Genomic DNA, 72,089 nt, shown 5'->3' with positions numbered 1-72,089 from the left:
ATGCCGTATAGTTTTAATATGGCAAATTGCTTACTGGAAGCAAAAATTACCAGACCCCCTCCCTTTAGAGGTGAGGAGGCACCCTAAAATATCTATTGCTGTTGTGAACCTGCAACTGCTCACTGATGGCAATTAGAGAAATTCTGTGTAATTTTAAACTACTCTGTCCCTGATGGGCATAATAATTTCATTGCGCTTATGCAGAATGCTTTTTCTACAGACGTGAACATCTGAAGCTGCCAAAAAAAAACCCATTTGGAAAAAGAAACTTTTCTACATACCCTCAAACCAACCAAGTGCAGGGAGGATTGCTAATCTGGCAGTCAAGATAGCAGGAGACAATTGAATCAGTACTTGTGAATAATTATGAATTGTGTTGTTCCTTAAAAGCAATAGAGACTAGGAAATGGTATAATTTGCCATGCCTGTTTGTTACTCCAGCAATATACAGCCTGTAATAAGATTTCACACTTTAATTCATCTGAGAACCTGGCGGTGTTTTACAAGCAGTAATTACTGAGAATCTCACCATGCTTAACTAAGACAAGCAAAGGCTACAGCAGAGGTCCTATTTTTAAAATTGGTAAATATGATAGAGAAAATTCACCATTTTGAAAAGCACTGGGAGAGAATTAGGGCAAACAATAGCTGACTGACATCACAGGCTTTTCTTTTTAGGCTATTGCAACCATGAAACAGTGAACCAGTATGAAATTCATAGTAGAAATAATGTATTATGTCTTTCTAAAAATCTGTTTATTTTAATAAATTTATTGAGTGCTTCTCTGGTCCAGACATTGCATGAGGCACAAGGACTAAAATGGTTTATTTGGGATGATAGGTATGCAAAGAGGCTATTACAATGCCTTGCCCTAAGTGCTGTGATAAAGGAACATATCAAGGCCAATGAAAGCAGAAAGCAGAGTGCATACATTTATGCAGAAAAGTTGCAATTGTAGCTGGAAGCATTAGTGCAGGAATGAAGAATGGGTTTGCAAACAAAACAAAACAAAACAAGACAAAACATTTGCAAAGTCATGAAGACATGTTTTAAAGCCAGCAAATGATTCAATATGGTTGTGCTTTAGATGAGGATCAATACAGTATAGTTGGGCTGTAATATGCACGACAAAGAAATAATAAAGAGACCAGTAGAGGGTAAAAGAAGAAAATCTTATTAAGAATATAAACCCCTTGCTCATTTAAGCAAAACATGAATTAAGAACACTTGATACCTTAAAATTACATTAGTCATGTGCTTTCATAAAACCCATATTGTAACAGTAATTCTCAACATCTGATTAATTAATATAGCAGCTGCTTTGCTTTTTAGCTTCTTCCAATCTTGTTAGAAAATCACGAATTGGAGTCTTTTGTTCCAATCTTCTTCCTCCAAAGGGATTAGAAGCTAGTTTCCATTGTAAATTGACTTTCTTGCTTTATTGAATTTAAATAGTTCTAGCCTTAATATAAATATAATATATATCCTGTCATTTTTCATTGACAATTTTGTAAAAGTTGGGCTTTTAAATAAAATGTAAATGTTTCATTTATTCTTTCACTAAAGCTGAAATATATAATGATGGAAATGTGTTTATCCACCTCCGTCTCCATATAAAAGACCCAAAATCAGTTTAAACTTCAAAACCTTAGAAAGCTGTTGACAAAAAGGATGAAGAAGTGTTTTGCCAAGCAAAACAGCATTAGTGTCACTGTTAATTTGCTTTAAATTGCCATAGAAAGGAGATTCTCATTTCATGCTAGCGTTTCTTGTTGGCTTAAAACCAATCAGTGAATATTACATTTCATGAGCTCAGACATGAAGTGTATGGCTAAATATTAACTTCTCAGACCACTATACTTATAGCCAGAATCACACAGCTAGTGGACTAATGCAGTAAAATAACTTATTCCTCAGTTAAAATACTTAAGCATGGGCTTGAAAAACAATGTCACTAGTCCCACCTGAAATGATCCCAGACTCTGTGAACTTAATTGTTCTGGTGAGATCAGAGACCTAATGAATAAAGAGAAAATTACTATAATAAGATATTTTCACATATGATTTATTTTGTATTGCCTAGAAAGAGTGAAATCTGTTTGAAACCAACAGAAAGACTCTGTAGAAAGGATTCATAAGTGAGAGCTTGAGATGCAGATCATTCATTCCTCTGTTCAAACAAATATTTATTGATCTTCTATTATAAGCAAAGTATGGTGTGATATACTAACAAAAATAAATATTAGAGGATTCCTTACAATTTGCCACATATTTGGGAAAGATAAGCCTAATTTAATAAGAACAATTCAATGAGGTAAGCATTATGAAATGTATTCAAAGAACACTGAAGAGGGGATGGCTAACTTTGTCTATGAGGATGAAGAAAGCTTTACATTTGCATTAGATTAAATAACTATTCAAGCTAACTTTACTGTGATAGAATTATATAGCTACACTTTGACATGCTTTTTGATGGTTCGAGTGTAACCGTTATCCCTTAACATTGGCCTTGGCCATGTCACTTACTTTAGAAGAGCAGATGTCAGTGGACATAAGACTAGCAGAAACTTAAAACTTGTTTGTGAATTTGGAGTTGCCCTTACATTCCAGATGAATATATGCTGAAGAGCTGCTGTCATTTCAGCAGGGGCTCCAGGTAAAACTGGCAGTCTAGGACCAAGCCTAGCTGGCTACAGTCTGAAGCAGAGTCACTAACTTAAGCTCAGTCTGGAGTACTCAAACTACAGTCAAACTGCAGGTCTCTGAACATTAGAATAAATGCTAGTTGTTGCAAACCACTGAGTTCGTTTTTTTATGTAAGGCTGACTAACACAATATTTAAACTGGGTTTCAAAACACAAATGAGAATTTTTAAGGAAGAAGAAAGATATTCCAGATAGATGTAGTAACATGTAAAAAAAAAAAACAGAATGAAAGTAATAAAATGCAAGATATGTTTACAAAGTATCAAGTAATTAGATGTTGCCAATATACAGGGTATGTGTAGTGAGCAGCTTAACATTAAACTGCAAATGTTGGTTGAGATTACATTGTTAAAAAATTTTGGAATGTATTCCCTAAGTAATGAGTAGAAATTTTTATGGAGTGAAATAACACAATTACTCCGTGGGTTCTCCCGTCCATTATAAAAGTTAAGGGGCCCTCTTATGTGTTTCCCAAAGCATAGACCCAAGGTTGAGTATTTAACTGATTTACCCCTTATCCAGCTACACAGTGGAATGGTTTTCTTGATTAAACACTTGCTGTTTGGGCCAAAAACCTTCACATGGCAAGTTCTGAATGACTTTTATCTTTTTTCTTTTTTTTTTTTTTGAGGTGGAGTTTCTCTCTTGTTGCCCAGGCTGGAGTGCAGTGGCACGATCTCAGATCACCGCAACCTCTGCCTCCAGGGTGTGATTCTCCTGCCTTAGCCTCCCAAGTAGCTGGGATTACAGGCATGCGGCACCATCCCTGGCTAATTTTTGTATTTTTAGTAGAGACAGGGTTTATCCATGTTGGTCAGGCTGGTCTCAAACTCCCACCTCAGGTGATCCACCAGCCTCAGCCTCCCAAAGTGCTGGGATTACAGACGTGAGCCACCACGCCTGGCCGACTTTTATCTTTTAATTTGGCATTAGGGGCCCTAAGTCATAGGAAAAGAAAGGAAGCAGCAGTCTGATATTCCTCTGACTTTTTCAAGTCCCAACTGTTCAAGGAATCATCAGGAAGGACCATTTGGCTTTTAACAGCATTTGCACCGGGATTGACCTTAATTTAGTGCCATTCAGTTTCCCCCCAAAACTTCTGCCCTCCCAGCAAACATAGCAAAACTTAAAGAAATCTTTGCCAACCACAGGAAACACAGCATCTAAGAGACCCTTCTGCAGTATCTTAAGGTGGCAGGAGATGTGGCTATTGTCAAAGCAAATATGCTGGAGATTTATGGGGACTATCTATGATTGTGGTTCAGGGAGCCTGCTCAAGCAAACATAAATCTTGGTAAAAGAGTCAGTCAAGCCATATAAAGATGCCACTAGGAAAACCACAACTGTCAAGAGCTGTACTTATTAGCATCACGAAATCAAGGAATGCTATAAATCTCATTTACATATGGATACATCCATCTGGTCCTAAACCATCTTCAAATGTAGCAATATCGCTATATCACCAATCAAAAGACAGTAGGCAATAGTTACTAGAGAGAGAGAAGCTAGTGATTAAAACAGAAATATGGTAATAATTTCTAACATTGATGTAGTGTTCTCTGTCATACAAAGTGGTTTCATGCTCACTCTCTTAAGTCACTACAAACTTGTAAATTAGGCAATGCAGTTATTTTCTAACTTCGTCTATGGATGGAAAAACCAAGGCTTAGAATAGTTAAGACAAACTTGTCTAAGGTCTCAGAGCTTGTCAATAGCTAAGGCAGGACTTAAGACAGGTCTTTGGCTCTTGAGCCAAGCCTTTTCGTATGAATTGAAAGAATCTCCAAACAATCACGTGTTGTATGAACTCTCAGAGTCAGACTTGTAATTAGCTAAGATGTAGGAATTTCCATCTTGTGCTGGGGCATTTTCCTACCCAACACTATCATCCTATGAGCAATCTAATGAAATCAAGAGAGGGCTTCTAGCAGAATGGAAGCCAAGTGATCACTTAGTGAAACATAGCAAACTTTACATTGAGAGAATGCCTCAGAGTTTACAAAACACTTTCATAACCAAAATTTAAATTATTGATTTAAACTCTGTCATTTACTCTCTCAAGGGCAGAATTTGTGTCAAAATTGCTTAAATAGTACGTCATAGGATTTGACACATAAATTCTTGTATATCAGTTAACAAGCTCTAATTTTATGATTATTCAATTAAGGAAATATATGCCCCCAGCAGTGAAGGACTCACCAAAAATCACGCATTCAGTTAATTAACTGAGATTCAAAACCTGTTATCCTAATTCCTAGATCAGACATTACACAATTATGACTATTCATATTGTGCCGCCTCAATGCTGGAGAAGTATCACTTTATCTTAGTCCCCAGCATAACCAATAGCCAACACATGTACACATGCAAAACACACACACACACACACACACACACACACAACTTTAGGTATCTGTATCATCTAGATGTTAACCATTATCCTGTTCCATATAGCTTAAACATAGTTTTCTTGGCCTGCTATTCCTACTCTCTAGAAAGTCCAGTGCATTCCCCAACATTTCTGTAAATTGCCAGGGGCTGTTTTCATGGCTTGATTTTCTGCACTCTCTTGGACTATCAATTTCACTCACTTATCACTCCAGCAACCATTCTCTTATCTGCCCTGCACCAACCCAGATGGAAGGCTAAGTTCTTTTTCCTTTAATTTTTCAAAAATAGATTATGCAAAACACTTATGAGTAACAAACTTACTGGAAGGCCTTGTGTGATTGGAAGGATTTATATCTCAGAAAAGCACATTACTTGAAATATTAGCAATGCCTATTAAGAAAAGCTCTTTAATCACCCCCACACTAGGGGATTTCTCATTAAGGCCACTTAATTGGTCATGTTTCTTTGGGGCCCCACTCTTTCTCTCCTCATAGCTCAATTTTCATTAAAAAAAGTCCTCAGAATAATTTTTTCTTTCCATCCATATTTTATCTACCTTTGTACATTCAAAGATTCTTGAATTTATTCTCATTAACATAAAGGTTGGAATAATAGACATTGCAGACTATGGAAGGCGGGAGGGTGGAAGTGGGGCAAGCCTTGAAAATTTACCTTTTGGGTGCAATGTTCATTATTTGGTGGTGGGTACACTAAAATTCCAGACTTCACCATTACACAGTGTATGCATGTTAAGAAATCCACACTTGTATTCCCTAAATCTATAAAAAGAAAAAGGAAAAAAAGAAAACGTATTTTTAATGTACTCTGCCAAAATAAACATCATATAATCCAAGTTCCCTCTTTGGTAGGACAGAGGAGCTGCCGAAACCTTTGAAATTCATCTATCTCTCCTTCCTCCCACATTAATCACTCTTAGTGGGAGGTTGCAATGATGAGATGCAACTCTCATCCTAGATCCCCACATCAGAAAATAGAAGTGACTACACTCTATTCAGGTTTTCAAATAACACTTTTTATAATCTTGTTCTAGGAATAAGTGAAAAATTTCCTTTGGAAATAGCAGTTGGCTATCAATATTGCCTGACACTCTGTCAGCATAAGATACCAATCCTGAGTCTCTACAAAGCCAGATGCTGGCTGAATAAACCATGTTTAAACAGAAGAGCTAGTGTGTAATGCAATCAATCAAGATGCTCATAAGACAGGTAACCTTTCCATTATTTAATTAGTGAAAAATTTCATCTTTTTATGTTTCCAAACACACACAAAAATGTATGTCCTGGTTCTTCGATATCCATTTCCTAATTACCTAAATAGTCATGGGTAAAACTCACCATTGTTCTCTGTTTTGTACCCCAGCTACAGCAGGTAAAAGTACATAGAAAAAAAATTGCTCCTTAAATTTTCTTTCCTTTTTTTTAATTTTATTATTATTATACTTTAAGTTTTAGGGTACATGTGCACAATGTGCAGGTTAGTTACATATGTATACATGTGCCATGCTGGTGTGCTGCACTAACTATATATATATGGTTTTTGTAATACATGTATGAAAGAGAAGCTCCTATAGCTGTCTCCATCCCCAGGAGTTGTCTGGAAGCTCGTAATAATGTTAAAATTCAATGTCATAGTTAACCACATGCCACTAGTGTCAGAGTTCTTAGGTTCAGATCCTCACTCCACCATCTATTATCTCTTTGATCCATGATGAGTGCTTAAATGTCATCTTGCTTAACCTACTAGTGGCATTTAGCACTATTTATCACTTCTTTTCCTTGGAACACTAATATGGTTTGGCTGTATCCTCACCCAAATTTCATCTTGAAATCCAGCATGTTCTAGGAGGGACCCAGTATGAGGTAACTGAATCATGGGGGCAGGTTTTTCCCATGCTGTTCTCATGATAGTAAATAAGTTTCATGAGATCTGATGGTTTTACAGGGGGGAGTTTCCCCACACAAGCTCTCTTTTTGTCTGCTACCATCCATGTAAGATGTGACTTGCTCCTCCTTGCCTTCCACCATGATGGTGAGGCCTCCCCAGCCATGTGGAATTGTGAATCCAATTAAACCTCTTTCTTTTGTAAATTGCCCAGTCTTGGGTATATCTTTATCAGCAGCATGAAAACAGACTAACAAGGTAATTTGGTTCCAGTAGAGTGGGTCATTGCTGAAAACATACGTGAAAATGTGGAAATGACTTTGGAACTGGGTAACAGGCAGAGGTTGGAAGAGTTTGGAAGGCTCAGAAGAAGACAGGAAAATGTGAGAAAGTTTGGAGCTTCCTAGAGACTTGTTGAATGACTTCACCCAAAATGCTGATAGCAATATGAGCAATAAAATCCAGGCTGAGGTGGTCTCAGATGGAAATGAAGAACTTGTTGAGAAATGGAGGAAGGGTGACTCTTGTTAAGCTTCAGCAAAGAGAGTGGTGGCATTTTGCCGCTGCCCTAGAGATTTGCAGAACTTTGTACTTGAGAGAGATGATTTAGGGTATCTGGCAGAAGAAATTTCTAAGCAGCAAAGCATTCAAGAGGTGACTTGGGTGCTGTTAAAGTTTTATAAGGGAAGCAAATAAAAGTTTGGAAAATTTGCAGCCTGATAATGTGATAGAAAAGAAAATCCTATTTTCTGAGGAGAAATTCAAGCCAGCTGCAGAAATTTGCATAAGTAATGAGAAGCTGAATGCTAACCCCCAAGACAACAGGGAAAATGTCTCCAGGACATGTCAGAGGTCTTCATGGCAATCCCTCCCATCACAGGCCCAGAGGTTTAGAAGGAAAAAATGGTTTTGTGGGCCAGGCCCAGGGTCCCTCTGCTGTATGCAGTCTAGGGACTCGGTGTCCTGTGTCCCAGCCACTCCAGCTGTGACTAAAGGGGCCAATGCAGAGCTTGAGATGTGGCTTCAGAGGGCACAAGCCCCAAGCCTTGGCAGCTTTCAAGTGGTGTTGAGCCTACAGGTGCACAGAAGTCAAGAATTAAGGTTTGGGAACCTCTGTCTAGATTTCAGAAGATATATGGAAATGCCTGGATGCCCAGGAAGAAATTTGCTGCAGAGGTGGGTTCCTCATGGAGAACCTCTGCTAGGGCAGTGCAGAAGGGAAATGTGGGGTGAAGGCCCCTACGTGGAGTCCCTACTGGAGCACCGCCTAGTGGAGCTGTGAGAAGGGTAGATCCACTGACAGTTTGCACTGTGCACCTCGAAATGCCACAGACACTCAACGCCAGCCAGTGAAAGCAGCCAGGAGGCAGGCTCTACCCTACAAAGCCACAGGGGTGGAGCTGCCCAAAACCATGGGAACCCACCTATTGCATCGGTGTGACCTGGATGTGAGACATGGAGTCAAAGGAGATCATTTTGGAGTTTTAAGATTTGACTGCCCTGCTGGATTTTGGACTTGTGTGGAAGCTGTAGCCCCTTTGTTTTGGTCAATCTCTCCCATTTGGAATGGTTGTATTTACCCAATACCTGTACCCCCATTGTATCTAGGAAGTAACTAACTTGCTTTTGATTTTACAGGTTCATAGGTGGAAGAGACTTGTCTTGTCTCAGATAGGATGTTGGACTGTGAACTTTTGTGTAATGCTGAAGTGAGTTAAGACTTTGGGGGACTGTTGGGAAGGCATGATTGGTTTTGAAATGTGAGGACATGAGATTTGGGAGGGGCCAGGGGTGGAATGATATGGTTTGGCTGTGTCCCCACCCAAATCTCATCTTGAATTCCTATACGTTGTAAGAGGGACCTGGTGGGAGGTAATTGAATCATGGGGGTAGGTCTTTCCTCTGCTGTTCTCATGATAGTGAATAAGTCTCATGAGATCTGATGGTATTATACGGGGGAGTTTCCCTGCAGAAGCTCTCTTTTTGCCTGCCACTATCTGTGTAAGATGTGACTTGCTCCTCCTTGCCTTCTGCCATGATTGTGAGGCCTCCCCAGCCACGTAGAACTGTGAGTCCAATTAAACCTCTTTCTTTTTAAAATTGTACAGTCTCAGGTATATCTTTATCAGCAGCATGAAAACGGACTAATACAAACACTTTCTTCAATTGTTCTTTCTTTATATGCCTTTCAGGATACCAACTTCTTCTACTTTTCTTCTTAATCACTGATATCTCCTTTTATTCTTCTTTATGGATGTTTCCTAATTTCTTTGACTTTATAGTATTAAGGTGTCACAGGGATCAGTTCTTGGCTCTGTTTTCTTTTTTATCTACTCTCACTTCCCTTGTGATCTCAAACTGTTTTTATTACTAATTTGGCATGAATTTTCCTCCTGAACTCCAGATTTATATGACCAACTAAATGTCTTCACTTGGATATCTAAGCAGCATCTCAAAAATAACAAAGTCCAAAACTGAGTTCATGATCAACACCTCCTCCTTAATCAGTTCTTTTTACAATGCACCACATCTCAGGTGATGGCAAATATGTCTTTCTACTGTCTTCTTCTCTTGTGCCTACATCCAATCAATCATAAATTCCTAACCTATCATGAAATATGTCCAATATCTGACCACTTCTTAGAGATCACTACTACTTTTGAGTCACCAGAATTCCTTTCCTAAATTATGGCTATAAGTTGTTCCCTTGACTGGCCACCTTATAGTAAATTATCAATTACAACAGCAAGAATCATCCTAGTCTAAAATACAGACAGATATGTGCCAGTGGTTTGTCTGTTGGTTCTTAGCCCTATACTTGTGCTATATTCTCCACTCTGTTGCTAGGCTGAAAGCAAGAAAACTACATTTCCAAACCCCTCTTGCTAATTGTACTCTTATTGGGTTTTTCCAATAAAAGCCTTAATAAAATAAAAGGCATTGGTGAGATTTTAGCATTTTGGAAAAAAAAATGCATGTTCTCTGCTCTGGCCTCTATAGCAGCAGCAGGAATAGACTTGAGGGAACTGTAGGCTCCAACATCATTGGTAATTCCAGTTTTATTGGTAATTCCAGAATTAGCAACAGAGGTAACTTCTACTTAGTGGTGGTTGCAATGCTTCTTATAAAATCTACAGCAGTGACTCCAGATGCACTAGCAGTTCTGCAGCAAAGACAGCCCTATGGGCTACAAAAGGAACTGTGGCAGCATTCTGATTTTTGGGGAAAGCCCCTTCTACCTTTCTCTCTCTCAACTTTAGTTCCTTATATTATTAGGGTGCAAAAGTAATTGCAGTTTATGCCATTAAAGTAATGTTGAAACTCGCAATTACTTTCACACCAACCTAATAATTACTCTCTGTTTCCATTTTCAAGACTGGACATAAGTTGATACGACATATATCCAGTAAATTGATGTAAATGTTGTAAACCAAGTTATATGGGTATAATTGGCACAGAAAAAAAAATCATTGTTCTGTTTATGGGGATATCATGAGAGAAAGCCTCACTTTGGGTCTAAAAGGTTGAGTTTATAGGAGATTGGAGTGAGACTGAAGAACCAAAAAGGCATCCTAGGCAGGCAAAACAGCAAGTATAAAGTTAGGTAGATTTTTAAAAATCATGGTATTTGGGGAAGAAGGATGGTCCCAGACATGGAAATGTATATATTTATATACAGAGAACTCACTCTACCTTAGCTGTTTAATTATATTCAGATTCTTCTTGCTTTCTTACTAAACATGTTCTTCTTAACCCCTTTTAACTCCACAGAATTGCACACTCTAAGTAGCCAAGGGCAAAATTGGGAATAAAAAAGATTGTGTAAACAAGTTTCATACATCCTGCACATAGCTGAAAAAATTAGCAGCTATGTAACCCATGGGGATGTATTGAAACATAATTGATCGATGTTTGTAAATTGCTTTGAGACTCTCAGTGAGTAAATACACTGAAAAGTTCTGTCATCATTTTTCTTATCTAATATGGTTTGTGAGAGAATAAGTTGGTGAGTGGAAGAGAATAGGCAGCTTCCCAAATTAAGTTTGAGAAGGACAACTTTATATGAAGAAAATAGTAAACTTCTATTAAATTTTATTAAGATATTTTTGTTACAACAAGCAATAATAGTTATAGATAATTAAACAATAAAACAAGTCTAAGCATGTGTGCTTTGAAGTCTTTAATGCATGCCTCAGGCATGTGATAAATCATAATGAGAGAATCAAATTGACTTTAATCAAGAAGCCTGCATTAATGACATAGTAATTCATACTCAGTTGTCTACTTATTGTTATAATACCACCAATATTTTCACAGATTCAAAGATCCACTTTTTCCTTCTGCACGGACATACACAGCTACAAAAAAAATCCAAAATACTGATTAAGAACAGATGTCCTTTCCCCAATGGCAGTATTTAATATTAATTGTAAAATCTTGAAGGTCTTTTAGTTTTAAATGTCACATTTTAGAATACAAAGCAAGATGTGAACATAGCAATTCCCTTCACTTCCCATCTTGTTAGATTGTTCCTGTGATACAGTTAAACAGACCATGAAATGGACTCTTTCAAAACTAAATATCAGTAGATTAAAATCTATAGTTATTTTCACACATTTATTCTTCCCATCTCATAAATAGGACACCCTCAAAATAGTTCATTCTAAAAATCACAGATTAGTGCCTTAAATAGAGATAACCTGACTTTATTAAAATTTCCAAATGTTTCTCCTTGCATGCAGCCTTGTCGTCAGAAATCATCTTAGTTCTCTGCAGTTGTCAAAAACCCACAAATCTTCATGGTAACTGGCAAGTAACAAACAAAAAGTTTAGGTCTGGTTAACATTTATGTTATAGTGACATATCATAAAGAAAACAAATTAAATCCTAGAATCTTGCCTCTTTGATGCCTAGGGATACTAAGTTGTGCAACTCTGTAATACACCAATCATATTGTATTCTATCTGAATATTGCCCCAGACCCAACTGCCCGCGTGTCCCCAGGGCAAACTAATACAATTAGGACCATTTCACACAGGATTCTAGCACTGAAGGGCAGTTCATTAATTTCATGATTTTATTCTTTTTTGGCTGTCTTTGAAGTCTTGAAGGATGTCCCTATTTCTTATGATTTTGTTTTTGTTTTTTGTTTTACTTTGTGTATAGCATAGAATGGCAACCCTTGGATTATGTGCATATATATAATATATATAATCTATATTATATATTAAACATGTATACATTAAACATATATATATATACAAAATTTTTCCCAGTGTATAGCATAGGATGGCAACCCTTGGATTATGTGCTTACATATATAATAATATATGAAATATATATTTTATAATATATACTACATTATATTATAATCATAATTATATAAATTTTTTTCCTTTAAAGCCCTCTTCTTCTCCCATGCCAAAGAAAACTGCTGCACACTCTATGAATTACCAGTTGAATCATAGTTTTATGTCTTTTCACGCTACATCTTGCTTTAAATATTTGATGGTACTTGAAGCCCTAATGATTAAGTCCAGACTGATTAGCTCAGCATTCAGCCTGATATCAGTTTATTTTTCCGACATCTGTTCCTGACACATATCACCTTCCAGGAACAGTTAAGCTCTGAGCTCAATCAGCCACTCCACATTTCTCACAAATGTCATACACTTTGATGCTTTTGTGCTTTCATTTACAATATTCTCAGTACTTAGAATAGCATTCTGAAATTTTTCTTTTGAAAAACTTATATTAATTATTCTATATTAGCTTTTTTTCCAGTGACACATTGACTTGCCCCGTCAGATGTATTTTATGCACCTAATAAATATTTCTAAGATGCCTCCCATCCATCAAGCGTTAAAAGTTGGAGACACAACAGTAAAAAGAACAGACCCTCTGACCTTAAGAAGATGACTACCTTGACTAAATAGGTAATTATAACGAGTGCTGTGATAGAGAAACATCTTTGGTGCTACAATATGAATAAGTCTCTGCTAGGGATAGCCAAGCAGAGGTCTGAAGGATAAGAAGGAGTTAACTGGATAAATTGTAGGGAATCTCATTTCCATTAAAAGGTCAAGCTTTCCCAAATTATAATAGAATACCTTGAAATTTATAAAGTTTTATAGACATCATCTCGTTTAATTTTTACAGCAATGAATTAGGTATTATTTTTTCCATTTGCAGATGAGAAAATTCAGGTTCAGCCTCTGAGAGTGAGGTTCAAATAACTTTATATTCCCATTTTGTCCTGTGGTGATGTTGAGTCATATTACCTGGTGATTCAGTCAAAGTTCAGTCAGTGGATAGAAATTACACCGTAATTTCAACAGGAAAAGTTTAATATAAAGAATTAGTAACTATAACGCAAAATAACTATAAAAATATGGAGAGAATTCTTAAGAATACCCTGTGGCTGAGGAGGAGTACCTAGAGAGGACAAGAAGAAAGGGGACCCCCACAATAAGGCAGGAATTCGAACTTTGTTGAAGATGTGTTTGTGGTGCATTGGATAGTGTAGAAGTTCACTAGTTTCCACAAGCCAGACTTGGTTTGCAGTCACTGTAAAACCAGGAAGCAACCATGGAGTGAGCACAAACTCAGTATGGCAGGCAGGCATGAAGAGAAAGGGTGTGTGGAGCGTGCTCACAGGAGGTGGTCTATGGCTTGGTATGGGTTGGGAGAGGGCCACAGGAAACAATTCTCTGAGTATCAGACAGGTCGAATGGAAACCAGGGTGTTGAGAAACTGCTTGACAGCAGGGTGGCATGTGTCTTGGAGTAACCATGTCTCAGAGACATCCATGTAAAAATAAATAAGGGAGAACACATCTGCCTGGTTCCCTCCCACTGTCTGTTTTCCATTGATCAATGCTCTTACCACAAGGAATCTCCCACACTTCTGGGTTTTGTCATCTGGAAACTTTGGAAGTCATGTGAGATGCCAAACCTCACACTCTGTAGAGTGAGCTTCATTTTAAGGTGGAAATAGCAGGAAAAGCCAGAAGCCCCAGGCTGAAGCCGCTCACCATAGCAGTGCAGTAGAGGCACAAAAGAGGGCTTGGTTAGCAACTCTGGTCAAGTGACTTGTCAGTCCCTTGTGGTGTCCATGGTCTGGATGGTGGATACAGTTGAGGGAACCTGAGTACATGAATAGGTATCTAATACACACCCTTTGAGCCTCTTTTCTCCATATTCCATGGCTGATTAATCCCCAACACATGAGTGGGTTACTACCAAATCTCAATTATGGAAGCCATTTTTTCTCTTTAAGTTACATTTATATATTTTTACTTTCATAGATTCTGTGCTTTGCAGTTGAACGTGCAGCATAATATTAATATTATATATAGTATAATATTAATATATATTTTCTATAACATTTTCTATAACATTACATATTATAGAAAACTATGTATATATTTTTATATATTTTATATATTTATTTTAGAATGAATATATATATATTCATTCTAGGGCATGGGAAGTCTCATTCTGGATCAGAAGAACTGACAATAAGCCAGAATTTGAACCTAGGTCCTTTTGCCCTTTCTATTATCTTTGGTGATAAAATTGAATAATTGTGTTGTAGACAGACTGGTTTCATCCTGTTGCCCCATTGGGCAGTTTTTTTCAACCTATTCATTCCCATTAGACTTGTATTCATTTCTTCCCAGACTATAGGAATTATGAGGACTCCATGAAATAGATTAATTACTGTCTGCTGTGGCTCAAATGTATGCATTCCTTCAAAATTTATATGTTGGAACCTACCCCCTCAAGGTGATGGTATTAAGAGGTAGGTTCCTTGGGAGATGATTAGGCCATGACTAGGCTCTGCCTTCATTGATAATATTGGTGCTCTTATAAAAGGGCTTGAGGAAGATGGTTCATTCCTTGTTCTCCCCTTTTACCCTCTTGCCTCCTGCCATGTGAGGACACTGTGAGTAGATGCCATTAGGATGAGACAGGCTCTCATCAGATACTGAATCTGCTAGCACCATGATCTTGTTTGGACTTCCCAACCTCCAGAACTGTAAGAAATAAGTTTCTATTACTTATAAATTAGCCAGTTTGTAGTATTTTGCTATAGCAGCAGGAGCGAACTCAAATACTGCTTTTCAAAGGTATTATGAGAACAGGGAGGGTAATGAACAACCCCCAAACCTAGTTTGAGTAGTATGGCTGTAGATACATGGTATTTTAATGCTCTGAAAACAGACGAGTGTTGTGTTTAAAGCCATGGGCACCAAGTCAGATACAAATTCTGTATATATATGCTGTGTGCCCTTGGCCAAATGATTTAACACCCCTGAACTGTATCTGGAAATGAAAAAAATAATGCTTATTTTTAAGGATTGTCGTGGGAGTTAAGTCACACATATCTGAAAAAACCTGGCCCAAATGAGACACAATTTTTTTCAACTACTCAGTGTTACGTGATTAAGTCCTCTTTGTCTTTCTCTCTTTTTGCCCAAGTCTCAGTCAACACAATTGAAATGATGTCGTAAACACCAAGATTCACTGTAACAGTTTCTCTCTAGCCTTTATTTGACTGTATTTATAGGTCCATGAATGCATGTACAAATGTGCTTGTCTGAGTCACTGTCTATATTTGTATAAAAGTATCATCTCTCATTATCTGAAGAATCATGAATATAATTTAACTGATATACCTGAAAGACATAAAGTCTTTTTTTTAAGCTAGAATGTAGCTTCACATGGTAGCAAGGCAATTCCCATCTTGGCAAGCTTTCATGTGAAAATGTTTTGCTTTGCCATATGGCTCCAGATATGGTCAGTTACATCCTGTTAACTTTTTTCTAGACACAGGCTGGTTGGATCCTCCTCTCACTAAAACACAGCAGAGCCCATTAAAGCTCAAATGACAGGCTATTTATTCATTCACAAAATAAGCATTTGCTCAACCTGAAATATGTGTGTGACACCATAGATGTGGAAACTAGTGAATAAATTTGAGTTATAAACACATTTTGGGTTCTCATTTTTAAGTTTTTAAGACTCTTATCTCACGAGATTATTGACTTTTGGAAAAATTATACTATTTCTTAACAGTGGAAAAACTAGACCAAAGAAAGGAAAAGTTTAGTATTTATTAAGCACTGTATTTGACAGAACAGGTGACATAGTGCTTAGACATAGGCTGTAGTGCACACAAAGGACAGGGAAGGGCAAATAATAGATCTGGGAGCAAGGGAAGCATAATTGACAGAGATTTTGTAAATCAGCCCTTACACATTTAATCTACCATCTTCTTGATTCCATGCATGCTTCTGCATCCCAGTCATTATAACATTCCACATTCTATGTGGAACAACTAGAGCCTTCAACAAGAGACAGGAGGAGCGTTTGTCACATTTGCCTTCCCAGGTTTTATTTTTTCCTTTCTTTTTTTTCTTGACATTCCATTCTATGATTGAAAACAGCTTCAACTAAATTATAACCTCAAGTTGTTCCAGATTTATCACTCCTCACCATGACAATATTTTAAGTCTTTGAGTTCTCCCATCATCTAGAACATTTACATCAAAAATTTGAAGTTGCACAGATTTATATATAAGACAAAATAAATAGGCACTTTTTATCCTTCGGGTTTTTTATCAGACTTATAAGCTCCAACCCAACAGGAAATACTGTCAGGCCTCCTCTTTGAGATAAATAAAAATGTAGTACTTGGAGGAAGTTATTCCAGATCACAAAAAGATTTTAGATAGAAGGCAGAGGGGACAGTGACTATTAAGGCTTCAGTAAAAGTAACTATTTATGTAATTTCTAACTTAGGATTCAGAAAGCAAAAAGATAGAGATTTAACAAGCATGTGCCCTTCAATGCCATTTAATCCAATTCTGTTTGACCCTTAGGCTTCTTTTGAATGAAGACTAGTCATCTACAATGTTAATATTCTTGCCTTCACCAGTCTTCAAGCACAATATCTGAGGTAGATATTGTCATCATTATTTACAAATAAGGAAACTGATGCTGAAGGAGAACAGACACATAAAACAAGTGGCAGAACCAAGTTCAGTTCCTGGTCTACCTTATTCCAAATTCCATGTTCTTTCTACCTCATACTACACTAGGCTGACAGATGAAGACTTTTACAGGCAAGACTTATTCATTTTCTACTTCATGTATTTACTAAGTACAAATGATACATAAAACTCTCTTATACCGGATCCATGAGTAATTATTTCTGCATTTCTTAAAAATTGAAGGAATAGGGCTGACAAGTAGGCTTAAACTTTGAGATCCTTGATATGATGAGAAAGTTGATTATCTGACATTTAATAGGATCTGGAAAATTTGCCAGTAGCATTGCACTGTGTAATGAAAGAGGAGACTGCTTAAGAGAAGTATAATTTCCCTGTCATCACTGAGAAAGAGATTCAATGAAGCAGTTCTGAAAATCCACAGTGGCAGAATAATTATGCCAAAGCACAGACATCACCTTAGGAGGGATGGAATAAAATGATCAGGATCAGTGTGATACCAGAAAATAATTAAAGTTTTTGACCAATGGGCCATGGTATCTCATGGATCTGTGATTTGTAATATCTTGATAACAAGTTCAAAAGCAAATGCTTCTATAACCTTCAGCTGCCAATCCTTACTCATATGACTTGAACTGGTGGAGAGATTTAATACTTACACAGAAAACACACACACACACACACACACACACACAAACACTTCCTTTCCTGGAGGCTTTTATTTCTATTCAAAACTGGAATCAAGACATCCAATCAGTATTCACTACAGGGCCTTGGGTAAAATCGTGAAGTGAGCAAAGTTCATCATCAGCAATCTTTAGTCAAAATCCTCTTTCCACACTTGTTATCCTCTTAGGGGGCAGCTCTTCTTACACCTTCTGCTATCCAGTGAGCTAGTTTCTGCCTCCTGCTACCCTTTCAAATTGCCAAGACTAATTCTCAGGAGATTTGGATCTCATTTATGGTAATCTATGGTTGATTGATTGTATTAGTTGTCTATTGCTATGTAATAAATTACCACAAATTCGCTGGCTTAAAACAATACATTCTTATTATCTCACAGTTTCTGGACACCAGGCTTAGCTTGATTCTCTGCTTAGGGTCTCCCAAGGCTGCCAAAAAATGTGTTGGCTGGGCTACATTCTTTTTTGGGGAAGAATCTGCTTCCAAGATCATTCAGTTAGTAGAATGTATTTTCTTACAGCCATAGGATTAAGAGTTTATAGGTTTTTGGTTTTTGGTTTTTGGTTTTTGGTTTTTTGTTTGTTTTTTTTTTTTTGCTGGCTTTTGACCAGAGGCTGCTGCTGGCTCCTGGATGCCATTCACAGTTTCTTGTCACATAGACTTTTTCAACATGGCTCATCTCATCAGGCCAGAAAGAAAGATATCTACATTGAGCCTGCCAGCAAGACGGATTCTTATATTAGGTAATGTGGCCATAGGAGTGGCATCCCCCTCACCTTTGCAACATTCTGTTGATCAGAAGTAAGTCATGGGTCCCATTTACACTCAAGGGAAGAGAATTCCACAAATTCGTGTGTGTGTGTGTGTGTGTGTGTGTGTGTGTGTGTGTGTGTGTGTGTATGTGTGTGTGTATGCCCCAAATAGTCACTTTGGTCAATAAACAGCAAGAACGTTTGAAGAAGAGAGAAAAGTAGCAGGCTTGTCTAATTTCCATGAATTCTGCTGAAGAATAAGCATGATCCACAGGCTAGAAGCTTTATTCTACACCCATGTTTTGTTGTTATGTATTCACACTAATAAGCAATGGAATCTTGGGCAAATTATATAACTTCAGTTGATTGATCTGTAAAATGAATAATAAACATACCTTATTGTCAGTTTTGCTATCTAGATTAAATAATCCCAGAGGTAAAAAAGAAACTGGCTTTAGAGTTGCTCCTTCCTCTTTACCCTGGGCCACTTCCTCCTGCAAATAAAATGTAACTGTGCACTAAATTTACCAGTAGAGTCTCAAGCAACAAAGACAAAAGGGGGAAATTATGTATCTTCAGCAATAATATTTGAAAGAAAATAGTCTTTCTTTTATGACTCTTTCATAAGTCAGGGAGAGCAGCTCTCGAACAATCCTTTTAATTTAAAATATGTAAATATATTATTTTTGTAAAAATTCAAGCATCATAGATAAAAATTGCCTGTGATCACCATCCCCAGTCCTAGTTATAATCTGAGTGATACTACTTTTATTGATTTTTTAAAAATATATTATTTCAGAACTTTGCCATGCAATTATAACTAACTTTATAGATCATTTTGGCTTACATGTGTTTAGATAGATAGACACTATTATACTCTGTATAATGTTCTTTTACTTGTTTTATTATTCACCATATTTTCTGGAATTATATTCAGGTTAGTACATACAGGGTAATATTATTTTTTAAGCTGTCCTGTAATATTTTCATCCCCACATTGCTTCCTGTGGACATTCAAATTAAAAAGAACCTATTCTGTTTTTTTATTTTTAACTATAGTAAACAATATTGAAATGAACTTCCTTGAAGATATCTTAATATGCAAATGTAAGCATTTTTTTCTACAGTTAAAACAAAGAAAAGAATTGATGCAACATAAACTAAACATTCTTATTTTAATATAGGCTGCCAAAATGACCATACCAATCTATACTCCCCTCAGCAGTGAAAAATTGGTTGGGATTAAATAAAGTTATGTGGATAAAGTGCCTAGTGCAGTCCTTGGCATGTATTAAAGTGTTCAATAAATGTTAGATCTTATTACTAGAATAAGATAAAAATGAACAATTTTCTGATAGTTTGGTTTCATGGGAGGATAGAATTTGGAAGAATAGGGCAGTTTGATAAGATTCACTAAATGCAGAAGTGACAATGTGAAACTCAAATAGGAATGTGATGAGGACAAACTCCATACTTCACAATTTTGCTTAAGACCAATTCAGAGTGTACTTAGAACTCAAATATATTGAAATTATTAATCTGGCACAGGGATATAACCATCATTTGTACTCAAATTGGTAAAGCCAAGTATTCAAGCCCCAAATGTCCCTCTTTAGAAAATTTTATGTGAACTAAATTATTTTCATAAATTTTACCCATGTTAGATTCTAACAGACCTAAAATTTCATTTGTGTTAACAAACATGACCACATGAATTGAATGTGATTTAAAATAGAATGACTTATCAGTCCTAGTGCATTGCCCAGGAATAATAAATGACTCAAGTAAAATAAACCCTAAGTAATAAAAGTAAATGACCAATGATCGAGTTTCTCTTTTAAAACACTCAAGGTATTTGACTCTCTAAATTAGCTTAAGAGGAGTTTAATTGGAGTTATATTGATAGAGCTGGTAGACACAGGAATAGGTGCTGAAAAACAAACTCTTAGCTAATGTTTTAAGGAACCATTAGTCAATAGTGCTAAATGCTTAACAGGATTTCATTGTAAAATATGCTTGTGCATTTCACATTATCTCATTCATTTTGGTTTTGTCACATTAATTGATTGTTATGTAAAAACAACGTTTGCAAATAGAAAACATTTAGAACCAAAAGGATGATAGTAAAAATTCAATCTTGTTTCCCCCAGTGAGTCCCCCTCAAACTCTCTCTGTAGAGGTACCTAGTACTGCCAATTTTTCTGTGTCCTTCCAGAAATATTATGTTTATACAACCGTATATGTGTTTGTAGATATATTTTTCAACAAATGTAGGAGAATTAGACGAACCAATTTGCATTTTCCATAAATCACTGCTACCATGAACTACTTAGTACATGTAATTGTGCTCAAATGTGTCAGTATCTTTGAAGATCAGTTAGCTCATTAGAAGGAGCATTGCTTGGGTTAAAGGCTATGTGTCTTCAGTTTTGGTAAATATTGCAAATTGTAATGAAGGATGAGAATTTACATGCATATTTCACTAAAGTTTGTTTCCCAAACTGTCTCCAAATATAATCTGTCAAGTAACTTTTTGTCAATCTGATAGACAAACAATGGATGGCATGTATTTATTTCATAATGACATTGACTTTATTTTTTCTAACCATTTATTCTGTGTATACTGTGTACTACTAGTTTGTGTTCTTTGTCAACTTTTCTATTAGATTGATATTCTTTTTCTCATTGATTGTATAAGTTTTTCATCTATTAAAGAAAGTAGCTTTTTGTTTATTTGTTTTTGTTTTTGCTATTGTCAGCAAGGATTTTTACTTCAATTGATTATTAGTCTTTCAAATTTCTTTATCTTATTTTCCTATTGCCAAAAATCTTATAGACAAGTATATCAATATTTATTTTTTTCATCTTTTGAGGTTTATTTCTTGCTGAGAAAAATTCTCCAAATTCCAGAAGTATAAAATAATTTATCCTCTTTCTAGAAAATCATCCATTTCATGCAGGTTTTCAATTAATTTGGAGAGATTGAGCAAAATTACATTTTGCAATCTATACTTAAATTCTCCTTCCTATTTCTTATTTTGTTCCTCTGTACTTCCTCTACTCCCTCCAATATTTTATCTTGATTAAATAATTCATCATGTATTAATTATATTTTTCAAAAGAGCTAGTTCTGAGATTTATCTATTAATCTATTGTATTGTCTTTTTTCTCTTTTACTAGTTTCAGGTTTTATCTCCACTTGCTTCTGTTTCCCTTCTACTTTTTCTGAATATTATCTGTTTTATAACTATCAGTTTTTATCTTTATCTTTTCCTTTCCTTATAATTATTTTGTTGTATTTGTCCTCCTAGGTTCCTAAGAATAAATGCTTCATTAATTTTAGTCTTTTGCTTTTCAAATGATACAGACTTTTTTGTATTTTTAAGTAATGATTTCTTTTCCCTTTAGTTAAGACAACAGAAATTAATTTCTAAACATATTTAATATAGGTTTTCATTTGAAAATATATATGGAAATAAGTTGGCCAAGCAAAGTAGACATATCCATGTAAAAACAAAGAAAGCTCATAATTTTTAAAAAGGAGATTTAGGGAACTATTCTGTTCCACCGATCCTATGACAACATACCATATTCAGCAACAGAATAATTAGTGGGAAAATTAAAGCTGAAATATTCTCTGGCCTTTAGTTATAGGCATTTTAAAAATGACCTTATAAGAATGTTTAGATAATTTCAATTGTAACCTAGCAAAATAACGTTTATAATTCAAACTGATCATAGCTACTAATTTTCAAAAGTAGAACTGAAAACCAGAATTAAAAAAAAATTAATCAGTTTGTACCAACTAAAGAGTAAGACTTTGAGCCAATAAAGAGTCTTGGCTATATAAAATTGGTTCTAGAACTGCACAATGAATTGAGAGCTAAATTTCTTTGGAAAAGAGGTTGAAGAGGACCCTGAGTAGAAGGAATGCAAAACCTAGAAAAACAAAAATTATATGAAGGACATCGAGAGACAGAGCAGAGAGAAGCACACTAATAGAAACTTGGAGTATACAATAAACAGATATCTTATGAAAGATTCTTGCTTTTGAGAAGTTTGTAGACTTTTATGGAAATACATGTCTAACAATAAGGTTTAGATTATTTGTTTAGCTTTAATGTAAAGCCAAAACTCCTTAAGGATGTTTCCTATACACACAAATATCAGGTGCATGTGGTTTGTGGGCGTGGGGATCGAGAGATAACCAAGAGAAAGTGATTTCTACATCTGAGTTAGTGGGTAGTTGAGGAAGAGCATCATTTGGGGAGTAAAATGCAAATAAACTGAAAGCCAGAACTAAGTTCTCATGAGAAATCCACAGGAACTAGAAAATATTTAAGCAAGAATATTTGAGCTCATACAAGATATGGGCTAGAGGGGTTAAGCCAAATGTATAATAGTACCAAACTAAAAACAGGCCTGACACCACTAAATTCAGAGGATCTAATTTCAAATTGGCATAAAGACCTGGAGTATTATGATAAAATTTTAAGCAGAAGTCTCCAAACCTCTATAATTTTTATCTGTGTTATATTCAGATATCTTTGATAGAAAGTTTAGACTCATAGAGAAGTATATGATGTAATATGTAATTTTAGATATCCTAAATTTTATGAGTTGATTTTCTAAATTCCGAAGTTAAACTGAAAAATATTTTACAAAATATATACCTTATTATAAAAATAATATATTACTATAAACTTGCTCTGAAAAAAATAAAGCACTGTAATTAAAGAAGAACATTGAGAGGATCCAGGAGCTATATAAAATGGAAACATTAGCAATTTACTAATCAGTGACAAATGAATTTTTAAAATATAATAATTGAATTAGCACTGCCAATTCCAGAAGTCTCACTACGCACACTTACCTCTGGCTCACACAACATTTCATTGAAATGATAGAACAAACTCTAAAAATAGGTATAAATTTAGACCAGCTCTGATGTCAAAGAAAAATTACACAGGATGGAGTTAAATGGGGAAGATTTTATTTAAGACTATTGCAATAGGGGAGATAGACTGAATTCAACTGTGCTTAAAGAAAAAATAGGAGTTTTTAAATGCTGTGCTAAGCTAGTGGAAAGGGTACTCCAAGACATCCAAGAGATTAGTGAGTGTGATTAGGACATCAGTATTTGCTAACTAATTATTGAAATTAGGCTCCCAGCTTCTCACAGAGATTGGGATATAGGAGCACTATTTCCTTCCTTCCATGATTATGTTTCTAGGAAGTGGCTCTCAGGGCCTTGAGCAAGACATTCCTGGGTTTTAAGAGTAACTAGAGGTTCAAGGAAAATTCATATCTTAACTAAGCCGAGAAAAAAAAATGCAATTTTAAGTTTTCTGAAGTAGAGGCTCTAAGAAAAGGGAGGTCATGGATCTAGAGTCAGGAAGAAGCCTGTCTAAAGTTTAGTAAAGCTGAAGGGAATTAACACCATCTTGGTCACTAGAAAACCAGAAATGGTTTCACTAAGAGACCAAGAGTTAAAGAAATTCTAGATAACAAAAGGAAATATATTGACTTCACCAGAAAACTCAATAGACAGTGCAGCCTGAGAATCTCTATAGGAAAGAGAGAGAAACTAAAGAAGAAAGTTTTTCCTGAAAAAGCCACGGCCTAACCTCAAATCAAAGCCAGTCGGATTGAAAAAATTCAGTGAGCCACCAGGCAGGTGCCATGTAATTAATTAAAGACCACAGGAACAGCTGCAGGAGGCTCCTCTCTGAGAAGCTGCCCTCAGGTTAAATCTCAGATAGTCTTCTCTATTTAATGGCAGAAAACACCCAGCATGAGCTTTGATTCTAGAGAGAAAAAGAGGAGTTTCTCAAATAACTTTTCGACTGCACTCAGGAGACAGATGCTGTGTGGACCTGCCAGGCTCCTTCTTTGTCCAGCCCTTCTCTGCATGACCATACTAGCAGAATCTTAAAATCAGTATTTGTATTCTCAACCAGCACAATATAGATTTTTCTCTTGTTGGGTACACGCAATGCCGACCGAACTAGTCTTAGTTATAAATGTGAAAAACTATGCCATAATCACTAAGCAGTCATATTAAACAATCAGAACTGACCACTGAACAAAACAGTTATTGCAAGAATCAGAAGACGTGCTCAAATTAATTATAAATAGCATCCTCTGAGAAATTCAGAATGATTTCACATTTATTAAAAATTAACTGATCACTATTTAAAAACCAATCAGAATCTTTTGCTATGAAAATGAACATAATGGGGAGGGGGTGTATGGTAGGGAACCTTTAAGATGTCTCCCAATGATTCCCCCCTCCTGGTAGTTATGCCTTTATGTAATTTCTTACCTTTGAGTATTGTTTGGATTTAGCAATTCTAATAAATGGATATAGCAAACATGATAGATAACACTTGCAAGGCTAGGTTACGGAGAGACTGCAGTTTCCAGCATGTGGTACTTCTTTTGCTGTATTACTTGCTTACTATGAGGAAAGTCAGCTGCCATGTTGTGAGTTGCCCTACGAAGAAGCACACATCGCAAAAAGCTGATGGAGTCCTCCAGCCAATAGTTAGTGAAAAACTGAGGATCTCTCTCCAACAGCCCATGAAAAACTGAACCTTGCTAACAATCACATGAGTGAGCTTGAAAGTAGATACTCCTTCAATTGAGCCTTTAAATAAGACTTCAGCCCTGGCCACACCTTGACTGCAGTCTTGTGGGATAATTTAAGGCAGAGGAAGCAAGTTAAGCCATGCCTGTATTCCAGAAACACAGAAACTATGAGATAATTGTTTTCTTTTTTAAGATATCAGGTTTTGGAGCAATTTGTTCTGAAGCAGCAGATAAGTCATATGGGTAGGTGGAAAAAAAGAGAGCAGGCAGGTGGGAACTTGACCCAAGGTCAAATGGTAGAACGACTGTAGCTGAAAATTAAGTTAAAGAACCAGAAGATTAAGACAGATAATTTCCTCAAAACACAGGCAAAAGAAAAAAGCAGAAAAAACTACATATATACACATATAAATAGATATACATTAATTATATACATACACATTATATATTAATGTATATATGTATATATATACACACATAGGTATATATATTATATATACATACACAGGTATATACATGTATATATACATTATACACATATGTATATATAATATAGTATATATACACACATGTATATATATTATATATGTATATATACACACATGTATATATATTATATATGTATATATACACATATGTGTATATATGTATATATGCACATATGTATATATTATATATGTATATATGCACATATGTATATATATTATATATGTATATATACACATATGTATATACATATACGTGTATATATGTATATATGTGTATATATGTATATACATATATAATCTATATATTAATACATAGGCATATAAATATGTATATATGTATATGTAATTTTGTATATATGTAATTTTGTATATATGTATGTGTATATATGTATATATGCATTAGAAAATTACATATATATATTATATATAAAGTTAAGAGATATGAAGAATAGATGTAAGAAGTCAATGAATATTTATTTCCCACCAAATAAATAACTGGAAAAATAATTTTTAAAATTACTAATCTGAACAGTTTTGAGTCTTTATGTGAAAAGGGCCAATGAGTACTAAAATTATAATTGAAAAAAAAAACACCTAGAGACATTGTGATGAAATTTGTTAATGCCCAGGAACAAATGGAAAATTCCATAAACTAATAGACAGAGTAAGAAAATAATAAAAATTTCCAGTATTACAGAAAACATTAAATCATGCCTATAAAGGGCTTATGGAAAATATTTTAGACTCATCTAAATTATGTTCAATTATGAATGCAAAAGAAATACATTTTCAGAAATTCAAGGAATCAGGCAGCTGAAAACTAATTCCTTCCCCTTGATTAATTATTAAAGTATGCTCTCCAGCAAAACAAAAAACTGAATCGAAGAAAAGAGAATGAAGAAGAACATATAAACAGTAAAATACATAATTAACTCCAAACTATATGGATAACTCATTTATGAAGTTCATAAAATGGAAGCAACTTCAGTTTTAAATAGCAGATTGACTGAACATGTTTTATCACTCATTTCTCCATTTTTCCGGAGACCTCACTAGAATTATGATAAATAAATACAAAGGCATCAGCGCACAAGAAATGGGGAAAAGGATATCTACATTTTTGTAGATTTGAAGATTTTAACCAAAATTTTTAATGACTAAAAGCAAGTAGAGAAACAGGAACTGATTTACAATGGCAGAGGAAGCCATAGACTACAGAGACATGGTCCCAACCTTTTTGGCACCAGAGGCCAGTTACATGGAAGACAATTTTTCCATGGACTGGAGTGATGGAGGCAGATGGTTTCAGGATGATTCAAGCATATTACATTTATTGTGTACTTTATTTCTATTATTGCACTATAATACATAATGAAATAATTACACAACTCACAATAATGTAGAATCAGTGGGAGCCCTGAACTCTTTTCCCTGCCACCCTGCAACTAGACAGTCCCATCTGGGGGTAATGAGAAACAGTGACAGATCATCAGGCATTAGATTCTCATGAGGAGCACATAACCTAGATCCCTTGCATGTACAGTTCACAACAGGGCTCGTGCTCCTATGAAAATGTAATGCCACCACTGATCTGACAGGAGGCGAAGCTATGGTGGTAATGTGAGCGATGGGCAGTGGCTGTAAATACAAATGAAGCTTTGCTCGCTTGCTGCTTGCCAGCCAGTCACCTCCTGCTGTGCAGTCCAGTTCATAACAGGCCATGGATGGGGGTTGGGGACCCCCACTGCAGGGCATGCTGTACAGAATATGGAAAGAAAAGAATTTATCATAGTAGCCTGGCAAAATCTTCTATTTTAGAATTCAGAAATTTGATACAGGAGAAGGCCGAAATTAGCTGACAGGCTGAAATCAGGAGGATTCACTTAGAAGTCAGTATACAACACAGGCTAACCCTCCTCACCTCAGCCAGCTACCACCCTGGCTCTCTTTTTAGGTACAAAATCAAAGGTGTTTCTTCAGGAGAAACTGAGCAAAGACTCAAGGCTCTAAGAAAATCTGAAAACCAGAGATTTAAGTTAAAGTCTTAGATCTTAATTCCCTAAGATACACAGAATGCCAGCAATTGGGCATTTATACCCCAAGATGCTGATCAATTATTGCTTTTCTATCTCCCCAGTTGAATAATCCCCGGGGCCGGGGCGGGGGAACTTAGCATATTGGCACTTGAAGATTCTGCAGCAAAATGGGAAATTTCCAGCCTCAACATCCTACAGCTGAAGCCACAAGTAGAACACTCACAGTCATAAGCATGGAGCTTAGCTTTAAAATTAGCTTTTAAAATGTGTGTTCTTAGATACACGTTTTTCTGTTTTTTATAAAAAGTTAGCAGTCTAGAAAGAGAGATGAAATTTCTCATCTTAATAAAAGATAACTATCGGAATTCTACAACAAACATCAAAACATTTTGTAACATTTTCAACCAAAACACTATAAAAAAAATTAGCAGGGAAAAGATTTATCTCACATTTGTAAGTGATATGATTTTTTTCTATGAATTTCCAGATAGCTAAACAGCGATTAAAAATATAAAGAATGTAATAAGGTGATTGAGTACAAAAAAAGTAAAATAACTGATTTTATATTTATTTTATTCATTTTATATTGCAATAATCAAGTAGAAAATAAATCTTAAAAAATTAACACCACCTACTGGTACATCAACTGTTAAACACAACAAAGACAGAACTCTAGGAATAAATAAAAAAATGTGCTAGAAGTATTTGAGAATTTATTAATTTTATAGAGCTTAAAAGAAGAATTGTGTAAATAAGGAGACATTTTACAATGCTGAGAATCTGACGTTTCAGTACCATAAAGAAGACATGAGGTACAGAAGGACAATATTCTGTCTGCTTTCCCCAACCATCATACCCCACTGTCTACTTCAGTGCCTTGTGGCATTAGCTTTTATATTGATTACATGTTGAAATGATTAATATTTTAATCATATTTAGTTAAATAAGATATTGTTAAAATTAATTTTACCTGTTTCTCTTTTTTCAGTTGACTTTTAGAAAATTTTAAATTCTATATGTAATTCAATTCTGACATATAGACGTCAATCAAAAATGATATGCTTAGTGAATTAATGAAAAATGAATGATGATTTCTCCAAAATCTATGAATGTAAATAATTCAATTTCAAAGAAAAGTCCAATGTGGTTTTTAAGAAACTCTTTAAGCTGACTTAAAGTTTGTCTAAAACATTAAATGTGCAAGAACTGTCAATTATACAACAAACAGACATTTGTCCTCCCAGACAGGACAAATACTCTGACACCACAGTTATTACTACTACAGTTCATGTAAGGTATACTAGCTGATAAATAAATAAAGAAAAATATAGAATCCTGAAAAAGATCTATCACATTTATTCACATAAGGATGTGATGAATTTGGCATTTGGTGTAGAAAGCTAAATTATTCCATAAATGTGGATGTGATAGTTATCTATTGGAGGAAATAGAGTTAAAGCCATATTTTAAAATATTAAAAATTAAATTATAGATTAATTATCTAGCCAAAGTCACTCAAATGACCATAAAATATCCTGGGAAAAAAAATCAGAATAGGTTTGGACTGTTATTCATTTATTCAACCACATTTATTGACTATTGACTATGTAAAAAATAAAAGGAAAGGATAGAAATCTTTGCCCTTAGAGGCTTGCATTATACCAAAGGAAAAGACTTTAAACTCTAAATATAGCACGTTAATTAACATTATGTTAAAAGGTGACAGAATCAAGGGAGAAAAAAATGGATTAGAAGTTTCAGGACAGGGATGGAAGTGGGGGTAGAAGGGAGGGTGGGTGAAATTTTACATAAAGCTGTCAATCCTCAGAAGTCACACTTAAACACAGGAGGGAAGGAGATGCTGCTCTCCAGGGGAAGAGCAATTCAGACACAGGAAAGAGCCAGTTCCATGGCCTTAAGTAGAAGTGACTAAGGGAGTAGTATAGATGTGCCAGGTATAAGCCATGGGAAATTAGAAGCCTTTATATGTATCTGTTTTTTATGCTCAGCCAGATGTAACACCACTAAGCTTTTTCAGGAGAGGAATTACAGATGTGACATGTTTTAAAACAATTACTCTGGCTGCTGTATTAAGGGGCACCTATGGCACTCTAAATGAGAATGTGTTTCTAGGCAAGAAGTTACAGTGAAGATGACCAGAAGCTAACAGTTTCTCATTATTTTTTAAAGGTCATGCCAACAGAAATTTCTGATGGATTTGAGTATGAGAGGAGAGTTAAGATTAACTTCAAGGGTTTGGGCCTGAGAATAATCAGCCAAAAAGACAAGTCAGTGGATAGAGGAGGATTTTCAGGAAAGATCAACAGTAGTTAAAGATGATTATTAGACATCCAAATAGATATGCCAAATAAAGAGTTGGATTTAAAACTTTTGAAGTCAGAAGAGAGACCTGGGCTGGGTTGGGCTGGGTTGGGCTGGGTTGGAACATGAGAATGGAATTTAAAGACATGAAACTGGTAGACTCAAGGAAGAGTGTGTAGATAAAGAAGAGAAGAGGGTTAGAGAGAGAGCCTTGAATTACCACAATATTAATACATCTAAGAGGATGAGAAAATGAGAAAGACTCACAAAAGAAGGCCAAGACGGAGTAATCAGTAAGGAGGAAACAAAACAGAGGTGACGTCTCAGAAGCCAAGAGAAGCTAATAGTTTAAGAAGGAAAATGTAATCGACTGTAATAAAAGATGTTTAGCAAGATCAAATATAATAAATACTAAGAATATATCACTGGATTTAGCACAACGAAGTTCTTCATGACCTTTAAGGCATTTTGGTTTAGTAGGTGAGCTAAAACTCTCCGAGTAGTTTACCAGCTAATGTGTAGTGAGGGGAGATGAACTGGAAATTGAGAGCAGAGAGGTCTCTTTTGAGGAGTTTGGCTGCAATGTCAATCTCTGAAAAGGGCAGTGTGCATAGTGGGGGAGGTGTAACTTTTAAAGGTGTTTTTTATTTGTTTGATTTAGATGCAAGAAATAACTGCATGTTTGTAGGCTGGAGTGAATGATCCAGTACAAGGGGGAAATTTGATGATGCAGGGGAGACAAAGTGAAAAATTGCTGGAGTAGAAATTCCTTAAGAATTTATTAAGCAGTTAAGAGGAAATGAAATTCATTGCCCAACTCAGGGAATTAGCTTTGGATAAGTGTGTGAATAATTAATCCATACTAAAAAGTAAAAGGGATGGATATGTGGGCATAGATGTCAATAAGTAGGTAGATAATGATGGTAGAAGTCTATGGAAGTTCTTTTCTTTTCTTTTTTTTTTTTACTCACCTCAGTAAAAAAGATAATCATCTGATGATAAGGCTGGTGGAGCTGATGTTAGAGGTTTGAGAAGGAAGAACAAAGTGTGAATGAACTTATAAGAAACTAGGAAGTGAATGAACCAGGGAGATATTCTATGATTTCTGTAGCAACTTTAAGAGCTTATCTGGCACTTGTAGTCATAAATTTTAAATGAGACCTATCAACATGATTCCATATTTCTATGCAACCATAATTACTTGCATTGGTACAGATGCAAAGCTGGCAAAAGGTTGGATTTACCAGAGTTGTGATTTTGTCAAGTAAGTTTCCAAATTGAAAGAAGAACAATGGAATAAAGAATATATTCAAGGGAATAAATAAAATGATTGGCCATGGAATTGAATTTGGATAAAGAGGAAAAAAAGGACATCCAGTGGTACATTGAAGAACAGAGAAGAGGTGGTAAGACAAATGGATGGGAGGTCTCATTTGAGTGGTGGAATTGTTGAAATTGTGGTCATAGAGGAGTGAGCTGAAAAGTGAGGTTGTGCACAAAATTGAAATTATGTCCAGGTTTCAATTATGGGTAATAACAAGTCCAGGGTGTGGCCATAGAGTAGTGATTTAAGTAGAGCAGTTGACAAGACGATCATAAAATAAGAGATCAAGTAACAGGCAGGTATCAGAATTGCAAATATCATGTATGTATATATTGAAGACAATAAGAAATAAGATAGGCAAACTGCTCAGAAGGAACTAAAATGTGGAGAAATGGGGGTAGATAGGGTAGGTAAATTACACCACTAATTATAGATCATAGATAATATAGTCTAAAGGGCTTGAGATTTTAAGCTAAAATTTTAAGGAAGAGGAAGGAAGAAGGATCTGGAAGTATGAAGGATGTGCTTTAATGGTAAAAGATATAGAGATAGAAATAACCACCACTTAAGAGAAGTTGGGGAATGCAATACCCCAAGAGAGACCCAGGTTCAGGATACAGCAAGAAAGAGAAAATAAAATCATGACAGAGTTTGAAGACATAGAGGATTTCACTGGTGATGAACAGTGAATTACATTGGTCCCAGTGAAAAAGGATTCAAGAGTTGAGAGTGAGTGGAGGATAGAAGAGGAAATTTTCAGACTATATACAGGTTAGAATTTTAAAAATGAAAAGTGGCTGAGGTTGTGAGAACTGATATAAAATGACAATAAGGGAGGAAAGGGCAAAATGAGATGATTTTGGTTTTCTCAAGGAAGATTGTGTTAAAGAGGTTAAGTCTGTAGGGAGATGGCAAATGATGGTTCTGGAGCTCTCTGACCTTATCAATGCTGGTTCAGTGTCTAAGAGAATGAGATGTTAATCTCAGTGCCTGTATGGGATGAACAAAATTTACCTGGAGCTTGGCATTCTCCATTACCAAGATGATGAAACTGAATTCCCCTGGGAAAAGACAGTAAATTTTTTTTAATCCCAATCTATGGAAGGTGCAGGTGGCAGGGGGCTGAGATCTGTTTTTGGGGCTTGCTCCTAACCAAGTAGGGGATGAGTTTCATTAAATTTGAATGACCAGGACCCCTGCTTGAGCTCTTTTGAAGGAGTTGATTTCTAGTGGCTCTGACTGCTTAACTTGTATTAGGGAGTCTGAAGATGGAGGAACTTAGAATTTGATCAAGTAATCTAAGTGTGGCCGTTTAAGCACTCTCAAGTTGAATATTGGAGTAGTGATGCAAATGCTCAGGGTCACATGGAATTCATCCACCAAATTAAGAATGTGGCAATGAAATGGGAGAGTTCCCTGGCCCCCCTCGCAGGACATGCAACAGGGAAGTGGCTCTCTGTTTGGCCACTGCAAGCCCAAACCCTTTACAGGAGGGGGAACATGCAGATGGGCAGATGCAGGAACCAGGGCTAGAACTTTGGGGCACCAGCCCCATGGCAGCATCTAGGAGTGGTTGTCTGCAACCCCAGTGTTACCAAGCTCTTTCATCTTTGCTGTCTACAGATGGCTTGTGTGTTAATCAACTCAATGGACTCTCTGCCTTATCACAAGGGCAGAGGGCCAGTGTCATAGCCTTATGTATCCCGAGCTTTTGCCCAGTATCCCGTAAGAATCGGATCACACGTGGGCTCGAAGGATGAGTGCAAGGTTTTACTGAGTGGTGGAGGTGGCTCTCAGTGAGATTGATGGGGAGCCAAAGGAGGGAATGGAGTGGGAAGGTTGTCTTCCCCTGGAATCAGGCTGCCCAGTGGCCTCTTTTCCAACCGTCCCCAGCTGAATTCCCCTCAGCCTCCAGATGTCCCTCCTCTTCTCTCTTTTCCACTGCATTGTTCTACCATCACTGGTCTGCTGGTCTCTTCCGGAGCTTAGGGTTTGGGGCTTATATGGAGGCAGGATAGGGTATGCAGCAGGCCAAAAGACAACTTTTTGGGTGTCAGAACAGAAATGCCTGTTCTTATTTAGGGCCATCAGTATCCAGGGTTGAGGGTGGGGCCTTTGACGGGGAACCACCCCTTTCAGTACAGTATTTCCCTGTCTCCTGTTCATATCAGCAATGAGTGTTCAGGGTAGTCAGTCTTCATAGAGGGCTAGCAAGAGTGACAGTTTCTCACAGTGGTTTCTTGAGCAAACCTTTTGAGTTTGGCTGCATGTGGCCTCCCTTGGTTTCTACTTAAGAGTTATTCATCAAACTTCTAATAGGAATACTTCCCGCAACTCTTCTCATAAATCCTTTTTTTTTTTTTTTTGAGTTGGAGTCTTGCTCTGTCGCCCAGGCTGGAGTGCAATGATGCGCTCTTGCCTCACCGCAAACTCTGCCTCCCTGGTTCAAACAATTCTCCTGCCTCAGCCTCCTGAGTAGCCGGGACTACAGGTGCATGCTACCACGCCCACCTAATTTTTTTTTTTTTTTTTTTTGTATTTTAGTAGAGAGGGGGTTTCACAGTGTTGCCCAAGCTGGTAGCGAACTCTTGAGCTCAGGCAATCTGCCTGCCTCAGCCTCTCAAAGTGCTGGAATTACAGGGATGAGCCACCATGCCCGGCCCTCTTTTTTGTTGTTGTTGTTGTTGTTGTTGTTGTTGTTGTTTTGGAGACGGAGTTTTGCTCCTTGCCCACACTGGAGAGCAATGGCGCAATCTCGGCTCACTGCAACCTCCGTCTCCCGGGTTCAAGTAATTCTCCTGCCTCAGCCTCCTAAGTAGCTGGGATTACAGGTGCCTGCCACCACATTAAACTAATTTTGTATTTTTATTGGAGACAGGGTTTCACTATGCCGGCCAGGCTGGTCCCAAACTCCTGACCTCAGGTGATCTGCCCACCTCAGCCTCCCAAAGTGAAATCCTCTTATTTTTAAATAAATCAAAAAAGCTTCTGATATTTGCAGGCTTCTATTTTTTAAATAAACCAAAGTAAGCTTCTGATATTTTCAGCAAATAGTATCCCTGGATATGAACAAGATCTAGCTAGTTTTCAAGCTTGTGCACTTTTAGAAACTGACTCTAGTCCTTTCCTCAAGGAAAGGCAGTGTGTGCTATGGTTTGAATATGCCCCCCAAATTTCACATGTTGGAAACAACCCTTAATATGGCAGTATTGAAAGGTAAGGCTATTAAAAGGTAACTGGGTCATAGGGCAGAGACCTTATAAATGGACTAATCCATTTATGGATGAATGGATTGATGGGTTAGTGGATTAATGGGTTATCATGTGAGTGGAACTGGTGGCTTTATAAGAAGACGAGATACCTGAACAAGTACATTAGCACACTCAGTCCCCTCATCATGTGACATCCTGCACCTCCTCAGGACTCTTCAGAGAGTCCCCACCAGAAAGAAAATTCTCACTAGATATGGGTTCTCAACGTGAAACCTTTCGGCCTTCATAACTGTAAGAAATAAATTTCTTTTATTTGTAAATTACCCAGTTTCAGGTACTCTGTTATAAGCAGCAGAAAAATGAACTAATACAGTATGCATTTTCAGTTTTAGAATTCTTGATGCTTTCCCATGGCTGTGCTCCTGAACAGAATTCACTGATAGTCTGACATTCTCCTCTACCCTTAGCACAGATTACACCAATCACGTTCAGCAGCTATTTCTTAAAGCAATAATGCCTGGATGAAATTGTGCCTGTAAACAAACAGCATTTAGTGAAAGCTTCACATATTATGAGTATTTATTCAATTACTAGAAAACAGGCCTGCTGGTTCTTACACCTGATAAGTAGGACATAGTTATTCTTTCCCCCACCCCCACCCATTAACTTTCTTAAATTATATTTTCTTAAAGAAAATAAATTTTAGCCTTCATTCTCATTGTTTTCATTGCCACCCATTGAGTTGATATAAAGCAAGAAGAAGACATGAAAAATCTTTGCAAAAAGTGGAATTTTTCAAAATAAGTAAATTACTTGGACTATTATTTTGATTCACATGTGACATTTCTGACTTCAAATTAAAACATCAAATTATTCGCCAAACATGAATCTTGAGGTTTTTCAATTGGTTAGTACAATCTGTTACCCCAAATTAAATTTCTAAAGGAGTGTGTCTTTGGATATTATATACTTCATAGCTGACAGGGACACTATCTAATTAGCTATTTATATGCAAAGCAGGGGAAGGGATAATTAGAGACATGGATTATGCAAAAGCAATCACACTGACAGAGGGCAAAAGAAACTGCGAACATATTGAATCAAATTTGTATTTATATTTCTACAGTTTATCACATTTCATTTGTATTATATTACATTTATGCATCATTTAACATGTTATAAATGAAGTGATATCCTAATCCATTGATTGATGAAATATAAATCTTAGAAAATAAACTATCTATTGGACTACAAATATAATAAGCTTCAGTGGATAAAAGGCAATAAAGACCTACATTTAGAAAATGCCTTCCTTAGAGTCAAGCTCCAATACTTTTTTCTCCAGAGACACAGGAAAAAAGATAAACATATTTAACTTTCTATCACTAATAGCGTAGTCAAGGTGCTTATCAAAATAGAAAAATCCTGGCTTATAAAACCTGTGCTAGTTAGTTATCTCCTGCTGCATAACACTCCACCCCAAACTTTTCGAGTAAAAAGGTAAATATTTTATTATGCTCACAATGTTGTTGGTCAGAAAATTGAGAGTGACACAGAGACGGTATCTTGTCTCTACTCCACTGTGACTGGGACCTCAGCTGGGATAACTTAAATGAGTGGAAGTTGATTGGGCAATTTAACTATGGTCATGTATCTGGGGCTTCAGTTCTGGCTGTCGACCAGTTTCTTTGTTTTTTTTCTGTGTTGCATCTGCTTAAGATAAAATGTCTAAGATGGCTTCTTCACTGACAGCCTTGCATGTAGGCTAGGATGGTTGGAATAGCTGGAGTTGAATGGCCGTCTCTCTACTTTGTCCCATGCGGCCTCCCCCATGGCTAGCTTGAGCTTCCTCACAGCATGATAATCTTAGGGCAATCCTTGCATAGTGGCTTACTTTCCCAGAGCAAACATTTTCATGAGAAGGATGGGGAAGTGGACAGTCTATTAAGGCTTGGACAAGGAAACCACCACAAGTATAATTCTACAATATTTTCTGGTGAAAATATGCCAAGATTCAAGGAAAGAGGACATAGATTTCCATCTCTCAATGCAAGGCGTGTCAAAGAATTTGCAACCATTTATGATATGCTAAACAACCTCATTTCCACCATGATGATTTATCAGAACCTGGAAGATTTTAGTAGGACTCTGTGATATGACTTCATATAGGCTTTCATTTGCACAACAGTTCACCCCTCCCAAAGAGTCAGAAATGCACTTCCAACCAATTGAACGTTTTGGTAGAGATTACTTTTAAAAATCTCTTCCAAAGTTAGTGAGTTGAAATTTATGTGTGAGCTCACAGTTTGGCACAGTGAACTGAACTCTGAGTATTTATCTCATATGTTGTATTTATCTCATATCCTACCAAAATCCAATTAAAATGACGGTAAGGAAGGTAAAAAAGGAATACATTCATAAAAGTGCAGAGAGGGAAGAAGGATCATTAGAGGGGTAGATTAAGGTGATGCGCTTATCTGTACTCTAAGTATGGAAGGTGAAGCATTGAAATATTGAAGTTATATAGCATCATATTGATAGGAAAACTGAACAGAAATAGAATCAGTGCAGTGTATGCTAAAGGAATGCTCAGGTGGAACCTGCAGAACCACACTCATATAAGAAAATTAAAGAAAGTAAAAGCAGGAAGGGGAGCAGAGACTGAATGGTCATAATGCCTCTTTATTCCTGCATATACAATTGTACTGTTTGCTCCCAGGTGGAACTAAAGAACCATTCTTTAAAGAGTTGAGTAACCTGCCTAGTCACATTATGAGTTGTGTGCAGAAAGGATTAACCTTGCCCAAAGATAAGTTTGGCCCTTTGCCTTCAGCTCCTGGGAAAAAATCTTTTATTCCTTGGAATATCCTGCCTGATAAGAGCATCTTTGTTTATCTGGGGGCTTTCGGCCACACCAGATAATCTATACTAATAATATAATTTATAATGGCAGTCAGAGAAGAGTATATTATTGATAAATCAAAAAATAAAGGAATTAAAAAATATTTTAGTTATATATATAACTTTTTGAATAATTAAATAGAAAAAAATCAAAAGTAATTACCTTTTTGGAGTGGGATGAAATCATGGAGTGCAGAAATGTGTTGTCCTACTCTATTTTTTAAATGATTATTTCCATTAACATAGATTCTTGGAATTTTTGTTTGTTTGTTTTGTTTGTTTGTTTTTTGAGATGGAGTCTAACTCCATCGTGCAGGCCGGAGTGCAGTGGTGGGATCTCGACTCACTGCAAACTTCACCTCTTAGACTCAAGTGATTCTCCTGCCTCAGCCTCCCAAGTAGCTGGGATTACAGTAGCGTGCCACCACGCCTGGCTAATTTTTTTAAAATTATTTTTAGTAGAGACAGGGTTCCGCCATGTTGGCCAGGCTGGTCTCGAACCCCTGACCTGAGGTGATCTGCCCACCTCAACCGCTCAAACTGTTGGAATTACAGGCGTCACCCACTACTCCTGGCCAGGTTCTTGGATATTTAGTAGAGTACATGGCCTTCCAAAATAGACTACACTTTCCTGTTTCCTTTGCATTGCAACATGGTTATGTTACTAGGTTTTGGTCAATGGAGTATGCTCAGAAATGTGTGGCAACTTTCAGAAACCATCATTAAAAGACATTGGTGGGTACTTTTTGCCCCTTTGCCCCTTTTTACTACATGAACTTTTTCCTTGATGCCTGAAACATAGATACTGTCTTGGAACATAAGTGTGAAAGACATACACTAGAGAAAGCATATTCAGGAAGCAGCCAGGGTCTTTGAGAACGTAGTGGGAAAAAACTGGCATATTGGCCCTAATCTGCATAGTTCCAAACTTTAACATGAGAGAGAAATAAGCTCTTGACTTTGGTATAAATCAAGTTATTTTGAGTTTTCTGCATATGCATCTAAAATTTATTCTAATCCATATATATTTTATTAAAAAACAAATGTACATTCTGCCATCTATTTTACTTTCTTTTTATTTTCTCAATCTTCACACTCCCTCTTCTCTTTTTCTTTTAAATATTTATATTTTTAACATCAGTCTCTTGATAATGAGATCGTGGATGAAGGGCAATGCTTGCTTTGGTTAAATAGTTTCATCATGTGGACAGAACTCTTAGGCTATCTTCTCATGAATCCTTGGAATAAAGGGAGGTGAATATTCTGCCTTTAGAACACCATCAGTGTATTTAAGCACTAATATTTTGGCACCTTTGAAAAGAACAGGGCTGCAAGACGTTATCAGCGTCAGTACATTCCTTAAGTTATTAGTGAAATGAAAATGGAGTTTCAGACAACCAGCCAACATTAATGAAGCATTCCTTTTAGTCTCACAACTGTGCATAAGAATTTCTATTTCTTCCCAGGTTCACATAATTATTATTATTTTTACTTCCTTGATATCATCACATAAAGGTATAACGTAAATGCAAAGTGTTTTTACAGACAGAGTCAAATGGGGTGCTGAGAGAATCTGACAACACCCTGGAGGAAATGACCAGATGCTTGTCATGTACATTTCTAATGCTGTTGCTTAGATTGAAGCAAATATTCGGGGGAGGGGAACCCAAAAACCAAAAACTACATATTCTTCACTTCACATTAGCAAAGACAATAAAACACCTTAATCTCTGACTTCCTCTGCTCCCATGGTGAAATTATTCTATCCGACTCCATTTCTGCAATTCCCAGCACAAATAAAACGCCTGTGACCCTAAGCCAAGTGGGTAACCGTTGACATGCTGATTAAGCATGACTGATTAACTGTACAGTAAGTCATTTAAATCGCTGGTGCACAGATGGGCAACATATATTTAATTGTTTAATAACTCATGCTCCAAAGGGAACTTGCTAATGCACCTACAATTAAGAAACAACAATACTGCTTCAGGGAAACACGAATTGACTTACCTTTTATGTACTGAGGTCATTATTTGGATAAACTTGTAAAGTTCCATTTTAGCTCTCATCAATCGTCACAGGCATGATCATCTGATGCAGTAGGACCCTCTGTCATGTTGAGGCTCAGAAGAAGAATTAACCTAGCAACTGTACATTTCAAAATGTGCCTCTCGTTATTTTGTTTGGAACCTTTTAAACTTGTTTTATATTTTTATTTATTTGCCAGTCAGATAGTCTCAAAGAGAACTATTATATATTGTATGATGACCAAAAGTGCTTTAGGAAATAGAAGATGCTCTTCAGGAACAACTGAACGTGTATTTATTACAATATGTATAATCTGTCAGCTCTAAGCTTCTAATCAAATACAACTTGAGTAAGAACTTCAGTAAGGACACTTACTATCTTTCCCATCTGACAAAGAACAGCTATGATTTAAAATCCATCTCAAATATCACTGAAATTTAAAACTAACAAATATTTCTTCAGCACATATCAGATACTGTGTGCTAGTGGCTAACTAGCTGCTACTTATGGAAAACAAAAATACAAAGAAATAGACGTAGCTATGTGATGCATAAGAATGTTTTGGTTAATGACTGCAAATATGATAGAAGTCCCTTAAGATTATAATACTGTATTTTTACTGTAAATGTTCTATGTTTAGATAAACAGATATGTATCATTGTGTTACAGTTGCCTACAGCATTTAGTACAGTAACATGTTGTATGGGTTTGCAGCCTTGGAGCCATAACTGTATCAGACAGCCTAAGTGTGTAGAAGACTGTACCATCTAGGGTCGTGTAAGTGCACTCTATGATATCTGTACAACAAATAAATCACCTAATGATGCATCCCTTAGAATGTATCCCTGTCATTAAGTGGCATGTGACCATATTATAGGTGGTGTAAGGAAGTGGTTGTCAACACAGGTTTTGGAGCCAGAATGCCTAAATTCAAATCTTTCCTCTAGCATTTATTATCTGTGCAATGCTGGCAAGTATTTAAACTCTTTCTTTAAAATAGGAATAATAATGATGATAGAACTCACCTGCTACGGGCTGAATTGTGTCCCCCTAAAAAACATATGTTGAAGTCCTAACCCCTAGTAACTTACAATATGACCTTACTTGAAAATAGGGTCTTTATGAAAATAATCAAGTTTAAATAAAGTCATTAGGGTGGGCCCTAATCCAACACGACTGGTTCTTACAAAAGGGAAATTTGGATACACAGACAGGCACACTCAGAAGGAAGAAAATGTAAAGACATGCAAGAAAAACACCATGGGAACGCAGACGCAGAGACTGAACTGATGCAAGCTAGGGAACACCAAGGACTGCCAGCCCCCATAGAAGACAGGAGCAGGTAAAGAAGGATTCGGCCCAGAATCTCAGAATGTCGCACAGCAGCATGGCCCTGGAACAACTTGATTTCGGAATTCTAGATCCCCAAACTGAAACAATATATCTATTGTTTTAAGACACCCAGTTTGTGGTACTTTGTCAGAGCAGCCAGAAGAATGAATGTGATATCTCTACAGATGTGGTGAGACAGTTGAGTAAATTAACATATGTAAAGTGCTTAGAACAATGCCTGCCATATGGTCAGCACAATAATTTCTGTTAAAGATTTTAATAGAGGAAGAATACAAGGTATCTTGGGAGCACAGAAGAAAGACTGTTTGCTCCACAAATTTGCAGCTTAAATCATCAAACATCTGCTATCTCAAAGTTTGTATGTGTCAGGAATCTGGGCATGGCTTAGCTGTATACCTCTGGCTCAAGATCTCTGAAGAGATTGTAGTCATGCTGTTAGCAGGGGCTGTGGTCTTATCTGAAGACTCAATCAGTGTGGAGTGGGGAGGAAATCTGTTTCTACTCTTACTGATATGGTTGTGGGCAAGTATTAGCCCTTCACCACTTGGGCCTTTCCACAGGGCCACCTCATGACATGGCAGCTGACTCTCTCCAGACAGAGCGATTCAAGAGAGATCAAAAGAGACTGCCTAAGGTGAAGGCCACAGTGTATAATCTGCTCTCAGAAGTTACAGCCCTTCATTTTTGTTGTTTTCTGTTTCTTAGAAACCGGTCAATAAGCCTTGCTCCCATTCAAGGGAAGATAAGTACATGAGGGTGTGACTACCAGGAGGTATGGATCATTGGGTGTCCTCTCAGCAGCTACCTTCTACATTCAGGAAGTGGAAGTAGGGGGGCTTTTCACATGGTATCTCCAGTGCTTTGCATGTAAGAGGTGCTCACTAACTGTTCAAAATAAATGCATAAAATTAGGTATTAATTTATTTTCTACCTTTCTGAAAGTAGTTTGGTTAAGGGGAAGACATTAAAGCTTATTCCATGTAATAACAAGTCAACTTCTTGTATTTATATTTAGAAACTTGAATTAGATGCAATAATTTGGAGATGTTTTTCCAAAGAAGGAGAAGCAATACAGAGAATGAATTCTGCCCCCTTTGTAATAAGTTTTAAGTTGTTCAAGTAAGACAATATACAAAGTAATATTAGTAAAATTGAGTTTTCAAATTTTTATTTGTATTAATTTTACAAGTAATGTAGAACTGTTCTTACTCTGTTTTTATTTAATAAAGCATACAAATAAAATGAAATTCTTCCCTGAATACCACTACCAATTCTAGTCTCTGAGAGAGAGAGAGAAAAAAATTTATATTTTGTGGGGTATGAGTATATATGTGCATACATATGTATTTATATAATTGTTACCGTATACATGCAGTACTTCAATTTATCATTTTAATTTAATCTATTTTGGAACTCTTTTGTGGCCTGAATGGGTTTATCTTAATACCTACCTTATTAGGTTACTTTTAGGATTGCCTGTAGTAATGCATATAAAATGTTTAGAATAGAGCATGGGCATTTAGTAAACATTTAATAAATATATATTAGCTATTTTTATTGTTATAAAAAGGAAGACAAAATTTTAAAGGAGTTGCACCAAGAAGTTTCTTTGTGATGATGAAACAATTCAGTATTCTAATTGTAGTGGTTGTGGCTGTTAATTTTATGTATCAATTTGGCTGGGCCATGGTATCCAGATATTTGATTAAATATTATTCTGGATGTTTCTGCAAGGGTGTTTTGGATGAGATTAACATTTAACTTGGTGAACTTTGAGGAAAGCAAAGTATCCATTATAATGCAGATGGACCTCATCCAATCATTTGGAGACCTGAATGGCACAAAAGAATGACCTCTGCCACGCAAAAGTGAATTCGGACAGTAGACGGTCTTTGGACTTAAACAGCAACATTAGCCTTTTTTTGGGTTTTATAATCACATGAGCCAATTCCTTAAAAATAAATCTCTCTCTCTCTCTCAAATATATATATATATATATTTGTTTTTGTTGTTGTTTTCACATATCCTATTGATTCTGTTTCTCTGGATTACTCTGGCTATGACAATGGTGGTTACACAAATTTTATCTATACATGTGACAAAATTTTATAAAACTATACACCAAAAGAGAAGAAAATGTGTGAGTAAATGTAAAAACTGGTAAAATCAGAATAAAGTCCTTAGTTTAGTTAATAATATGGCAGCAATTTCTTGGTTTTGAAAATGTGCTATGGTTATGTAAAATGTTATCATTGGGAAGGGTACATGGAAACTTCCTATACTATTTTTGGTTTCTTGTGAGTCTATCATAATTTCATTAAAAAAAGCTTAATAAAATATAAATCTGATTATATCATGGTCACAGAGATGTGTAAATACCACCTATTAGAAGGGAGATAGGGGCATACCCAGTAGAAAATATGAGGTAGTTTGGGGGATCAAAGAGCAGAGCTGACCTGCGCCTTACCTCCCAGGGAGAACCTGAGCAGGTGGAAAGCCTCTTAGAAGTTGATATAGCACAAGAGGCACAGAATAAAGATGTTCACTGAGTTTCTAGGCAGATTGATCTGATCAGCTCTAGAGTTTCCAGTTGTTCTTTGTGCATCCAAAAGTAGTACAGGACTAACTAGGAAATCGCTGGGTGCAGAGACCTGGAAGTACTCTATGAAGGAGACACCACAGTGACCAATGTGTCTCATGACTAAAGGACAAGTAAGAACAAGAGACTTTCTACATAGGCTAGCATGGATGATAATGGCATAGGACTAGTGCCAATATTCACACATTGGCTCTCCCTGACTCCCACAAGACGTTGAACACAATTTCTAAGAAAGGAACAAAAGCCCTGACATGACTGAGATTACTCTAAATAAAGTGAGATTCAGTTTCCAGAGCTTGGTCACATGGTGGCTTGAACAAGAAACTGGAAAAATTAAAGAAGTCCCATATCGGCCAGGAGCGGTGGCTCACGCCTGTAATCCCTGCCCTTTGGGAGGCCGAGGCAGGTGGATCACCTGAGGTCAGGAGTTCAAGACCACCCTGGCCAATATGATGAAACCCCGTCTCTACTAAAAATACAAAAAATTAGCCAGGCATGGTGGTGCGCACCTGTAATCCCAGCTACTCAGGAGGCTAAGGCAGGAAAATCGCTTGAACCCGGGAGGCAGAGGTTGCAGTGATCCAAGATCGCACCACAGCACTCCAGCCTGGGCAACAAGAGCAAAAACTCCATCTCAAAAAAAAGAAGTCCCATATCTTGCACACCTGGGTTTGTGATGTCTTACTTGTAGCATTGAATGAATGGACCACAATGTCTTTTATCCTCTCTCCTTTGATTTTCCTTTGATTTTCTCTGTAAAACCCAGAGTTAAAAAATGAGTAGATGAAGAAATCTGGGAGTAAGAATATTTTAGGTTGGGATTCAAATATGGAGGATTATCGGGGGAACCCGCCCCCAATATTTTAACATACATTCTTTCTATTTTCTCTAAGTGCTGGCCGGTCTGAGAAATAAAGAAAAGAGTACAAAAAGAGGAATTTTACAGCTGGGCCTCCGGGGATGACATCACATACCGGTAGGTCCGTGATGTCCAACCTGAGCTGCAAAACCAGCAGGTTTTTGTTAAGGACTTTAAAAGGGGAGGGGTTGTATGAACAGGGAGTAGGTCACAAAGATCACATGCTTTAAAACGCAGTAAAGATCACAAGGCAAAGGGCAAAGCAAAGATCACAAGGCAAAGAGAAAAATTAGAATTACTGATGAGGGTCTATGTTCGGCTGTGCACATATTGTCTTGATAAACATCTTAAGCAACAGAAAACAAGGTTCAAGAGCAGAGAACCAGTCTGACCTCAAATTCACCAGGGTGGGATTTTTCCCCATCCTAGTGAGCCTGAGGGTACTGCAAGAGACCAGGGCGTATGTCAGTCCTTATCTCAACCGCATAAGACAGATACTCCTAAAGCAGCCATTTATAGACCTCCCCCGAGGAATGCATTCCTTCCCCAGGGTATTAATTATTAATATTCCTTGCTGGGAAAAGAATTCAGTGATATCTCTCCTACTTGCACGTCCGTTTATAGGCTCTCTGCAAGAAGAAAAATATGGCTATATTCTGCCCGACCCCGCAGGTGGTCAGACCTTTGGTTGTCTTCCCTTGTTCCCTAAAATCTCTGTTATTCTGTTCATTTTCAAGGTGCACTGATTTCATATTGTTCAAACACAGATTTTACAATCAATTTGTACAATAGTGGTCCTGAGTGACATACATTCTCAACTTACGAAGATAACAGGATTAAGAGATTAAAGCAAAGACAGGCATAAGAAATTATAAGAGTATTAATTTGGGGAACAGATGAATGTCCATGAAATCTTCACAATTTATGTTCAGAGATTGCAGTCAAGACAGGCATAAAAAATTATAAAAGTATTAATTTTGGGAACTGATAAATGCCCATGAAATCTTCACAATTTATGTTCCTCTGCTTTGGCTCCAGTTGGTCCCTCCGTTCAGGGTCCCTGACTTCCTGCAACAGAGGATGAGTCCATTTTCCTCTATTATCCTTACTTTAAATTCCAGGAAAAACTGACTATCATTAAGAAATTTATTTCAAATAAAAATTTGTAAAGAAACTGCTTTCTTCAAATCTTCAGGCCTAAAGATGAGGCTCTGAATGTATTTCACAGATGCCTGGTAAGTTGAGTCTATTTTTAAGGCCTTAGTCTCCTTTTCTTCATTAAAAAACAAACAAAAAATGAAGAAGAAATAAAAAATATAAGTAGGTTGTTTGAAGAAAAGACAATCATGCATTTCAGAAGAAGTACAGTTTTATGAAGCTGCTCTAGGCAGAGTAAGATCAGGTGAGAAAGTCTTTTTCTGAAAAGTTGTTCTTTGTTTCTTAATTCTTTATAAGGAAAAGTGCCATTAGAGTCTCTCTGGTACTTTTTTTTTTTTTTTTTCCTGAAGCACAATGCAGACATTTTGGGGAAAAATAGTTGCCCACCTCTGTGATGCCACAACTTGAATGGTGTAATTCTGCTGGCATTATGGAGGGCTCAAGCTTAAGAAAAAAATATCCTTATAATTAAGAAAAACTACAGGTTATGGGACACAATGCACATTTCTCACCTAGACTCCCACTTTAGCTACAAAAAGGCAGCCACCAGCAGGTAGGGTGAAAAAGCCTTTATCAACTGGCTTGCTTGATCCTTTCCAATAAAGCCATTAGTCTCTAGGAAAGGTGTAGAGGGTTGAAAGCTTTGCTTTCAATCACCATAGCCTAATCCCAGATTGCCTCTGTTCAAATCTGCCTTTGCAGTTAAAATTATGGCTTTAAAATTGTAGTGAGGATTCATTCAAAAGTACTTCAAAAAGCCAAAAATGCCCTGGTGACCTAGTCAGCATGATATGGGCCAGAACTCTAAGTCTGGGAGTGAAGGGAAGAAGGGCTAAAATCAGAGTTCAGTGATGGGTAAGAAGTAGATGGCAGACTTTTTCCAGATAGCTTCAGATGAAGGTACAAAAAGATATGAGATTGAGATTTGTGGTGACATTATCCAATCATTTACTTGGTACAATCTTTGATTCAATTTTTTGTTGTGGATCAGTGTTTGTGTATGTTATAAGAATAGAATAATGGCCTGATGAAATAAAATTAACTCCTGGATGATAGTAGCAGTCTAATCATATTTCACACATAAGTCTGCATTACTTATTTTTCTGTTTAGCTATACTACTTTTGTCATTGCTTTACTTATTAAGATAATTTATGATAGATAATAAAATTTGCTGAATAATTAAGACTCATTAAGATCATTCCTGAATCTCATTCTGTACTATCAAATAAATACTTCAGCTTTGTGTATTGTCTCACTATAATTGACCCAAGGTAATGATATGGCTCTGATGAATGGAGGAACACCAGGTTCTTAGTCTGGAGTGGAATTAGAAAAACCGACATGACACACGTGGAGTAGTTTTAAGGAGCAGGTCGTTTAACAGGCAAGAAAGAAGGGAGGAGAAAGAAAGAAGAAGCTCCCCAAAGACAGAGGGAGGCGGGCCCCAAAGCGGAGAGACAGGACCCCACATTTAGGTAATATCAGCCAGCTATATTCAATTTGATTTGCATAGGGCTCAGGGTATTGTTTTGACCAGTCATGCCATTCGTGTAGCCCACAAAAAATCTGGCCTTCCCACCCTAGCCTTTTAATATGCAAATGCAGGACGCCATGATGTTCCACACACATGGGGATATGTGGGCGTGCCCATGCTGCCAGGCACATGTTGGGGCAAGGGCAAGAGGACAATCATGGTAATCGCCATGTTGAGTGGACCCAGTTTCTAATGGCTTGCATATGCATATCAAACATTGCCCGCTTGGGTCTAAAGCCAGGGCTTTCATGCTAGACAAGAGCTTCGAAAAATTTTCCAAGGACCCCTTTTTTCCTCTCTATCTGCCTAAAATAATTTCTTAATAACTCCTACCTCAGTAGTAAGTAAAGGAGCTCTTTTCTTTCAACGTACCTTAGTATGGAAGTCATCTCGCCCCTATTAAACATTTATTTTAGAAACAGGAACATGTCAGTGCTATTAAAATAAAATCCTGTTGTTATTCATCGGAGACTCATTTTATCAGGATCACTCTCATTGTTTTTACTCAAGCAGGGACATATTTACATGTAAAGTTTCAGCTTCTTTTCTATTTTTAACCACCTTTGCCACAAATCAAATTGAGAAGACAATCAGGCTTTTTAACTATTCATCTTGTGGCAGCCTCTGAACTAATTACTTGATATGCATTAGAACACCGAATGTTCCCATCAAGTCTGGGCTTCTCTTATGTAGCATCCTTCTACTCTATGTATCACTCATCCTTCCCTCTGCTTATACTCTGAAAAATAATAAAGCCTAAAATGACACTATATTTGAAATCACTAACTAAGCATTCTCCCTCCCAACCAAACTCACCTATCCTGCCCACTTACTTACCCAAGTAATCCTGCCAAAATAGTTGTTTGACATACTTTAGTAACCAATAAATTGATCTCTCCATTCTCTCTCTAGCCCAGTGGCTCTCAACTGGGAACTTGTGCCTTCTAAAAAACAAGAAAATGTCAGAAGATATTTCTGGTAGTTACCACTGGGTATGTATGCTATCAAGTGGGTAGAGGCCAGTGATGCTGCTAATTTCATACACAGGACATCTCTCACAACAGAATTTTCCAGCCGCAAATATCAAGAATGCCAAGGTTGAAAACCCCTGCATTTAGTCCCCTGATTGTTTTCATTTTCTTACTCTTCCATGGTAGGCTCAACAGTCCATCACAACATCTCTTTCTTGCTAATTTCCTCAATTCTTTTGCCCATATTACCTTCCATTAACACTTTTTGCAAAACTTCCAATCTTGTGTTGGTTGTTGACTCCCTGTATTAGTCAGGGTTCTCTAGAGGGACAAGAGTAATAGGATAGATGTATATATGAAGGGGAGTTTATTAAAGAGTAGTGACTCACACGATCACAAGGTCAAGTCCCACAATCGGCTGTCTGCAAGCTGAGGAGAAAGGAAGCCAGTCCAGGTCCCAAAATCTCAAAAGTAGGGAAGCTGACTGCAGCATTCAGTCGTGGATGAAGGCCGGAGAGCCCCTGGCAAACCACTGGTGTAAGATCAAGAGTCCAAAAGCTGAAAAGCTTGGAGTCCATTGTTTGAGGGCAGGAAGCATCCAGCACGGAGAAAGATGGAGGCCAGAAAATTAGCCAGTCTAGTCCCTCCATGTTCTTCTGTCTGCTTTTATCTTAGCTGTGCTGGCAGCTGATTAGATGGTGCCCACCCAGATTGAGAGTGGGTCTGCCTTTCCCAGTCCACTGACTCAAATTTTAGTCTCCTTTGGTGACACCCTCACAGATACACCCAGGAACAATACTTTGCATCCTTCAATCCAATCAAGTTGACACTCAATATTAACCATCACACCCCCTAAAAAGACCACCAGAAACATTTATTGATTGAACAAACCTAAACTTATTCAGATGAATGAAGTAAAGAAGAGGACGATCTTGACAGTGTTTTTACAGTATCTCACAAAAGTCAGGAAAATGCATTTATCAAATTTATGCTTAGATGGGGTGATTTAAAGGCAAGTTTTAAAGGATGGGGAAATATTTGGGAATGGCAGAATTTATGACACACTAGCTTTAGATTGGTGGACACAGTGAAATGAAGGTCTTGTAGTATTATAAGCAAGCTGCTAGTCATGATAAGTAAGCTATTCAGTTGTTTCAGTCTTATCCAGGAGCAAATATTTCTTGGAAGAAGAAGCCAAGTGAGTTTTTTAGCCTGGTCTCGGTGCTGTTTGGCACAGAAACAGGAAAGTATTATTTATACAAGAGTTAATTAACATAGAAACTGAAAAGTATGAACTAACTAACTTTCAGAGAGGCTCAATAACTTGCCCAAGGTAAAAGACCTAGCAGTTACCAGAGCTGGGAATGCACTCACAACTTATCTGACTCCTCTAAGCATTTGTCTTCTTTATACTACATTGCCATTAGAAAAAGAGAATTGATTGTTTTCTTTTTGTTTCCAACATTCTCATTTTTTCTCTCTATTTCTGTCAACATTCATCTGTGTTTTTCTACGGCTTTTTTGATCTCTCTGAGTCCTGAAATATAGAAATTGTTGCCTCTTTAGTCCCATCCAGTTCTGAATACAGTTTGAACACATACTTCAAAGTTTTCTTTCTATTTTTAAAATTTTATCTTTTAGTTATCAAGTCTTTCTTGGCTTTGAATTATATGAAACTTTAAAGGTCACAACTGCTTTTTGATCTAATAGAACACTATGCTCCTAGTTGTGGCAGGCTCGGAATGTGCAACTCAGGTCTCCCTTCAAGAAAGAACTTGCAAGAAATTCAGTTGTAAGGAATGTAGTTAGCTGGCAGCCCTCAGCTATTGGCATCTGCAAGAATTGTCTCAGAGTTTGAATCAAGCCCACTCTCATCCCAGGCAACCCTCAACCAACATCTGGGCACCATTCCTCCCTAGCTGGAATCCTCTAACAATTCATCTCTGCTTCAGAACTATCCAGTGAGTTCGCAGACACTGTCAGAACTTCATTTGAAGCTGAGGCTCTCCTTGCCCAATCTCACCTCTTCTTTCCTTTTCTTTCACAGGTTTCAGGTTGACTTGAGGATGGTAATCTTTTCCCTGCTCAATAAATCTCTTAACATTCCTAAGACCATCTCAATGTCTGCTTTCAGGTGGGCTTAAATGACAGAATACTACAGGACTACTTTTCTATGCCACTGGGCAAGTCATTTTAACCCAATGCACTAAGTGTTATAAATGGAGTGGGGCCAAGATGTTTTAAGGGTGTACTCTGTGCGGAGCAAATTATATACTCTAGCTTGATGAATCATTACAATAACTTCTGAGATAGGTATTATTCTCATTTTAGAGATAAGGAACCTGAAACCTAAATAGGTTAGATATTCTGCCCAATTTTACCCAAGAAGTCAGCAGCAGAGTTATGAATGAAACATGAATCTGTCTGACTCAAAATCCTGGATGCTGGTTGTTATGCACATGATCTCACACAGGAAGATGTTAGCTGCTATGACTGATACAAGAATTACAAGATCCTCTTTGTTCTCAAGCATTTGTAAGATGTCTTTTAGTTCTTAAAGGGTATGATTCGGTGAAATGAATTAAATGCTCTCTTATAGTGGAGAAGACCCAGGGAGCTGTAGAAACCCCCATGTTAAGCAGAATGCTCATTGCTATATCACTGTTATAGTTAGAGTTGCCCATACTGTATCCCAGATTTTAAATTGAATGTCAAATTTAATTTGACTGAAGAAGCCTGAAGTTCAAAGTCTATCACAGATCACAGAGCTAGGCCTGACAGCTGCCTCGTAAATCAACCTGATAAGAAGAATCAGGGAGTAAATGATAAATCACTGTTTAGTGCATCTTGGCCTCATACCACCTCCCACATCCCCTAAACAGGTCAGCATCCCATTTGAAAGGATTCTTTATGTTTATAAACTAAACAACAAAGATGTACCAATCCAGACAGTGAGAAAGGCTCAGCTTACAGATTTCTACCACCATGGAATTTCTTTGTCATTTCCTGACTTTCCAAACATTCATGTCCAAAATTCAACTCTTACCTTCAAGAAGAAGACTCATTCCATTAACTAGCTTGCATTGATTTCTCTTTTTCTGAATCCAAAACTACTTATCATTTGACAATACATTTTAAAATTTGATGCTGTCATTCTTTTATTCAACACACATTTACCGACTACCTACAATTGCAAACCTTTGGTAGGCACCATGGGAGACACACAGATAGACAAAGGTCTCTGCCTTTGGAAATTGAAATCTAGTTGAGTAGATGCTGTCAAATAACATAGGGAGGGATGAACTAGAAGAGCTTGAATTGGGATTCAACCTTGCCAGTTACTAGATGCATAAACTTAAGCTATCTATCTAACATTTCTCGACCTATGAAAGATGAGGTATAATAAAACAGAGAGCACTACCAGGGTCAAATGAAATGACATTTACAATATTTTTATTGTAAGTTTCTGTACAGTTTCTTAGTTGTTGATAATAATAGTATTATCAATAAATTATTAAAGGCAAAATAAAATAAACGACAATAGAGATACAAGTAAAGTATTATTTGAATACAGCTGAAGATTTGTGGAAATCATATTTAAGTTAAGCTAGTGAAGATGAGTAAAATTTTGGTTATGAATTATGGAAAGGTGAGCAATGAATAGTATAAATAGAGTATTAATAAGTAATACAGTATCATAAACAAATGCAAGATGATATGAAAATCTATGCTTCGTATAAGAAGGAAAATGTCTGAAATAACTTATGCAAAGATGGCTATACTAAGAACTAAGATTTGAAAGGTAGAGTAGGGCCTTCTTAGAGAACCTTGATGGAGGTGTGAGAGTGTGAACTTTCTTTTTAGGGATGTCCTTGTAGTGGACATGTTTTGTTTTACTTGTGTTTTTCACTGATTTCAAGGTTTGTCTGCTCAGCATCGTTCCCTATGCAGTGTTATTCTGGTGGGATTTTTAATCATGAGACAACATCTGCTAATCCCAGGGGTGATTATTCAACTTAATCAAGTTGGCTTTGCCTAGAAATCAGTTGCCCTGGCCTAGAAATTTGCATTTTGAGCAAAGCCTTATAAAAATTGATCATGACTGAAGCTGACTTGTTCAAAGGCAGAGTCCTAGAGAAGACCTGATTCTCAGGTCTCTGTAACTACCCTTTCTCTTGCTCTGTCTGAAGTTGGGTCTTTCAACTTTTCTTTTGATACATTGTTACTACCAGTGTTACTGAGAATCACTTTCTGTGGCGGTCCACTACACATCTCTGATATAGTAAAGAAGAACTCTGAGATTAATGTGAACTGACTTGTAGTTATACTGTGTTGGCAAAAATTTTTTTTTAGACAAAAGTTCAAATAAAGAAAAACTACAGCCGTTCTTCCATATTCATGGAGAATTGGTTTTAAAATGCCCATCAGAGACCAAAATCCACAGATGCTTAAGTCTCTTATATAAAATGGCATAGTGTTGCACATAACTTATGCGCATCCTCCCATAGACTTTAATCTCTAGATTACTTATACCATATAATACAATATAAGTACTATGTAAATGGTTGTTATAATGCATTATTTAGGGAATAATAATAAAGAAAAATGTCTATATGTATTCAGTACAGATGCAACCATACTTTTTAAAAAACACTTTTCAACTTGTGGTTGGTTGAATACATGAATGCTGAATCTATAGCTATGGAGGGTAATTATTGTCATAATAAACACCTACAGTTATTCCAATACATTCAGCCTAGTTTAAATTTCCTGAAACACACATCTATCTACACCTCTCTTCTGCTTAAAATCCTTCAGAAAACTCCACACTACTTAGAAGAAAATCAATTTTTTTTGGCAACCATTGCAAGTTCCTCAGAGAACTAGCCATAATTCTTATTTCCAACAGTACTTCACTACTCCTTTTCAGGGCTCCTAATTTTAGGTCTATGTGAAACTACTCACTATTGCCTGTATACAACCCTCAATTTTTGGCTTCCATGACTTCTTGAACTTCAGGAGACCCATCCCTAGATATGTCTATGAGAATGTAGCTCTGGAAAAAAGGGTCATAAGAGAAAGCCTGTTTTTTCCTCAAGCAATAGAATATAAACGTTTCACCTAATAGTCTGCCCTTTGTGTCTTTCTGAATGGCACCAGCATATTTATTAGCAAGCCAAGCACCCTTGGAGGAACAGTGACATTATCATGTTAATGTCTTAAAAGGTAAAACAGTTGACTTTGTTCTGTTCTGAAGGTATTGCCCTTTTTATTTTAATAGCAGGGTTTCTCTACCAAGCCAGGTAGATTACCTCTGTAAATCTTATTAACAAGGATACGAGTTGCACTGCTAAACTGCTGAGAAGTTCTGGAATGGCTCCCTTAGTGCCCTCCTAGTCAGCTTTGATGGTAAACCAGAGGGATGCCACCTAGTTAGTTGCATAGCAAGACTCAGGGAAAGCATGGGTAAGAGGCAATTGCTGGCTAGGGTTGGCTGATGGCATTTATTGAGTACCCACTGTGTGCAGAGACTTTAGGACTGCCAGAAATTAAAAGCAAAGTTTGTCCCACAACCTTGGAAAATTTGCAAACTAATTAAAGGTTTAGAACATGCACATGTGAACAGAAAGTGAATGAGGAACTAAAAGAAGGCAGTTTAACAGTAAGTACAAGTCACAGCTGTGGCAAAGGAGGAACATTATGGAAGTATCATTCTCTCCACCCATTCTTTTCCATCCCTGGCCTCATCAGCAGAGGAAGTCGCCTTCTAATTTGCACTAGTAGTACCTAATACTTTATCTCTTAGTGCTTGTCACCTTGAACTCTAATTAATGTTTACTTGCCTGTCTTCTCCACTGAGCTTTAAGCAGCCTATCTGATTTATAGCTATAACCCACCCCTTCTGGCATTACCTGGCAGAGTACAAACTCAATCATGGAACATTGAATACTGAAATAGATTTGTTTATTGCATGAATTTTATTTATTGAGAAGGTTATGAGAGAAAATCATGGTATACAGTTTAAGGGTGGATCTCCTTAGGATATCAACATTTTACCTTTAAAATTTTTCAGTAATATTTGGCCTCTGAAATTTCATTTCATAAAGTAAAAGAAGCAATCTTTTTTTCCCTCATTCCGTTAGTTCATTTCTTATTTATTTATTTATTTTATTTACTTATTTTGAGACACAGCCTCTCTCCATCACCCAGGCCCAGGCTGGATTGCAGTGGCACAACCTCCGCTCCTGGGTTCAAGAGATTCTCCTGCCCCAGCCTCCCGAGTAGCTGGGATTACAGGTGCCCACCACCATGCTCGGCTAATTTTTGTATTTTTAATAGAGACGGGGTTTCACCATGTTGGCCAGGCTGTTCTCGAACTCCTGACCTCAAGTAATCCACCTGCCTTGGCCTCCTCTCAAAGTGCTGGGATTACACGCATGAGACACCACAATCAGCCCCTTTAGTATATTTTTATCAAATTTTCAAATTAAACTAATGTAGTTATTAAAATTGAACCTTCTGTATATCATTCTTTCAACATTTAAAAATCTCAATTTAAAGTGCTAAAAACCTTTAATTTTGAAGGACTATATATTATCAAAAATGTTTAGACATATAGAGTATCCATAAAGAATGTATAATTAGAGCATTTTGTATCTGAGTTTTTAACAAAAATACAAGAAATATCTGTGAAAATAGATAATATAAAAGTAAATAACATTTCTTAATAGTCTTGCTAATGAATCTGATTTACAAAAAAAAATAGCGGTGGTGCATACAGGCGTGTGTGTACACATGCATGCACGTGTTCTTGAACTCACCACCACCAGTCCTCTTGGAATCATAAAAGAATTGCAAGGTCTCTGAAATTTTAAGCTACTTAAAAGTGCATAGAGCTCTCTACATTTATTTCAGTGTAATCATCCAATATGAATTTATTGGATACCACCTCTATACAAAGCACCAAAATGGTTTTGTACCACAATATGGTTCCTGCTCTCTAAAAACTTATGCTATAGTGAGGAAAAGAGACACATAAATAAGTAATTTCAACAGCACTTACAATGTGGCAGGTACAATGTTAGAAGTATGCCTAGGGTCCTGTGAAGACACATAAAAGGAGTACATAATTCAGTTATTTGCCTATTGTGTATATGAGTGTGTCTGGGCAAAAGATTTTATAAACTGAATCTTAGAGTAGGATTTAGTAAATTTAAGAAGGTAGATGGAGATTCATTTCTAGCATTACAAAGACATATACCAAGGCCCTGACCTGTGTGAAGTAAACTAATAGCCCCTGATAATTATGCGAGGGTAGAATGAAGCAGGGACAAGGGTGGAGATGAAAATCCTCAGAGGTGGGTAGCAGCTGTGTCATGGAGAAGGTCACATGCCACTTGATGAGCATGCACTCTTTTCATTCAAAGATGTTCTTGCTGTAAGGCAAGGGGTAACTGCATGATACATGTGATTAATCATGTGTCTAGTCAGTGGTATGCAGTCACAGTGGGGTCTGCAGAAACTTTGTGTAGTCCCCAAAAAAGTTATTTATATACCTTTTCCCTCTCCTATTGCAAGCTCTTTAATAATATTAATGGCTAGCATTTATTTAGTACTATTTGCTAGACATAAGTTTAAGCACTTTACATATGTTAACATAAGAAATCTTCACAAAAAGTCAATGAGGTAGGAATAGGTATTATGATTACCACTATATATAAGAGAGGGAATTGAGGCAGGAAATTATTGTTATAGATTGACTTCCTCAGAAACAGACATGCAGACAGAATTCAGACTGCAAAATGTTTTACTGGGGATCAACATCAGTGACAAGAAAGAAGAGGAAGAAGCAGATACAAAAACAAAATGAGCCAGATAATTAAGGAGGTAATTTTATTCAGGGCATTCTAATGGGGCGAATATTTGTTAATGATAACTGTCTAAAATAAGAGGGAGAAAATCTAGTTTCATAAAACAAGAGTGCCATTGAGGAAGAGTGGAGGTAAGTGTTAATCTCAGAATATGGGAGAGCAGGTGTTCCCTTCTGGTTGCCCATTTTCCAGAACACAAAAAGTTTGGAGGTGTAGGGGGCAGAGGGAGCAGCAGTTCTTGGCCATTGCGTTCTCTGTAAGCATGGGACTCAGGTAAAGTTCAACAGTGTTAGTCCTCCACTTTTGTTGGAGAAAAAAATATCATTCATGAATGAACATCTCAGAGGTCATAATAAACCTCTTGTGTGGGCAAAGCAGGGTCCAAAAAAATGCCTCTCAAGGACTCTTGTTAGCAAAACCAGTTGAACTAGCTATTAAGAGGGAGAAACAATGATTAGTTGCCTGAGGATTCTGGAGATCAGATATCTCAATAGAGGGATGCCTTAGGTAATATTAAGAGATTCGTCAGAAATATTAGTATAAAAAGTTGTATTAAAATAAAGAAACAGGATGTAAACTCTGAAGGTAACCAGTCTAATGGATGCCAAGATGTCTGTGGAGGGAAATTGGTGAAACAGCAGCCCTCATTGATTTCTTGAAGCTCTCAAGCTAGGATTGTTGATGCACCAATATCTTGGTGATATGGTCCAAGGTCTCGGTTACCTCTCCAATAAGGGCAGGCATGACTGATTGAGCATTTCATGCAACTTCCTTTGTGATCCGGACAATACAAAGAGAATGCAGCTTATGCTTAGTCTGGCTGCCAGAATGAGTCTTTTTAAGCTTTTACTAACTTATGAAGCTTCAGTTTGCAGAGCTTCTTCTTTTTTTTTTTTCTGGGGGCGGAGGCGGGGGGGCAGCATATTACTCTTGTCACCCAGGCTGGTGTGCAATGGCGTGATCTCAGCTCACTGTAACGTCTGCCTCCTGGGTTTAAGCGATTCTCCTGCCTCAGCCTCTCAAGTAGCTGGTATTACAGAGACCTGCCACCATGCCCAGCTAATTTTTTTTTTTTTTTTTTTTTTTTGGTATTTTTAGTAGAGATGGGGTTTCACGATGTTGGCCAGGCTGGTCTTGAACTCCTGACCTCTCACTTTGGCCTCCAAAATGCTGGAATTACAAGCATGAGTGACCGCACCTGGCCTGCAAAACTTTTTTAGATCCTGCAGATAGGGGCCAGCCACACAGCAATCTAGTGCTCCAACAGGGATGTAGGCATTAAGGTTTTATTATTTAGTAATATTGATTGAAGAAGGAAGGTGAATCATTAGAAAAAGTAAGTTTGGAAGATTATAACCACATATTGAGGAAAACTGGAAGAATTGAAAACTTGGAAAGGATTGATAATTCGGGCAAGGTAAGGATTTACTAGATGGGTACCAAAATTGAGTTTTGTACTGTTGTATTTTTTGGTGGGGGGAAGCAGTAAATTAAATATCCATCAGGCAGAGTTTGCATATCATCAGTTATCCCAAATTTATAAAGAGGTGCAAAGTAGCTAAAAATAATAAGCAGGGCTGGAGTCTGATAACCTAGAATGGTATGGTATAGAAATAGGGGCAGGTCTTGAGGGACCACATGCTGCCTTGTGGAAGAGGCTTCTGCAGCTGTATTTCAGTGGGGGCAACACGAGAGTGAAAAAAGTTGACTCTTACAAGAATGGCGTGGGGCACCACTGAAAATTTAGGAGACGCAGAGGAGTCTGAATTTTCAAAGTATTCCAGGAAAGACATCAGATATCCCATTCCAAGGAATGGGCAAAGATTTCAGGTTTTCCTAATGAAGGGATTGACCTTGGCATAAAGACTTGCCTTATTGGGTGTTTAACCATCTTTGAAATTCAGCTACTGTGACTATTATGTCCTAGGCTTGGTCCTGGCTTTGTCAGCCCTCTGACTCAGAGATGAGCATTTATTTATTTATTTATTTAATAAATATGCAACCAGAAAAGCCCTCTGGCTTTCATGGTTGACTTTTGATGACCTGTAACTTCTCCTCAGCTGTCTATTTTTCTGGGAGCAAGATTCTTAAAGCATGTTTGTGGACCAGCAGAATTAGCATCACCTGGAAATGTGTTAGAAATGGAAATTACTGAGTCCCACCCCAGACCTATTCAGTCAGAAATTGTGGCATTGGCACATAGCAGTCCGTGTTTTTAAAAGCCCTTCCAGTGATTCTGATATACACCACAGCTTGAGGACTGCTACAGTAGTGCACCAATGATGCTTTGCAATAACTATCTTACCCTAATATCCTTATATTTACTATTTTCTTCTTATATTTCAAGTATTTAATATATTGAACCTGCTAGTGCATTTCCATCCATGGTACTCCCTCCCAGCTCCCCACTGCTGAAAGTTAAAAGACCATTGCCTGGAACCAGAGCCCTTCTGTGTTCCATCTACCTTCAGTGACAGAGTCCTCCTCATCAACAAGGAGCTGAATGATACAGCTCCAAAATGCCACTATTGTCTCACTTAATTTCTCAGACCACTTCCAGTGCTATCACAGGCTAGGCTCTCTGGAAGCAGAGACTGAGATAGAGTTTGGAGAATCAGATGTGTAGCAGGGGTGAACCCAAGTGAAGGAAATAAGGAGGAAACGGGATTGAACAGAGAAGTTGACTTAGATGCAGGCTTGACAAAGATTTGGCCAACTCCCCAAGGAGTTCTAATGCTAACACTGCCTATCACAGTGCTCCACGTTGAGCAAAAGTAGTCAGACCTTTATAACCCTGCCTCACTCTGTCAGCAGGTGCAGGCTGACCCAGGAAAGGTATGACTTCAGGCAAAATGATCTCTATAGATTGAAGCTGACCCTGAAGGAGCTAAGAGCTACAGACTATCTCAGACCACACTCTCTGCTGCTGGACATCATAATCTTCTTAAGGAGGTTTTGAATGGTACAACTCCCTATCCACCACAGTTAGTAACTTGCCTATTCCACACTGTTAGAAGGTAGTAGAGGCAGGCCTTGAAGCCAGCTAGCCTTGGTCCAGGATCCGTGCTTGTCACCATCTCAATACAGTATCTAACAGCTATTGGTAGTGTGGACCCACTTGACAACTTCAACAAAGTGACATGAATAAATCTGATCCTTAGATTCTCTAGGAGGTATTGTTAAATATCAATATCTTGAGATTCTTTCTATTCCTAAGGTTTTATTAGACTCATCCTCCCCGCCTGTAAAAAGGCCCCTGCCATCCGTGAGGTAACATTCTTTCCTCTATTGAAATAAACCCCAGCGTGTTCAGTTTCTCTGCAGAAGGAGTAGCCTTTATGAGGAAGGGACCCCCACTGTATTGCCTTGAGTTTCATATTTCCTTATGATTCTCTCACTTGATCTTCACTGTTAACAGAACGTTTTCCTTTTTAAGTTATCCCTTAGAAATTCTGGGATTAATTTGAACATAGAAGTACATAATTTCTGAAGACATTCATGAACATGACTATTTGACAAGAAAGGTGAAAGACGATTGTTGATTTCTTCATCTCAACAGTGCCTCAAAATTTCCCTTTTAAAAATCCATTTTAAGGGAGTTTATACTATGGGTAGAAAATAGTAAAAATGTTTTAATAAAACCAGTAATTCAATCACTTAATTTATTGTTACTCTGAATTGGTATTCTTGCTTAAAGTAAATGCACAATAAATATTTCTTGAATGAATGAATGAGTCATTATCATCTCTACGCATCATGTATTTTGAATTATCTTTCCAGTCATGGAAATAGATAGCTCAGAGAATCTGAATATTGTTACCAGTCAATCATAGTGTCAAGAAATAAAGCCAAGAAAGTCTTACTTTCTTAGATCCCAAGCCTCCTTAAATTTTTTTCTATGCTTCTATATTCATTTAACCTGTGTCTAAATTTCTTAAGTGCTTTGCAATAACTTTTTTCTCCATGTTTAAGGGGAAAACAGAGGAAAAAGCAGTGCAAAACTGTGATTATCTCTCTTTAGTTCTGCCTTGGGTTACAGCTATGAGCTCTTTGTGAACTGAATCCCAGCAAGAAGAAGGGAGCACTCTAAAATTATGACAATTCCAGCAGAATTTAAGGGTTATTATTTTTTCTTTTTTCTTTCTTTCTTGAACTTCTGGGCTCAAGCGATCCTCTTGCCTCAGCCTCCCAAAGTGCTGGGATTAAAGGTATAAGCCATTGAGCTCAGCTTTAAGGATTATTTTTAAAGGTCTAGGGATAGTGTAGAAGAGCCACAGGGACAGTACTCAGTTTAGTGACAGCTCAGCTGTCTTATACTCTTAGACCTGAAGAGGTGAAGTGAAGAGAAGGTGCTTCCAGAACCCACAGGCAGGGGTTGTGTAGAGAGCTGCCTGCTAGAAGCTAAGACTTTTTGTGAAGAGACACAGCCAGCCCTTGGTGACTCTACCGGGAGGGAGATGGGGTGATAAAACATACAGCCTCACTCCTCTGCTTCCCTCCAATCTGTTGCTGGGGCTTCCCTATGCCAAACCCACCTGGAAACTAGGGAGCGAGAGAAGCTATTGATGAAGTCAGTATATATCAGCCTCCCAGGGCAAGGGAGAGATGAAGAAGGAGAGTGGGTATTGACAGGACAAATAGAAGATGTTCAGCACACTTTTCTCCTATCAGCCAAAATACCTTGGGAACCCTACAAAATGTGTAATGGAAAAACTTGGATTTGGAGTAAGATAAACCTGAGTTTCCTTCTTATTTCTGGCACTGCCTAGTTGGTTGGCAATGAGTAAGTTATACAGTCATCTCCAGGTCATAATTTCCTCATCAGAAACAAGAAAATGTGGTAGACTGTTTTATTGTTTCCAAGCATTTGCTGACCCCTTTCCTAGATGAGGATGCACTTATCCACCCACTGTCATGTCCCGTGTGGATGAAGGATACTTCTCTGGCACGGTGATGTTCAGCTTGCCCATGCAACTTGCTTAGCCCAATGGAATGAGGCAGAAACCATGCCTGCAAAGAAGTATTTAAGAGTAATTGTGTGTTTCTTGTTGTTCTCTTGCTGTCTTTCTTCTGCTATGAGAATAGCGTATCCAAACTGGCGTGTCTCATTCAGCTAGCTCCTAGAATAAGAAGACACAGGGAGCAGGAACATGGCAACTGACCTGCAGATGCTAACATGTAACAAGAGTGATAAGTAAATGTTTTGGCCACCAAGACAAATACAGGAGATAATACATTTACAAACCCAAGAGATAACCTCAAAAGGATATTGAAGCAACACAATGTGGAAACAAGTAGGATGATGTATAATGGACGGGAAATGATAATTATGTTTGTTCTGTTCACCCCATTTTTCCAACCCTCAACTAATTCACTGGTGCATTTAGAAGTATACCGTCCAATAGTGATAGTCACTAGCCAAATGTGGCTATTCAGCACTGTTAAGCACTGGCGAGCCATATGGTGTCTGTTAGAGCAACTCAACTCTGCCATTGTAACCTGAAAGCAGCCGTAAGTAGATGTGCATGGCCGTGTTCCAATAAATTTTATTTACAAAAACAGGCAACTGGCTAGTCCCTGCATTTATTGATCAAAGGAAAGAGCAATAGCTTTGAAGCAGATAGACGAGTCTATGTCCCAGCTCTGACATTTAAGAGTAGCCTGGGACAAGTTACTTATCCTCTTTGACCAAATTTTTACCTCCCAGAGTTAATGAACCACATAGGTAAAGTGATCGAGTACAGACTAGCCACTCAGTAAACAGAAGTTCCTGTCCTTTCTACACATTACCAAAGAAAATATGGAAATTGCATTAGTGAATTTGGCTCAAACATTTTGATCTGTTTTCAAAGTGGGTCAAAAGGCCTTCAGGGAAAATTTGGAGAATATATTGTCTAAATAAATTCAATGGAGAAAGACACCACATAAAAGTGCAGGAGTTTTAATTTTTAAAATGAGTTACCTACTATCTTGAGCAGAGTTTAGTAGATTACAGCAGACTGTATTATTATTGCCAGCAGGGGACTATCTAATTGGAAGTTCATCATCTACAATAAAAAAACACAGCTGGAACCCTATCAGTTTGTGGTGAACAAGATAAGGGTATGCAAGATGGGTGGGGAGGAATAAGACTATTTGCACCTAGAGAGAAAGATACAAAAAGTAAAAAGGCATGGCTCCAAAGGAACTCTCAGCATCAATTTTCAAAATTTAATTTAAAACCCAGAGCTTTTCAAAAGTGTGTTGTAATTTACTCACAATCCTCCACCTCCATCTCCTCTCTGCCAATAGTCATAGGGTTTCAACAGACTCGAAATAAATTATCATCAGAAAAAAGAAAAATGGCAGACACCTTTGGTGTCATGCTGACCAGCACCTTTCTCTCCAAGATAGCCATTATTATACCCTTCAGAAAAATTTCCCCACCACCCAAGGCTGGATCAAGCCTCCCTCCTACATGTTCTGGCTTATAGATACTGTCTTATCCATATAGCAGGACAGCATGGCCTTTTTATTCTGTCTCTTCCTGAAAAGAAGGCCTCTGTGTGCTATTATTAAAGTTATGGTCACAGCGCCTCCTTAGTATAACAATGCCCAGAAAGTGTTCAGTAAATATTTGCTAAATGAAGAAGAAATAAGTGAATGTGAACTAGAGTAGTACTTTTTATTGTCATTTAGGATGTTTCCATCTTCCTTCATTCCTCAGTAACAAGCAATTTGTCACCCTCCCAAACTTAATCTCTCTAATCCCCATTTTCTTGATCTATAAAATATTGCACTTTCTTGTTGAGGTTTAAGTTGTAAGATATATGTCAAGAACCTATCAGAATCTGAGATTTTGTGTTCATTCAACATGTATTTGTTCTTTTCCCCCTTTTTATGTCAATCATTTCTTATTGAAATATTTGCCTGCAGGTAGATTTGGTTTTGAAATCTTCTCCCTGAATCATTTACAACACTGTGAAGCAATCTACCTTTAAATAATAGTGAACCATTGTTTTCTTTAGCTTGCATTGAAGTTGAAAGACTATTTTCTTCCTTGCATTCCAGACCAGCCCCAAATTAAGTCTGCTTTACCTGAAATTACACGTGAAAACCAATGTTGTGCCTTTGAAAAGCATTGCTTTCTTAATCAACGAACTCAAAACCTTATTGCTTCTAACTCATGTCAGGGTTGTATGTACACAAAGTATAGGAGCCACACATTATCAATAACAATCCTTACAACTACATAAATCTGAATTTACAACAGACACCAGAGCCAGATTTTTGGTGTTCAAATTCTATCTACTGTGATTAGTCTGTGCACCTGTAAAGTGGGGAGAAAAATAATAAGTGAACCATAATTACACCACTACACTCCAGCCTGTGCAATAGAGTGAGACCCTGTCTCTAATAATAATAATAATAATAATAATAATAATAATAATATTCAGACCATGGGGTTATTGTAATGACAAAATTCATTAATATATGTAAATCACTTACAGAAATGCCAAACACACAGTAGCTACCATGTTTGTGTTAACTGTTGTTATTCTTTTCATATGGATCACAGTGAAGAAATACTAGATGTCTCCAAAATGTGGGTTTATGATGACAAGAACACATTGGTAAACTTTTGCATTTCAGAGTGCTTTCATACTGCAAACTTTCACCAGGAAAATTTCATTTAATCCTTACCATTCATGGCACATTTGGAGAAATTGGGCTGAGAGCAGTTAAATTAGTTTTCAAGGTCACATAACATGTAAGTGACAGATACAGGGTAACAGAAACAGAAAAACACAAATCATCTGACTCCAAGTTCAGTGTTTATCTACCACACCAAAGTTATTCATAAACACATAGACAAAGTACCCTACTGGAATACAAACCCAAGCCACAATCTGACTACAGTGAGATAATTCACAACCTTTTTGGTGTTGGCTTGATATTCTCTTATATTACTTAATTTCTAGATGTTGGACCCTGTCTGCACAAGCATTGTACAATCCACTCATCTCAACACTTCATTTGACCAATGAATGTGTACGTCAATCCACTCAGCTCAAACATTTTGACATCAGCATGTGTAAATTGCAGAAACATACTAATTTTAATATGGATCAGAATGAGGTGGCACACCTTTGAGACATTTGTCATTCTCTGGTTCAGCAACAGTTACCAATATTACAGTGCCTAAATTCACATTTGATCTCAGATCTTCTCAAACACTAGTGTTGATATATTTGTTTTCTATTTTTATTATACTATGGTATTTCTCTGGAAATATTTAATTACTAATTAAGGAGAAATAATTTTAAAAAGTGTATTGCAAGCATTTGTAAAGATGTGTTGGTATATAGATTTCATATGAACTTTGGGATCCTCTATGACTGTACAGCTTCATCTCTTATGGCTTTTCTTTCATTTTTTATTAACTGAATACCATGTATGATCTTTTCTGATAGGAACTAGTGATTTGCCATGAAATAAGGATGTGTTGATTGTGCCAGACTTCAATAAAACACTTTCAGTCATAGTATATTAATAGATACCATTGCATCTTTCCACATTTTGGGGAGAGATATTTCTCTTTATTCTTTGAAGTGTGTTAAATGCTGGAGTGACATGCAGGTCTGTTGTTAACCGGCAATCATTTGTATATTAGAGTTACCACTTAAAACTGAGACAGCATCATCAGGCAGACTGATAACATCAATGAAGGGCTATTAAGCCTCATTATATGGTGATGAGCTGTTGCTAATTGATGAACACAAATATGTCCTACACTGGGAATGTGGAGAGCCTCATCCAACCTCCTGCAAGAATCAGAAGCAGCCAATGCATTTTGATGCAATATTCAAATCCCCTCCTCCAGAGGAGATATAATCCCCAGAGATGAAATAATTATATGAGTATTCTTAGTCTAAATGATCTCTTCCCCGCTGTCATTGCTTTTTATCATGTATGCGTTTCAATTTTCTTCTTTATTTACACCTTACCTTTCTTGCCTTTTTAGTTAATAAGTTATACTTGAGTCATAACATTTCCTGATGTGGCATGGACTATCTCCATGTCAGTGACTTAGAAATCTTTATATTTAGCCTTCACTTTCCCCCCATCATCCCAGCTGTTGAATATACACCCACTGACTCTCTCCTCTTAGGGACTCACAAGTACCCTACTGTTAAAAACAGAAATACTTTCTCTCAACTCATCCAAATTTGCTTTTTTCCCCCCAATTTTTCTCCCCAAATAAATTCAGAGCCATCCTTGGTTCTTTCCTTTTACCTAAGCCCCTCTCAAACTATAAACTGTCATGCCTCTCCCTGACATGTTATTCAAATCTCTGTGTTTCTATTATATCTCCATTGCTAACGGTTTTCTCTAAGCCCTCCATGTCTTTTTTTAACTTGTCTAGTAGCTGTTTCCTTTATCTTCCCACATCCTACCACTTCCTTTTCCAAATAATTCCCCATGCTGTCTTTCTAAAACAAAGAATTGATAATGTCATTTTTTTTTTCTCTTCCTAAATAGCCTTTCTCCTCTTCCTTCCTAGGGAACGCCCCCTCATTTTTCAAGACCGAAGTCAACTGTTCCATTTTCTCTTCATCCTTTCTGGGCTTCTTCAGGTAGATTTAGTCTTTCTGTTTTGAATTTCAATGGCCCTTTTAAAAACATATATTACAGCAATCATCACTTCCTTTGTATATTGAAGTGACCAAGGGAAAACTGAATAATTCAGAAACGCACCAATGTCACAGTATTTGAACTTTTTTTTTCCAGGATCCCATATTCAGACCACAACTTTGTGGGTCTTGCTGAGTATTGAAATCTCCATTGTTAATCATCAATATAATGCAAGTTCATGAGAACACAGAATTAGTCTTTGTAAATGTTCCTGGACCAAACTGAGATTCGGGCTGCTATGTCTCATGGCCCAATAATGAGATGCAGATGAACTGGAGAAAGAGAGTTTTTTATTTCTGTAGCCAGTTGCAGGGAGAAGTCCTGGAAATTATTGCCAGACCAACTCAAAATTACAAAGATTTCCAGAGCTTGGACTTCTGGGTTGGTGGGGACTTGGAGAACTTTTCTGTCTTACAAGAGGATTGTAAAATGCACCAATCAGCAATCTGTAGCTAGGATTGTAAAATGCAGCAATCAGTGCTCTGTGGCTAGCTAGAGGTTTGTAAAATGGACCAATCAGCACTCTGTAAAATGGACCAATCAGCACTCTGTAAAATGGACCAATCAGTGCTCTGTAAAATGGATCAATCAGAAAGATGTGGGCATGGACAAATAAGGGAATAAAAGCTGGCCACCTAGCCAGCAGCGGCAACCCACTTGGGTCCCCTTCCACACTAAGGAAGCTTTGTTCTTTTGCTCTTCCCAATAAATCTTGCTGCTGCTCACTCTTTGGGTCCGAGCCACCTTTAAGAACTGTAACATTCACCACGAAGGTCCACAGCTTCATTCTTGAAGTCAGTGAGACCACGAACCCACCAGAAGGAACAAACTCCAGATACATCTTCGGGGCTCATCCAGAATACCACCACGTGGTGAGTATCATCGGACCCCTTTTGCTTGCTATTCTGTCCTATTTTTCCTTAGAATTTGGGGGCTAAACACAGGGCAACTGCTGGCCAGTTAAAAGTGACTAGCACAGGCGCTGGACTAAAGACATGGGTGTCAGGATTTCTTTGAAAGGGCTCTCTAACAATCCCTGACTCTTCAGAGTTGGGAGTGTTGGCTTGCTTGGAACCAGCTTCTACTTTTCCTGTATGTCCAGGCTGAGCCAAGGGTCAACAGAGAGGAAAGCCATTCTGGGGTCCCGACAAAAAGTTGGTTGACCCTGCATCCATAAGCGGAACTCTCAAAGTCACATTGCCCAAGCAAGACTCACCCATCTATCCTATCTATCCTGACCCTTGCCTCCTGGGTCTTAATGCCTGTGAGACCAACTTCCCCTCATCCCTCTTCTCCGAGGCTAGTCTTGCTCCTACAAACCACTCCCTGCCTCTGGTGCTTTTCTAGTTTCTCCTATAAGAGTGATTTCTACTATAAGTATTGGGACTTTGTTCCATTCTTTAGGCACCCAGAATCACCAATCAGACAGACATAATTTTTGCCCAAAGCCCCATTGTCGGGGGACTATCTGGAATTTTAGGATCCCTCCTCAGACAAGCAGGCCTAACAAAGGCTATTCCTGAAGCTAGGATATGGGGAGCCTCAGAAATGATATCCTTCTTATTCATATGATGAGAAGTGAGGACAAAAAGCGTCACTCTTCCAACCCTGGAGATCCCTTTCCTCCCTCAGGGTATGGGCCTCCACTCCATTTTGAGGCATAACATCTTTATAGGACAAGGATAAAGTCCCAATACTAACAGGAAAAAATACTAACTTTATAGGACAAGGATAAGGTCCCAAAACTAACAGGAAAAATGCTTAGGACTCTAACAGATTTTTGAGAATGCATCACTAAGGGCCACTAAATCCGATTTTCTTCAGTCCTCTTTGTGGTCTAAGAAGAAAGGCAAGGGTGCAGGTTTTTGAGAATGCATTGGAAAGGGCCACTAAATCTGAGCTTCCTTGGTCCCCTTTGTGGTCTAAGAGGAAAACTAGTGTTTCTGCTTCTGTGTCGGTGAGGGCAACTATTCTGATAAGCAGGGTTCAGGGACCGTAGCAGGTTCTTGGGCAAGAGGGGATCTGTTGCTGCATCAGTGAGCACAACTATTCTGCTCAGCAGGGTCCAGGGACCATTGTGGGTTCTTGGGTGGGGTGCGGGGGGGCAACAAACAAACCAAAACTACAGGAAGTTTTTTCTTTCAGATGGGAAACACTCAGGCATCAACAGGCTCACCCTTGAAATGCATCCTAAGCCATTGGGACCAATTTGACCTGCAGACCCTGAAAAAGAGATGGCTCATTTTTTTCTGCAGTATGGCCTGGCCCCAATATTCTCTCTCTGATGGAGAAGAATGGCCATCTGAGGGAAGTATAAATTACAATACAATACTGCAGCTTGACCTTTTCTGTAACAGGGAAGGCAAATGGAGTGAAATACCTTATGTCCAAGCTTTCTTTTCATTGAAGGATAATCCACAACTATGCAAAGCTTGCAATTTATATCCCACAGGAGGACTTCTCAGCTTACCTCCATATCCTAGCCTTCCTATAGCTCCCCTTCCTATTAATGATAAGCCTCCTCTAATCTCCCCCACCTAGAAGGAAACAAGCAAAGAAATCTCCAAAGGACCACAAAAAAACCCAGCTATCGGTTATGTCTCCTTCAAGCTGTAGGGGGAGGGGAACTTGACCCAACCTGGATACACATCCCCTTCACCCTCTCTGATTTTAAGCAGATCAAGGTAGAACTGGGGAAGTTTTCAGATGATCCTGGTAGGTATATAGATGTCCTACAGGGTCTAGGGCAAACTTTCAACCTCGATTGGAGAGATGCCATGCTATTGTTAGATCAAACACTGGCCTTTAATGAAAAGAATGTGGCTTTAGCTGCAGCCCGAGAGTTTGGAGATACCTGGTATCTTAGTCAGGTAAATGATAGAATGACAGCCAAAGAAAGGGACAAATTCCCTACAGGTCAGCAAGCCATCCCCAGTATGGATCCCCACTGGGACCTCGACTCAGATCATGGGGACTGGAGATGCAAACATCTGTTGACCTGTGTTCTAGAAGGACTAAGGAGAATTAGGAAAAAGTCCATGAATTATTCACTGATGTCCACCATAACTCAGGGAAAGGAAGAAAATCCTTCTACCTTCCCTGAGCAGCTACAGGAGGCCTTAAGAAAATATACTCCCTTGTCACCTGACTCCCTCAAAGGTCAATTGATCCTAAAAGATAAGTTTATTACCAAATCAGCCGCAGATATAAGGAGAAAGCTCCAAAAGCAAGCCCTGAGCCCTGAACAAATCTGGAGGCATTACTAAACCTGGCAACATCGATGTTCTATAATAGCGACCAATAGGAACAGACCAAAAAAGAAAAGCAAAATCAGAGAAAGGCCACAGCCTTAGGCATGGCCCTCAGACAAACAAACCTTGGTGGTTCAGAGAGGACAGAAAATGGAGCAGGCCAATCACCTGGTAGGGCTTGTTATCAGTGTGGTTTGCAAGGACATTTTAAAGAAGATGGTCCCTGTAATCCCAGCTATTTGGGAGGCCGAGGCAGGCAGATCAAGAGGTCAGGAGATTGAGACCATCCTGGCTAACATGGTGAAACCCCGTCTCTACTAAAAATAAAAAAAAAAAAAAAAAATTAGCTGGGTGTGGTGGCAGGCGCCTGTAGTCCCAGCTACTTGGGAGGCTGAGGCAGGAGAATGGCATGAACCCGGGAGGCAGAGCTTGCAGTGAGCCAAGATCACACCACTGCACTCCAGCCTGGGTCAGAGAGCAAGACTCCATCTCAAAAAAAAGGAAAAGATTGTCCAATGAGAAACAAGCTGCCCTCTCACCCATGTCCACTATGCCGAGGCAATCACTGGAAGGCACGCTGCCCCAGAGGACAAAGATTCTCTGGCCCAGAAGCCCCCAACCAGATGATCCAAAAACAGGACTGAGGGTTCCCGGGGTAAGCATCAGCTCAGGTCATCATCCTCACTGAGCCCCGGGTACATTTAACCACTGAGGGCCAGGAAATTGACTTCCTCCTGGATGCTGGTGCAGCCTTCTCAGTGTTAATCTCCTGCCCCAGACGGCTGTCCTCAAGGTCTGTTACCATCCGAGGAGTCCTGGAACAGCCTGTAACCAGGTATTTGTCCCACCTCCTCAGTTGTAATTGGGAGACTTTGCTGTTTTCACATTCCTTCCTTGTTATGCCTGAAAGTCTCACACCCTTATTAGAGAGGGACATATTAGCCAAAGCTGGAGTTATTATCTATATGAATATGGGGAACAAGTTACCCATTTGTTGTCTCCTACTTGAAGATGGAATCAACCCTGAAGTCTGGACATTGGAAAGAATTCGGAGGGGTAAAAAATGCCTGCCCAGTCCAAATCAGGCTAAAATACCCCACCACTTTTCCTTATCAAAGGCAATATCCCTTAAGGCCTGAAGCTCATAAAGGATTATGGGATATTGTTAGACATTTAAAAGCTCAAGGCTTAGTAAGAAAATGCAACAGTCCCTGCAACACCACTTTTCTAGGAGTACAAAAACCGAATGGTCAGTGGAGACTAGTACAAGATCTTAGACTCATCAATGAGGCAGTACCCAACCCCTATACCCTGCTGTCTCAAATACCAGAGGAAGCAGAATGGTTCATGGTTCTGGACCTCAAGTATGACCTCTTCTGTATTCTCCTGCACTCTGACTCCCAGTTTCTCTTTGCTTTTGAGGATCCCACAGACCACACATCCCAACTTACATGGATGGTCTTGCTCCAAAGGTTTAGAGACAGCCATCATCTGTTTGTTCAGGCACTGGCTCAAGATCTAGGCCACTTCTCAAATCCAGGCACTCTGGTGCCTCAGTACGTGGATGATTTACTTTTGGCTACCGGTTCGGAAGCCTCATGCCAGCAGGCTACTCTAGATCTCTTGAGCTTTCTAGCTAATCAAGGGTACAAGGCATCTAAATGGAAGGCCCAGCTCTGCCTACAACAGGTCAAATATCTAGGCCTAATCTTAGCCAGAGGAACCAGGGCCCTCAGCAAGGAGTGAAAAGAGCCTATACTGGCTTATCCTCACCCTAAGGCTTTAAAACAGTTGTGGGGGTTCCTTGGGATCACCGGCTTTTGCCTATTATGGATCCCCAGATACAGCAAGATGGCCAGGCCACTCTATACTGTATTCAAGGAAACCCAGAGGGCAAATACTCATCTAGTAGAATGAGAACCAGAGGCAGAAACAGCCTTCAAAACCTTAAAGCAGGCCCTAGTACAAGCTCCAGCCTTAAGCTTTCCCACAGGACAAAACTTCTCTTATTTGTCATAGAGAGAGCAGGAATAGCTCTTGGAGTCCTTACTCAGACTTGTGGGACAACCCCACAACCAGTGGCATACCTAAGTAAGGAAATTGGTATAGTAGAAAAGGCTGGCCTCACTGTTTACAGGTAGTTGCAGCAGTGGCCATCTTAGATCAGAGGCTATCAAAATAATACAAGGAAAGAATCCCACCGTCTGGACTACTCGTGATGTAAATGGCATACTAGATGCTAAAGGAAGTTTATGGCTATCAGACAACTGCCTGCTTGAATACTAGGCGCTACTCCTTGAGGGATTGGTGCTTCAAATACACATGCATCTGGCCCTCAACCCTGAAACTTTTCTCCCAGAGGATAGGGAACCAATCGAGCATGACTGACAACAAATTATAATCCAGACTTATGCTGCCCAAGAGGATCTCTTAGAAATCCCCTTAGCTAATCCTGACCTCCACCGATATACTGATGGAAGTTCATTTGTGGAAAATGGGATTTGAAAGGCAGGTTATGCCACAGTTAGTGATGTAACAGTATTTGAAAGTAAGCCTCTTCCCCCAGGGACCAGCACTGGGTTAGCAGAACTAGTGGCACTTACCCGAGCCTTAGAACTGGGAAAGGGAAAAAGAATAAATGTGTATACAGATAGCAAGTATGCTTATATAATCCTATATGCCCATGCTGCAATATAGAAATAAAAAGAGCTCCTAACCTCAGGGGAACCCCCATTAAATACCACAAGGAAATCAGGGAATTATTGCACGCAGTGCAAAACCCCAAGGAGGTGGCAGTCTTACACTGCCAAAGCCATCAAAAAGGTGAAGGAGAGAAGGCAGAAGGAAACTCTCAGGCAGATGCTGAGGCCAAAATTGCTGCCAGGTGGAACCTCCCATTAGCAATACCCACGGAAAGACACTTGGTATGGAACAATCCCCTCCAAGAGATTAAGCCCCAGTATTCCCTGACTGAAACAGAATGGGGACTTTCACAGGGTCATAGTTTTCTTCCCTCAGGGTGGTTAACGACAGAAGAAGGAAAGGTACTCATACCTGAAGCCAGCCAATGGAAAATGCTTAAAACCCTCCACCAAACTTTTCATAGGGGTATTGAGAACACTCATCAAATGGCCAAATCCCTATTTACAGGGCCAAATCTCCTCTGGACCATCCGACAGATAGTCAAAGCCTGTGAGGTGTGCCAAAGGAATAATCCCTTGGTCCATCATAAGGCCCTTCTGGGGGAACAACGAATGGGTCACTATCCTGGAGAGGACTGACAGTTAGACATCACCCATATGCCTAAGTCAAAGGGATTTCAATACTTGTTGGTCAGTGTTGATACCTTTACAAATTGAATAGAAGGCTTCCCCTGCAAGACAGAGAGGGCTCAAGAAATGGTTAAAGTCCTAGTTCATGAAATAATTCCTAGGTTTAGGCTTCCTCAAAGCTTACAAAATGACA

This window comes from Gorilla gorilla, chromosome 4 (assembly GCF_029281585.2).
Source record: "Gorilla gorilla gorilla isolate KB3781 chromosome 4, NHGRI_mGorGor1-v2.1_pri, whole genome shotgun sequence".
In the NCBI taxonomy this organism is placed as follows: Eukaryota; Metazoa; Chordata; class Mammalia; order Primates; family Hominidae; genus Gorilla; species Gorilla gorilla.
The sequence above is the reverse complement of the archived record's forward strand: the minus strand, read 5'-3'. Positions refer to the sequence as shown.